Source organism: Perissodus microlepis, chromosome 6 (assembly GCF_051167445.1).
Source record: "Perissodus microlepis isolate ML-2025 ecotype Zambia chromosome 6, ASM5116744v1, whole genome shotgun sequence".
NCBI classification, from domain to species: Eukaryota; Metazoa; Chordata; class Actinopteri; order Cichliformes; family Cichlidae; genus Perissodus; species Perissodus microlepis.
Genome location: NC_140466.1, coordinates 5,835,644 through 5,907,732, shown reverse-complemented (window position 1 = coordinate 5,907,732; position 72,089 = coordinate 5,835,644). Strand labels below are relative to the sequence as shown.

Sequence of the window (72,089 nt, the reverse complement as noted above, 5' to 3'; positions counted from 1 at the left end):
CCAGATGACAGGGACTGGGAGTCCATGACAGGGGGGTTATCATATCACAGCAGCTAAGAACGGAGGCAGAGAGTAGTAGAAGAAGGAGGGAAGAACTGTAAACTAAGAAAGGATTATGGTTAGACTGAGAGAGAAAAGATAAAGAAAGCAAAAATGAAACAGTAGAGGGGAGCAGAGGAAGGAAGAAATTGGATGTATTGTATCATAGGAGGAATTAACACGTGTCTTGGGTGATTTAATCGCAAGATGATCATTCTCAGCACCCAAGATCACACTGAGAAAAAAAACTAACAATAATGCACCACTTTGGGTACCTGTGGCTATCGTCAGCCGTTTGGCCACTGTGTTGTGCAAGTAAAAAATAATCTGCTTTAGAGTGAGTGACTGGCCAAGCTTGACTCAAGATTATTAGGGCTAAAGTTTGGCTTTGATAGTTTATAAATCTACGTAGGTTTGCAAAAAAGGAGCTGTGCAAGGCTATGACATTTGACCTTGTTCATGTTCATTTGCAAAGCATAGCGTAATAAAGTGAGATCCTATTTCAAGTCATCTACAGGCGTATATGGAGAAGCATTCTAATACTAAAAACTAATACGCTCTCAGCTTGTGACTGGATCAGCCAAGATGCATGTCAATGTCAGGTACGAACAAGGGTCAAACATGCATAGATGGTGGACGGATGAATCGAGGAAAGACCTGCTTGGAGACTAGCAAAGAGGAGGAAAAGAGAATCGGGGTGAGGAAGAACACTTTGAGCAGATTGGACTTGAATCAGTAATAAGACAAGGTAGGAGGTGAGGTGAGAGATGAGCTACTGTATCTATGACCAATGGAGGATGGAGGATGAAAGGGAAAGGTATAGCTGGGAGAGAGGCGAAGGAAAATCGAGGAAGAGGAAAGTGGCGTTAAAATCAGAGAAGATTTGCTTGGATGTGCTTTCAGAAACTCACACAGCCCTTGCACACACACACACACACACACACACAAGCACGCACACACACCTTAGGTGTAACTCTCTTTTCAATTACTTGTGACTGCTGCTGTCCCCCTGATCCATGCAGCTACTGTGGCAATGGTGACAGGAATTATGGTGGAGCAGACAGGTGAGTCAGAGGGGAGCACGGGGTGGGAGAAGTGGGAGAAAGGCGTGCAAATGGACAGAAGGCCATGGATAAGTCTGGGAGGTATAAGTTGGACAGGAGAGATTCAATAACAAACTTAAGAAACAAGATGGAAAATACATTATTGGTAATATTTAAATAGAAGATTTGCTAATAAGCGTGGATGATTTATGTACTGTGGCAGTGGTGCCAAATTTTTAATAAATAAATAGACTGATAGAAGAATGAAATGGAGTTACATCTATGTAGTGTTTTCTGTTACTAATTACTCAAAGTGCATTTCGGCCACCTTTTTCACACATACAGTATACAAACACGGCACTTTATTCTATTCACTTAAGTGCTTTAATTACCTTGCATGAATACCAACGGCCAGTTTTGAATCACCAGTAACCTGATAAACACACCTTTGGGCTGTGGAGGGAGACCAGAGTACCTGAGGAAAGCCAAGAGACTCAAACAAAGACGATTCTTGCTGAAGTGCTAATATATTTCTATGTATTTGAATAAAACATCTTACCACTGATATTGATTGAATGGTCTGTGACCTACATTTAACTTTACAGTGTGCAATTTCTGCCACTTAGTTTAACTACTTTGACCACCACACTTGAGCAGACTTTATGCCAGCTTACTTATTTTGCTCTTTGAATTGTCTTACTCTTTTTTATCACTATTTCTTACTCGCCTTTACAATCGTCACACTGCACAGTCTCTTTTGATGTCACCTGCCTCACCATTGAGGTTTGTCTTTGGGTTCAAGCCCTGACAGTTATGGACCTTGCAGGCTCAGAATGGCTCTAAAGTGTTCTCTCTTCTGCCACTTATCATGAGGAATAACAACTTCCTTTAACCGAATGACTGGCTGCCTCCAAGGTATTAGCTGCATAATCTGTGGTGTCAGCGTAGTTCTAGAAACAGTTTTTCTTGTCTATAGCTCTTTGCACCTTTCCAGGTCTACATTTCAAGGTTGAACAGACAAGCTTCTGTCACATTTGCTTTGCCGTGAAGATTCCTGTTACCCAGCTTATCTGTTTCATCTAATTCCATTGAGCCTCAATCAGCTGAACATGTTCCTATAAAACCGTAAGTCAAGTCAAACATCCTGATTATCCAGGTGGACAGGATGGTTCTTCTTGCCTACCCCTCCAAGAGACATGTCTGCAGAATTGTGCCCACCACACACTTCACAGTTCCTCCCTCAGGCTCTAAGCTTTTCAGTGATTACCTGCCTTCTCCTTCTCAACCCTAAAAAGCAAGTCAGCATCCTTTCACTCAAGCTGTACATGCTGTCACAAGTACAGTACATGTTATAATTAGCCCTTTTGACTGGATGCCAAATTTCAAGAAGGTACATCTTTTTTTAGGATGAGGAAGACAGGAAGCATCCACACAAAAGCAACAGCAAATGCTTTTAGCATTTCTTTCTTCTGCTAGTCACCTAACGTTGTCACTTCCTTCCTGCTCCTTACCATTTTTGTATTTTTTTAGTAAAGGAGACTTCACCACTATCTCTGTTGCACTTCAGTCTGGCTGTCCTTGTCTTGACCATCATTCAGACTTCTACTAGTTGCCTATCCACTGTTTGGTTTGTGTGTCAACCCGAGTATTCTGAGCTAGGAGAGCTTGAATAAAAATCAAATTTAACCACTGTATCTTGGGTCATTTAATCTAAACAACACAGATGTGCAGTCATCAGCAAAAAAAACTGTTGATGCTGTCATGAAATGTTTTGATAACAGTATTAAGAAGCATAGGGAAACTGGAAAAAAGGAAAAACTATATATGTAGTTTGTGATTTGGCCTCAAGATGTTTGGATTCCATACGGTTGTCTAACACTTTAGGGGAGAGGGAAACAAGAAGTTGTTGGGTTGTCGTCTTATTTTTAGTTCTCTCTGTTACACAAGAGAGTATCACAGAATCAACATCTGCAGGTATAATTTGAACTGGAGAGCCAGAAAACATGCCTTAAAAGCATCTCTGTTGGGCTTTAAACTTATTTCAGTCATGTTCGGCTGATGTTTCAAACAACCCAGCGTAAACAGTGGGAAGCATCGGTGGTTGCCTGTTAGCAATTGTTATACAGTAGGGATCACACACGGGCATGCATGTGTGCACACAAATACACACAAAGATGAATGGCTTTGGGATCTGAAGAGAGTAAACTGTTTGCTCCTTTGGAGAAAGTCTTCAGCATGTCTGTGCACCCAGTGCTGCTAGAGTGTGTTGCTCACTGTGTGTTTAACCCACCACCCTTTAGGGAGGCTTGTGGGTGGTTTTGGAAAAGGATGACAGGATCAAAAATAGGTGTACCATGCATACGCTAGAACACCTGCACACCCAGATAGACACACATGCATGAACACATGCTTACACACATGCCCCGCACACTAACTGACTGCTTGAGCTTGTTCCACTGGGTGCCTGCAGGCCCACCAACATACCCATCATTAGCCAGGTCTATTTTAAGATGAAAGTGACTTTTCCACGAATTGTGTAGACTCCATATATGTGATTATTATTCACGTAAGTATTGTAGATCCAAACATCCAAAGAATTATTCGATATCACTAAATTTATTATAACTGGAAATTTCCCTGTGTCATCAGTGAAAGCGTGTTGAAAAAAAACAAACAATAAAATTGATGTTGCTTTTTTGTAGAAAAAGTATATAAATATGTACATTTTAAGTGTGTAATCAGAATTTAATGATCTTTTTAGTAACATGGAAAATGATGCGCTCATTTCTCCACAAGTATATTTTCATGCTTGGTGAAGCGCACAGTGTTGAGAATCTTCCCAGAGATTCTGAGCACAGCAGACTGATCTCTTTGAAATGTTTGCTGTAATTAGAGTTTTCCTAAATGCAATGAAGTAAAACAAAATTATGGGAAGACTCTGCAGTCTTTATGAAGCAGAAATCACTGATCACGTGCTGAGTAAATGTGGCAATGTGTCAGCTGGAAACATTTCCTACTACATTAAGTTTCAGATCATCTTAAAGGGATTCCTGCATATGTACTCGTACACAAACAGCAATTACAGGACCTGGAGGTGTGGTTTGGCTCGCTGTCCTTTTGAAAAGACATAACGATGCAACTAAGCTTAAAACAGACAATAATAATGGATTGGATTTATATAGCGCTTTTCAAGGCACCCAAAGCGCTTTACAATGCCACTATTCATTCACTCTCGCATTCACACACTGGTGGAGGCAAGCTACGGTTGTAGCCAATGACAGAAGCGAGGCTGCCATATCGCGCCATCGGCCCCTCTGGCCAACACCAGTAGGATAAAGTGTCTTGCCCAAGGACACAACGACCAGAACAGAGAGCCCGGGGATCGAACCGGTGACCTTCTGGTTACAGAGACGCTTCCCAAACCCCTGAGCCACGGTCGCCCCAGACGAAATGGCATGTTGCAGCAGAATGCTGTAGCAGCCACTGTTGCCATGAATACTGAAAAATTGACCAACAGTAGTACCAGCAAAGCCCCAACTAGACAGTAATTCTCCAACAAAGCAGTAAAAAAGGCACATTGCTAACTTTTCCTTGTGTTGTGCATTTTATCAAATTTTCTGTTAAATGAAATGAAATAAAAATTAAATGTTAATTGAAATAACACTAGGCTAGGCATGAATAAATTGATAATTTCCCTTTACTCTCATAGTCATAAATGTACAGTATGCACAATAATAAAGTGTCCAATAATATTCTTGAGGTATATGGTCATATAAAGGTGAACAGTGAAAGACAAAATAAAAAGGACGATCCAAAGCTCAGTGTTGGGAGCTTGGCTCGCAGCTATACTGCAGCTACACAGCAGTTCATCTGTTCTTATAAGAGTTGGATGCACTGAATACATATTTCACAATATAATCACATCTCAGCACACAGACTGGGTGCTGTTTCTTCCTCATAATTCCTAATCTAAATATTAGACAACACACACACACACACACGTGCACTCCCATCCATGATAACAAAGTGTGACCTGGCCTCTGTTTATGAGCAGATGTTAATATTTGTCAAATTACAATCATCTTGCGCAGGGTTTAATAATCACACAGTTGCACACAAACGCACACACACACACACACACACACACACACACACGTTGTCCAGGTGGAGCACTACCCCCAGCATTCAAGAGGAAGAGGCAAAATTACCTCGCCGTTGGCATGGCAATGGCTCATTGGAGAAAATGGCTTCTGCTCCTCCCCAGCTGAGCTCCTCACATCCTGCCAGGGATGATGGATCAGAGTGAATAAATGAATACGATAAAAGAGCACGAGAATAAAAGAAAAACAGGTAAGAATGTTTACTGAGGCCAAGAAACAGACGAACAAGCGGATGAGGAAAAGACAGAGCAGTTGCTGTGATGAGAAAAAAAGAAGAAACAAAGTCTAAATGAGCAGTTAGTGGTTTTTCAGAAGCACCTGTGGCTCCAATACTCCTGCTCAGAAAAAGGCTCTCTGTTTTGATGCATTACATAAATTTGAAAAATGATATCTATTTGGCTATTTACGCAATAGATTCAAAAGATTGAATCTGTGCAACTAAAACTATCAAGTTGATTTCTGTAGTGCTGCAAAGGTCCAATAAACTCACACAGTACTCCAAAAAGCAACCAAGGTATGAGGAACTTGAAAGCATCATACGATGGTTTAAATTCATCTCACTCTTTTCTTCTAATGAGCAACAAATGATCCTGTTGTTAAATTAAGGCTCAAGAAATGTACCGTCCCTCTGAGCTCAGTGTTTCATCTCATTATTACAAAGGCTAAGATACTTGGGATATTCACTTCGTAATTAGGCCATACTTTAGGTGTGAGGTGCCCAATTAGAGCGCCACTGTATGCTTATCATCTAATGAGCAACATATTTTGTCTAATTTGATACAAAGTACACAGTGTTGTTCATTTCTAGTAACAAAAAGGGGGCAATCAAATTATGACCATAAATATTATCAGTCTGGTTTGATTTTATCACAATCTTAAAAATTATAACCTCAGTGAAAAAACATGTATCCACTAAAATATCGAGGTATTTCATCTCCAAAGCCCAGAACACAAGTCAAAAACAGAACAGAAAAGAAAATAAGCCTAACCTTGTTTTTCTTTTGGAGCCAAAAGGAAACACAAAAAGGAGCGCTGGGCCACAGGTGGTAAAATGCTTGAGGTAGGAACTACTACAAATTGTTCCCAATTGACATTTTTCTCCATTCCACATCTTTTTGGGATTTGAATCTCCATGGCTACAGGGGAGAGGAGTGGATCAAACCTAATTCAGTTCACTTTGAGCCCTGTTATAATGCTGGCACTGTTATAAACCAGCTGTTCACGGTGAGCAATCAAGTTCAAAAGTGTATCAGGGCCTATGCTATGAGTGAGCCAGAGCCACGCAGGTATCTTATAGTACAAATGATCACACTGTTAAATAAATACACGTGAGTATTCAGCAGTGAAAAGGTCTCAATGTGTGTGTAAAATCAGGTTCTTTCAGCAAACTTTCTTTTCTGATTGGAAAAAGGCACCTATTACCTTACCTCTTCTCGGGATATGAGGAGCATTTCTTTGCTCTACTTTTAGTTCCGACTCTAACACTCCTGAGCCCACCCAGGGAACCATTTAGGAGACGGAAAGGCAAAGAAAGACAAAGAAAATGCCTTTACTTCTACCTCATCAAAGCCTCCACAGGGGACCTGTCTCTGTTTTTTTGTTCCCTTTGTATTGCTCTGCCCATCAGTTCCAACAATGCTTCACAAAGCAACCAGAACAGGCTGTAATTTCATTGCGCTACCTGGTTGTCTTGGAGATTCCTTCTGACCAATCAACAACTTTGTATCTTGTTTGCTCTCACAGCTTAAAAGGTAAAAAAGAAAAGAAAAAAAGCAGAGCTCACTATGTTTTTTCCCCTCCCCTCAGGGGTCAACTTTAGTTTGGGCTGGCTGGCTTCTTGTTCTACACTTCTAATTGGGCAGAAAGCTCACTGATCAGTTGACACAAGTTTACACCAATTCTTTCTAATGAGTCATACACTATAGTGGGCTATAGCTAGCCAGGGTTAAACCACAGTCCACAGAGTTTGAGTTCTCTGTTCAGGCTAAAACCATAACAAATACCCTTGTACTGTACAAATATAAGATAATTGACTTTTGTGTCCTTTCGAATATAAAGTTTGAAGAAAATAACTAAAAGTTTGAACACTGGGAACAGTTTGCAGACGATTTTGTGCCAAAGATATAGTATATGAATTGTACTTGTCTAGCCCAAAAGATATCTGCCCTTCAAATTCAAGGACATACATTTAAAGCAGGAACAGTCAGTATCAGACAGTCAGCAATGATTACAAGGATTCATTGGAGTAAAATATGTTTTTTTTTCTTTTCTTACTTTTATTGCTGCACAAGGAAAAGATGCTGTGTCTAAGATTTTACCAAGTATTTCTGTTTGATTTTGTGTTTATTTTGCATCTGCTTATTCTCATTCTGCCACCATATGTAAATGCAAATGCAAATCTGTGGGGATTGTCTTCAAACAGTCTATCCTGTTTGTGCCTGCATTACCTATTGTGACACATGACCAAGAACGTCTGTATTTGCACTGCAGAGAAGTAAAAACTGAGGGATTTACTTACAATGTGATTTGTCAATAAATGAGCTGTACATCCATAATTATATTTTTAACAAAATTAAATATAGCAGTCAACAACTTCCGGTGGAAACTGGTTGGTTGTTGCAGTTCAGTGGACACAGAGGTCACTAAAAGAATTTTAGCCTTTCCATAAAAATGTGATGCTTAAGACTTTGGTTATCAGTGATTTGATGGCATGTATAGTTTTTGCTGTTTCAGCACACAAGTAAGCACACACACTGGTAACCACCAGTCACTTGAGGAAAATGTGTATTCCTCAACTGGTTGGTAAGTTGTTGCTGGAGGCTGTTGCCGCACCAACAACTTTCTTGTGTTTCTGTTAGTTGCTGACAGATTGATAAAGTTAAACATCATTTGAATGGAAGACACCAGCTTATCTGCAAACACTTGTCAAGTGGTGAAATGTGCAACGAAAACCAGAAACACGGACATTAGACCTTCATAGAAAAATTCGACTTGTTGAAACATGTTGGTTTCAGCTGTAAAGCAAAACTTTTACTTTGAAAGAGAACAGTCTCCATTTCCACTTTGCATTGCACTTTTTCAAGTTTCATTGAAGCTCATGGGTTAGTTAGCAAGCATTTGCAGATAAGCCAGTGTCTTCCATGTGCAACTATATCAATCTGCTGACAACCAATGCAATCACAAAAAGGTTTTTGGACACTGAAATGTCTTTGCGGCCAATTTCACAGTGCAACCCCCAGCAACCAGTCAACACCTGGTAAGGGGCTATCATTTTTTTCCCTATGGACCAGAGGTTGCCAACGGTTCTGCTACAGGTCTTTAGGCCTGTGTGACTAAGACCAAAGTTTGTTCAGACAAGCTACTCAACTGGTTCAGTGTCATATACATTACAAATGCAGTATTTTTCATCTCTACCTGTAATGAACCATATCAAACGGAAAATGCAGAACACAGGACGCAACAATAAAAATCCATAACAATCCTGGACTTTCCTTCCATGTAGAGGAAATACCAATTGGTCAGTCAGGTCAATCAATCTATGCCAAAAATCTACCAAAGGTCACTTTCTGCTTCCCTGTGAGATGCCAGTGGCTTTGAAAAAATGGCAGCATCTGACACCACAAGAATGACAATGGGTCAAGTTGAATCTAGCTTGGGAATGCCAAACTTCTAAACAAAGAGTAATGACAAAATAGCCGATGGCTGAAGCTAATAAACGGCTTCTGGTTTGTTCCCTTGGGTTTGCTGTTTGTTTTTGTAAACACAAAAGAAGATGAACTACTAGTTTCCCAAATACTTTGTTCTTTAAACAAAAAAGCCTTATAGCTCAGTGTCCAAACAAAACTGTAAGTGGCTTCATGAAATCTCCTGAAAACTTTTATGCATCTGAGTTTCTCCATAAAATATCAAAGGTAAGGTAGATTTAAAGCCAAGCTTTTCTTTTTCATAAGCTTTGGCTGATAACTTTCCATTTGGTACCTGGTGCTCTTTTCACTTTCTACCGTTTACTGAAATTTGAGCTTCTGAATTCTAAAATGGAAATTTGTGCACTCTGTGGTGGCCTCAGAAGTTTCCACAATGGAGTGTAAAATCTGGTGTCAAAAGCATTTTTCTTCTTTTTGATTAAAATCCCACAATTCAAGGCTTTGACGGTGCTGCAGTGAATCCACAGCTGCAGCATTTGTTCAGTATAGTCTGAGGAGAGCGATCTGAGAAGCTGGGAACACTGTCGATTAATAGTTTTTCAGGGAAGACATACACGAGAGGGACAATACTCTTGTTGGAGAATGCCTGTTAGGTTTGCACTTTTACACTTCAGACGAACTCAGAAATGACAAAAACAGTTTCCAGAAAGATTTCTATGATAATTATGGTGGCATTGGCTGTCAAGCTAAACAACAAAAACTATGTTTCGAAGAACAACAGAGACACACAGCAGGAGCTATTTACTGTTGCACGTAAATACTGAGATTAGCTCTTCTAGTTTTAAACATTCAGTTATGTTTTTGTGATCTGATCATTCACAATATACACAGGCTGGTTTTCTCAGGCTCAGGCTATCCAAAGAAGAAAGTTCATCAAGATGAGGAAATTTACAGGGGTGCCTCCTTGACCAACTGAGGTGGAGGATAACAATTTGTAAAACACTGCTGCCTTCAGGCAAAAAAGGAAATACGATGAAAAATATGTAGGGAAGATTCAAAAGTCTGATTTTTTTCCTTTCTTCTCTTTTCATTCTTATCTATATTTAACACCCCCTCCCTCCCTTCTTCCCCTCTGCAAAGCTCTCTGTGCCTCTAACTCTTTCTTGGTATCTTACACCTCAAATGGTGCAGAGACAGACTCACAGTTCACTTCATCTACTCTGCTTCCCAACAGAACAGACAGTTATGTGCCCTCACAACATGCGGTTATGGAAGCGCACTTACGTGTAACTTCCACACACACACATGAATACACCCTCTGACAAGCACAGAGTTGCGCATGGCTATGTGAAAAGTGGTTCACGCACACAACTGCCTAGTGGTAAGCTACATAGTCACTTGGCATGACACTCACATACACAAGCACACATATACATGAGTCATTTATATGGGCAGCCAAATGGACTACCAAGTGCTGCTTCACCTCCCATAAAGCTGCCATAAACCCTCTCTGCCTCTGACAGTTGACTGATTGGTGTTATAACAAGGCAGGTATGTGTGTGAAACTGGTGGCATATATGTGTGTCCATACACTGAGGTGGACAAACTGCCTCTTACTGCCAGGTGTGGATCTAAAGAAAGACAAATGTTTCATAAGGCAATTATCTTAGTAAAAATGGCACCCACAGTTAATAATATCTCCATAATTATTGGTGTAAAATGCAAATTTCAGCTCTTGTGAGCCATATATAATAGTGGGTGGTTTTTACTGACATTAATGTTTCGATTGTCCATCTTAATTTATTTTCTGCTCATTCAGAGTTTTTTTTCCCAGTCAAATCAAAATACCTGAAACATATACTTTAAAAAAGCTGCATTGTCTATGTTTCTCTCTCTGTAAACAAGGGCTAGATTTTTTCTCTCTCTCCTCCACAATAAATGTGTATTTGCTTGGAATTTGAAGCAATGATTCTCTCCCATCCAGCCACAAGAGCATACTGATATTGGGCATAGGTCGGGCATTAAGGTCACACAGTGATGTCAGATGTTGAGATTTGCTTCACAGTTGGCATTCCAATTTATCCCAACGATGTTATATGGGGTTGAGGTCAGGGTAGTGTGGAGTCTAATTAAGTTCTTCCTCGACAAACCCAGAAAACCATTTCTTGTTTTAATTTTTTTTTATTCGATATCTTACACTGCAGAGGCAGAGGAAGGAGGAAAGAGAGACACAAAGAAGGTCCCAGACAAATATTGAGCAGGCCATATTAAAGTCCCACAGTAACAAAGTGTTAGCCACTCAAGAAAATGGAGCCATAGGGACTGCTGTTGTTGTGTCGTGTATGAGAACGCTGTCATGTTAAAACAAGACTGAGATTTTTCTAAACTGTGCACTATTGTCTGTGATTCCCAACCAGGGAAGAGGATAAGATACCCTTAGGGGTATTTTTGTAGTACACGTCCTACAACAAACTGTCACTTATGCAGGCACAAAATGCAGTTACAAGAAAAATATGTCTGAACTCTTACCTAAAAATGAGTCTACCTACTATGTGTGTGTGTGTGTCTCGACCTCAATTGCACTCTGTCTCACCTCTCACCTCGCCAACTAAAGCTCATAACCTCTTACCAGACAGAAACCACTGTCATATATGTAACAATCTAACTGAAACTATATACGGAATATATTGAATAAATGCTTTAATCAAATGCCACTACTCAAAGCTTAATAAAAAGAATAAAAACGAATAAAAGATAATAATGAATAACATGGCATGTATGTCTTGTAAGCGTGTAGGCAATCCTTCCATAGCTCTAAGTCACTTTGCACAATAGATCGTCTGGACCTAGCGCCAGACGAAGCTTCTGACCCTCAATTAACTGACTGAGCTTCAACTCTTTAAAAAGCACAAACTGCAGGGTGTGTATAAAAATAGTTATAACTGCACCTGGAATAAAGGTTAATATAGTGCCTGTATGTTTAAACATCTTAAGGCCGTCTTAAAGCTATCTGTTATATTGTTAATGCAATGCTAATGCTGTAGATTATATTGTAGCAGTAAAATAATTTGTTCAATTCCACAGTATCCAGGTGTTTCATGGGAAGATTAGCAGGCCAGAACAACATAGGGCAGAAAAGTAAATGGTACTTTTACTGTTTTTTAAAAGTAAATCTAGAGAGCTAAAATTGGTCATTGCATGATGAAAACAGAGTAATGCCATGCAGTGACTAAATTGTATATTTGAATCAAAGTTTTTAAGTGGTTGATAAAGTATGGGTAAACAGCTGAAGTTTTAATTTATCACAATGGATGAACAAACTGAATGAATTGTTAGCTGGTTGCTAATAAATTAGTAGGTGAAAATAGTAGAGGAATGGTTAAAATGGTGAGTCAATAGTTAAACAGTTCACTGACAGTTCACTACCATAGCTCTATGTGGCATACATGAAGGGATCCTTCCACCTCCACAGCCCTATTCATGTGACAGGGAGGTGGAACCACTAACACATAATATAGTTGTAGGTTTTTAGAATGAAGTCCAGTCAAATTGCATTTTTAACTTCTACTGTCATCTCATGGAAATCCGCCCAGCTAATTGAACTTTAACAAAAAGCATTCCTCGACACCACCAAAGACTATCAGCTGACCCAATGCATCCATCAGTGTGTGTGAATGTCAGATAGAAAGCGCTCTGACAGTTTGCTTCCAAGGAGGCTCAACAGGTAAGTTTTTCTTCTGGAGTGTCAGCCAGGTTTCTCTACTGACATATAAGGTTAATTTAGCAAATTTGCAAACCACACAAAGGATGTGTTTGTGTTAACACAGCTAAGACCCAATACCCTGACCATTGAATGAAAACCAATCCAATACAATTTGTAAAACACCAAATGATATATTCAAACACATCAATCACAAAAGCCAAACAAACACACCAGTCAACCAGAAAATTCAGTGCGCACAGCCCATAATTTTGCTTCACAGCAGTTGCTTCAGTTCATTCATAAAACAGACAACAAAGAAACTTTTTAGTTCTTCTGCTCATTTATTACATTCTTTATACAAACAGCCGAGACCCTAAATCCACCAGGTTTATAGTAAGTTATAGGAGATAACTTACGGCACCCAAGCAAGCTGACAGTCCCTCCTGGTCTGTTTCTTTAACTGTTTCCACTGTACTTCAGGGGAAATGCATGTCACTAACGCAAGATTAGCTTAGCCTGTGAACTCACTGTGTGAGGAGGATAAACAATGGCGAATTTCTGCCGGTACGCACATTTGTTTGGCCACAACCAACACAAGGTCTGTCTGTTGATAATTACAGACAGAATTACTACTAAAACTAAAAAAGAAGGTCTTTGGTAGTGAATGTCTGCCTGACATCTGAAGAACCCATGGGCATCACCGAATGCTGCTTTTCCTCTCATGAGATGCTCTGCAAGGCCTTCAGTTGTTGATTGTTTGTGGAGCTTTTTGCCTTCAGTTTGTATTCAGTTACAGAAAAACATGTTCTACTGGGTTGATACCTGTCCACTGAAGAATATTGCATTACTTTGAGAAACCTTGAGAAATTCTTGGATTTGCTTTTTGCATTATCCATTTGCACTGCGGACTACTGTGCAGTTTTGTAGCATTTAGCTCAATCTGACTGGAGAATAGCCTTGTGCACTTCAGTCTGGTATTTCTATCAGCAGTCATGTCATCAATAAATTCTACAGATCTGGTTCAATACATTCCCTTGCCATTGCATTGCCTCCACAATGTTTGACAGAACTTGTGGTATTTTAGGGATTATGAGCTCTCACTTTCCTTGGTTCATCTTGGTTTCATCTGTTCAAAGAACTGTGCAGAGATTTTTCCCTCTAAATTTATTCTGGGCGTCCTATTCTCAACCAATGGCTTGCACCTTGTTGTCAACACTCTGAATTTAGATTCATGTAGATGTTTCTTGATTGCAGACTTTGACATTGACACTATCCCCTGAAGAGTTCTTGACTCTTCAGTTTTTCATTGGTAATCCACTTTATTTGTCTTCTGTGGTCTCACAAGCCTTTTGATGTTGCTGAGGTGGCAGAGTGCATTCTTTCTTTTTAAAAAATACATGAGATTGTTCAATAACCACTCCTAAAATTGTTTGCATCTCTCTGATGGGTTTATTTGGTTTATCAGTCTAATTATGCCCTCCTTCACTTGCATCCGCATCATTTTGGACCACACATTGGGAGATCAAGCGAACAGCTACCAAATGTTAATTCAACACTTGGAAACAACTCCAGATGTTTTATCAGTTTACCAAACACACACGCACACACGCTTTTGCATTCCTTAACCCTTCAGAAATGGAGCAGTGGTCTCTCTGATTCATATTGTCTCTCCTCTGCTCACATTAAAATTGGTACACTCACTCTTACTGACTCCCTCCCACTCTCTGCCTCGAACACATACACACACACACATCTGGCACAGGCACACGCACACAACAGCCCACAGCAGTAGCAGTGCTACCCGGTGTGGACAGCTCCATCTATTGTCTGTGAATAATGTCCAAGGTCACTGTGTACTCAGAGGGTGATCATAAAAACCATACGGCTGCTAACCACAGGCCCAACCACTGAATTAGACAGATGCTGGGTGAAACAGGGAGAGATGAAAACAGAGGAAAAGGAGGAGGTAAGCGAGAAAGTGTGCCAGTAAGTGAGCGATGGAGAAAGAAAGGGTGCAGCACAGAGAAGAGGAGGGATAGAGATAAGGGCGGAGGGAAAGCAGGGAACGCAAGCAGTGGATGAGCATGGGTGAGGAGGAAAGAGGCATCTGATACCCTCTCTGCCTCTCTTTCTCTCTCAGATCAGCTTATCAGATCACAGATCACGGAGGAAGACAGCAGATCTGCACTCCTAATTTCACTCTTGCTTACTACTTGCAAATGTGGGAGCTTTTGAGTTTCTGTCACATCCAGGGACCAAATCTGAACTTCACGCCAGTTGACCAAGGACAGCTTGTCAAACCAGAGACACAATCTATTTTCCAAATTTGACTTCAGTGCACTTTCACTCAGCACACTAATAGACGGTCTCTCCCTTAATTGGGGTTTCTTAAGGTCAGGCCTCATGGAAATTAACAGAAAAGATTGCAATATTTGCTAAATTGACTGTGTGTAACAAAAAATCCATCCATCCATTTTTTTAAACAATTTATCAGTCTAGGGTTGAATAGAGCCTGAGGAGTATTCCAGCTGGTTGCCAGAGGTTGCCAGACCATCACCGGGCTAGCATAGATGTGTTTGGATTTCAGAAGATGACACATAAAGGCACACGGAGAGCTTTCAGTTTCCTAATGAGTTAGTTAGGAGACCAACAGCACTCCGATGAATACAAGGGTGCAGTTAGGAGCAGGTTAGAGTTGTTATTATTGTAGATGTATACTCTAGGCACAAAAATAATCAAGAATATGAAACTACAACTTAATACTTTGCTTTGCAAAAAACAACAACAAAAATACATTACCAGCACTGAAGGTAATAAATAGTGGTTAATGGTTCCTGTTTGCAGTTTCCATGATGTAAGATTTAGTGAAGATTGTAAGAAAGGCAATAGCAATTGTAGGTAACAATACTAATTAGTGGTAAGTTGAATAGCAGGTTTGCACATATAGTGAAATGCAAGTACTGCCATTTTTTTCAAGGTTTTGTTCATCAGCTTGCAAAAACTCTTGAACTCCCTCGATCTTTATGAAGTCTCAAAATTGGATCATACTTTAGTCAAATCCTCATGAGGCAGAGCAATGCTAAAAGATATACAATCCAGGGAAAACCCATTTTTTTCCTTGGTTGTACCATCACTAGCATCAGATTAAAGGTTCTAAAAATAAGCAAATACAGTTAAGATTAATTATGTATTTTAAGAGTCTCATGCACCACTACTACACCACTACCACTCAGTGCACCACTACTAAAAATGGAAGGCTTAATTTTAAGAAAATGTAACATTGTATGTATGACCCAAATTGTCTTAAGGCTTACAATGAATCAATCACTGTGAGGGTACTAGGATCACATCTGCAGAAAAGAAAAAAAAAGTTGTTAATTCATATTTATCTCACTAATTTATCGTGTTTTTTTTTATTCTTGAGCTTCTCATTTTAATAGTTCATGACAGAATATAACTTTTATAGGACTGTTTAGCAATTTTTTAAAAAGGAACACATGAAGCTAAAACCAAGACAGGTAGACAGAAACATCACTGACTGGTAATGTTGCTGTGTATCTTTTGTACATAAGCATTTGTTACCAGGTTCAGCCATTTAAGCACTTATGCTTAAGGCCAGGTTATGCTCTACAAAATCTAGTTTATATGCAAAAGGAGTTTATGGTTTCTCTGAACAGTCACAGACAGAAACAAGATGATACAATCATTTAAATATGGAGATGAGAGCACATATTTTTTAGACAGTTTCTCCTGGAAGGCATTAAGAGTGTTTCACTTGGTTGTTCGTGTAAAAAAATAACCGAAATGCTTGTGTAAATGATCAAAAACCAGGGCTTAAGGGAGAAATTCAAACTCTGCCTCTTTTTGCAACAACACCTTGCCAGTTGCTGCATAAAATAGGTGGGAATGCTGAATTGTTAGTAGTAGAAACTTAAAGAAATGGTCAGATAAACTCTTCACACCTTCCATCACAACCACCAGCACCACCATCAATAAATGGTCACATTTCATATTCCAGAGTCGCAGCTGCATTTAGTACAATCATTATTTCCTTTTCTTTCTTTCTTTTTAAATGAACAGCAGATAACAAGTTTAGATTTGGGGGCTGCTGCATATTATATTTTCACACTTAGAGGGTACACCACAGAAACGGGAAACCAGATTCATCTGTAAGCTTTTCTTTTGTAGTCCACACTTGGGAAGTTTTCTTACAACTAGACCCTCAAATGAAGCTATAATACACTCACTCTAATTAATTCAATTTGAAAATGATATTGTGGGCTGTTGTAGAAGTGAAGAAGTGTTGCTCGCTGTGTCAATGTCTAAACCCAGAAATAAAGATGCAGAAGTGTGTCTGCTTGGCATATTGGCAAAGTAAGCTGCTGGATACAATTTTCACTTAAAGCAACATTTTCTTTCATATTGGAAGGTATGCAAATTAAGATGTACCTGAGGCTGCCAATGATGAGGAATTTGTTTGCGTGTCAGTCATGAATGAGATCATTTCAAGCACAGCGAGAGCATGAAAATGGCATACCGAGGCACAGCAGGCAAAATATCTCCAATTAGTGTCTGCACAAAATGTTAGGACTGATGAGGGAATCTCATATATGTGATCACCCAAACAACCTCTACCTTGCATGTGTAAGTAGTTCTCCAGGTCCAGTGCCATATACAGCCTATGTATGGAATGCACACGATCTTACTCTCTTGGGAAAGATAATAATTTAGTGGCTTTTGACAAATTTGGAGAAAAGAGAAAATGAACTATAACTTCAAAAGGACATTTGATGCTCTAAAGGTCTTTTAAAGGAATCAAAATAGGTTCAGCTGAAATAACTCCCACAACAGCCATGGAGACGTGTGCAATAACTACTACATGTTTATGGATTACTCTACTGACCTTTTGTTATTGTGAGTGGTTTCAATAAAGTATATTGAGCATTCAATCATAATATACAACAAGAATTATTAATACCTTAAAAAAAAAAGCAATTACATTTAAAAATTTACCTTTAATGAAGCATGTGATTAAGTGTCATTTTCATTTAATAAACTGTATAATTATGGCACCAGGAATAGAACTATTTATTGGCTTTGCTCCTGTTTAAAGATCATGACACAACATATACTGCTCAAAAAATGAAAGGAACACTTTCTTTCTCAAAAATGAAAAAAAAGTCATGCTGGATATCTATATTTATATGGACTGGGGAATTAAGGCATGCCACATTGTTTAATGGAAATCAAAATAGTGTAGGCTAATGGCATTCAGTGCCATTGCCTAATCTGTACAGCTCTGTGTGTCTCTCCATGAATATGCTTCCCCAGACAATCACTGACCACCACCAAATTGGCTACCAACAAATTGGTCATGCTGAACAATGTTATAGGCAGTATTATGTGCTCCACAGCCTCTCCAGGGCCTGTGCTGGACCTGCCAATTCTGCTATTCTAAATGACTCCACTGCACCAGGAAGTGAGTGCAGGGCTCACTAGAGGACGCTGGGCCCTCAGGCCACCCTCATTAAGTCTGTTTTTGATTGCTTGGCTTGAGACTTTCACACCAGTAGCCTGCTGGAGGTCATCTTGTAGGTCTGGCAGTTCTCATCCTGTTCCTCCTTGCACAAAAGAGCAGATACCAGTCTCGCTGATGGGTTATGGACTTTCTACAGCCATGTCCAGCTCTCATAGAGTAACTGCCAATCTCTGGAATCTCCTCCATGCTCTTGAGACTGTGTTGGGAGACAATGCAAACCTTCTGGCAATGGAACAAATTGCTGTGTCATCTTGGAGGGGTCCTACCTGTGCAATCTCTGTTCCTCATGCTACCAGTAGCACAACGCCAAAGCAGCAGAAACCGATTAACAACCCCCTCACCTATTTAACAAACCTAATCAGTATCCCAGAAGTTTTAATGACTTGTTTCTATATCCAGATTAAAACGAGTTCCTTTAATTTTTTTAGGTATTTTAGTTTAAATAGCTAACACTTTTTCACACAGTAAGACTCAGGTTCCATTGGGTACAAAATTCTTTACCTTGAGTTTAAAATGAAGTCTGCAGTGTCAAAATAATTTAAAAATATGGCGTCTGCATATTTATTTATTTAATTAATTTGGCAAAATTTGAATAAGTGTGTTGGGAGGACATTTTGAAAGGACATTTAAAAATCAATTTAAACTAGCTGGTTATAAAAGCAAGAAAAGTTTTTAATGTTTGGAAATTGCTTCATAAATACAGAGGTTAATATAAGGATTCATTGTAAAGACAATGAAAAATCATAAATTATTCTTAAAAATGTATCAAAAATATAGCAAGCAGTATGTTTTATACTGTACTGGTCAGTTATTGTTACATGAATTACAAAAAAGCTTAGAAGGTCCTGTAGGCATTTTTTTATTTTTTTTATTTTAAAGAAAAGAGTTTTAGAATATTTACAAAATTACCGGCATTTATATATAATAAACAAATACGGAACATAAACATGAGAGTAAACCTATATGTGTGGTTAAAAAAAGAAGACCAAGATTTCATACTGACATTTACGTGAGTTAGACAGTATTTAATTGTGTGATGTGGTGAGAATGTCTGTATTTAGATGTGTGGGAAGTCCAAGTATGTATGACAGATGTACACTATTACATGTTATGCATATATGATTATATGGCATGTATGCTCATTTTTAATGTATTAGGGGACCAAGATAAATTTAAATGCTATACACTGCCCATCAGTTGAAGTCAATAAAAATCAAACAATCATGGGATGCCACCCCTTAGTGAAAGTACGTAATTTAAAGCTAATAAGTACCACAAAAACCTAGAAAAAATTATTACTATTGCAAAATCTACTGAAATGTGCTGTACAGCACACATATAGGATACATTTTGGGATACTAAACATAAACATTTCACAACAAGCCCAGTAAAATACACTATATTATAATATTATAATATAATATATCATTATGTTCCAAAGTAATTTATGACAACTGAATGTTAAAGCAAAAAATAATTTATGAAGAACTCGCAACATCAAAGTCAGAGCAGCTTATATAAAGCCAATATCTATGGCGCCAAGTAGACGTGAGGTTGGAGAGTGAGGAAACGATTTAGAGTGGGTATTGCAAATCAGAGGGATTCAGAGGAGAAACCCTGAAAGCACCAAGGGTGAAAACCAGCTGGGGGAATACAGGCACCGAAAGAGAGAGCTAGAGAGGAGATAAGGGAACGAGGCAAGTATAGTGATTAAGTAAGCATATGAAAGACACTAAACTAGAGCCTGACGTTTACCACTTAAGCATCAGTGCAAGCTGATGAAGAGTAGTGATGTTCGATTCGTGAACGAATCGTTCAATACTCGAGAATCACTTTACTGACTCGTGAATCATGATTCACAAGCCCAACTGACTCACTGACTCATCCCTGTTTCTGTTAGCAAACTAATTCGCTTAGTAGAAATATATCTAGCTTATAATTAAAATTGTGGGGGGGGAAACAACAGCCAGTTTCTTAACAAAAGCATTTCTGCTCTGAACTGGAAGAAAAACCCTGAGTAGAAGCTCACATCAAGAAAATAGCTCCTCGGTTCACAGTAGCATCGCTCTGCTAACATGCTAACAGCACATTTGAGCTACTCACCTCCTCCCTTCCTGTGTTGAATCATAAGCATAAGCAAATCACTCAGGACTCGCTCACCCCCTCCCTCCTGTGCTGAATCATAGAGCGAACGAATCACTCACTCACTCACTCACTCACTAACCCCCTCCCTCCTGTGCTGAATCGTAAGCGTAAGCGAATCACTCAGGACTCACTAACCCCCTCCCTCCCGTGCTGAATCATAGAGCGAACGAATCACTCAGGACTCACTAACCCCCTCCCTCCTGTGCCGAATCGTAAGCGTAAGCGAATCACTCAGGACTCGCTCACCCACTCCCTCCTGTGCTGAATCATAGAGCGAACGAACGAATCGCTCACTCGCTCACCCCCTCCCTCCTGGCTCACAGCTTCTTCTTCTTGGTTGGCAACCAATGTTAAGGCGCATTACCGCCCCCTGGCTCACAGCTCAGTGGACATTTAGATGAGAAAATATATATTTAACACATTTAAGGAAAATACTAATAAAATAAAAATAAACAAAATAAATGTTTATTAAGCAATTTTGATAGGAAATTGCTTAATTTTAGAAATGTTTTTGCTCTTTTTTGCTCTATAAAATAGTTGTTTTTTTTAGAATCATTCATCTTAGCAGTGGGATTTACATGAAAAGAGAAACAAATTAAGTTTGAGTGAAAATGTAAATTTTTTGCACTCTCTGGTCAACTGACTCAGTGAATCAAATGACTCAAAAAACCCGATTTACTTTGGTGAGTGACTCATTAAAACTCGATTCAGAAAAAAGAATCAAATTTACCATCACTAATGAAGAGTGGGTGAATGAACTTGCTGTTAAATGGATAAGAGGCTTGTGAGCTAATGGAAAACAGGTGCGCAGTTGGAGGCTCGGCCAGGCGCTGACTGAGAGCCCCACCTCCTGACGGGCCTCACCGGAGCTGGAAGATTCACCTACATGAGAAGGGTAAGAGATTAAGAAGATAGCAAGTGCAAAAAGGAAAGAGGGAAAGAGGGAAGGATACTGATACTGCCAGCCTGTGGCAATATAATATTAATGATAAAATACAGCAAGTAAATAAGCGACATGAACAATGGGGGGATCCATAAATATTGAACAGAACCATGCTCATAAAATACATATAAAACATAAAGAAGTAATGAAAAACCTATTAACCTGCTATAAAATATTTGTTTTATATATGTGCATCTGTTTTGTATTTAGTAGGTACGTATCATCTGATTTTATTGGATTTTAAAATTGCAATGTTTGTTTTTAATGCCACTTTTGTTTTTTTTATTCAACAGGTGTGATGGTGCCATATTTGTCAGAATGCGCGTTACTGCATGTGTGAATTATTGTGTGTGTTTTGCCTGCTTTCCCTCATATCCCCATGCACCTTCGTAATTAGTGTGTTCTTGGTAATGTAGTCTAATGGCTTCACGGGAACACTCTGAAATGCTGATGAACATCTGTTTGGCAGAAAGCTCAGAAAAAACACGTTCCGTCTATGCTGGTCTCAAACCCAGATAGAAATGCACACTTCCTACAGTCTGCCATCCAAGTGACTTTGTGTGTATGTGAATCTATGTGAAGAACATAAATGTCATGAGCTCGGAAGAATTAATCCAGCTGAAAAACTTAAACACCTGTAATTACACAAATATCCCTGCATAACATTTTGCTTCGTTAATGTGGCTGCATAGCAGAATCAATTAGCATTTTAGACATGCTCAAACATTTAAGTACACACGCAGAAACCAAATCCTTCACTTGTTTATCTCAGCGGTGAAGAAGAGAATTGTGGATGATTTTACACTCTTTCCATTCCCTTATTGCCCATTAAGACACATACAGTCATGCTGAATTCATAGCAGCTCTCTGACATGGAAAACTTTCTACATGAGAACAGGTGGCTGTGTATGTTTGTGGCCTTGTTAGGGCTGTACAGTGTGCTGCCCCTACCAAGGTCAAAAAATGTCTCAGCACACCCTAGGAGAAGGAACAGGGCATTTTGTGTGTGTGTGTTGGTGTGTGCACCCCTGCCAGCTGGCGGGGACCCAACCTGCTATCAGTGTCGCGCCTTCTCCTGGAGACAGATCCGCTGCCTAGTTAAGAAGGTAAGCAGAGAATCTGATGCCTTCTCTCACTCTGGCCTCTCCTCCTCTCTTTTTGTCCTTCTGTCATTCTCTCAAATGTCAGGTCAAAGCAAAAAAGGGCAAAAAGTGTGCATGTGTGGGTGGTTGGCTCTGCAGCAATGTATTATGGTGCAACCAGCCATAGTCATGTCTAGGATCCAACAGTTTGCATGCTATAACCTGAGGCACATCCTTCAGAGGGACCAAAACATACAGTTATTGTGACACAATATGACTGACATTCATTTATTTCCTTCTCTTATTCTCAGACTGCAGGATGGACAGATGAAGGGACGGTGGGATGCAGGGATGAAGGAGAAGACGGATGCCAAGAGAGGGAACCATGCGGCTTAAACAAGCTGCCTAATTGGACACAAGAGGCCTCACAAGTTTAGTGGCAGAAGACTTCAAAAACACTTTTTTAATACAAATACAACCAGGAGAGGCACATAAAGGGGCGCAGATAATTACAGACAATTGGCAAAACATGTACATAAACACACAGCAGTAAATGCAAAACAGAAACGGTGATGCGAGCAGCAAACTTGTATAAAATAATTATTGTCAGAAAACAGAGTGCACACACACACACACGAACAGAAAGTAAAGAGCAGTGCTGTGGAGGGTTTGCGTCTTCCACTGACACATGTACATGTATAAGCTTACCAGCACACACACATACACACACACTTAATATAATAGGAGTCCCTCAGATCACAAAGCAGCTGCATTATTTAACAGTAGGACTAGGATAGCCTCAAGTGTGTGTGTGTGTGTGTGTGTGTGTGTGTGCGCGCGTGTGTGTGCAAATCTCTTTTTCCAGCTATAAATACACCTGCATCTGAGAATCCCCTTGTTCTTTTTGCTGTTTTCCTCTGTCTCTCCTCTGCTTTATTCACTGTCTCTCTCCATCTGCACCGGAACTGTTATACTCCACAGCGATTCATCACCATTTGAAATATTTCTCGACTTAAATCTAAACGTTACCCAGCATGGAAGCAGGATTCAGTAATATATGACATTATAGGAGACGGAAAAGTCTAGTGTCACTGTCTGCTGTTTTTATTCAAAACCTGCCATCAAAATGATATGTATCATTTTCCCACCAGGTTAGGGTGTGAGTTCACCTATGTTTCCTGTGAAAATGATTGTTATCTCTGCATTACAAACCAAAAAGTACTATAAATGTCACTGATATGTCTCTAGAGTAGAATGCAATACGAGCTGTCGCACCCACACACTGGATCAGTCTCAGGCAGCGTCTGATCCAGTGCTGCTTATAGCACCCATGTTGTAGATGAAAGACATGTGCTTCATTTCTAAATGGAAAATATTTTAATCAAGAACACGTCCCTCCTAAATGAGAGATTTTTACACTTGTTTACTGACATATTTATAAATATGGTTAATATGCTTTTACACGTATAGCATGATGGGCTTTCTCTTTCACATTCCTGGAGCTTGCAGATATGTTTAATTGAGCATCTCATTTGCATACTCCACTATATCCGGACAGACATTTCCTAAGGATTGCTACTGTACTGGTGCATAACAAAATAGCTGATCTCCTGGGTGATGCATTTCAGAAAAACCCATTAATTTCATGTCCTGCTACTTCGAGGTCTGTTCCAAGTTATATCTTGTTCTTTTACCACTTCCTGTTTTATTTTGTATATTTAGCTCAACTCTGTGTCAGATCCTCCACTTTCTGCCCTTGTGTGTTTCCTTATGTTGTGACTGTGCGCCACCCTATTATGTTCCACCACTGCCAAATTATCCTTCCCCCTTGTGTATGTCTCCCCCTGTCTCTATGTCAGATTATCTTTGTATCATGTGTTGAGCATTACAACAGTTTCCTCCATGTGCAAGGCTTCCTGTGAGCCTAACATTGTCTGTCTTTGATTTTTTTTTTCTTCTGCCTTCTCCCTCTGGTTGTTCTTGCATGGTTCAACTAATAACCCGTGCACCAAATGGTTTTTGCCTCAAGTAGAGTTTTTCTTTTTCAATTTTAATACTGCCTCTGGTGTCATGCATTTAAGTCTACCTGTTCCTGCCAACCAATCATTACCGGTATCTGTTATCTGTTATAATTCTAACATATTGACCGCAAGATTAATTTACCATGACAATCAGCTTTTCTCATATTTTAAAACTGAGTTGGAGGTAACAGTTCACCTAAAGAAAAAAAGGACTTCTTCTTGTTCTCGCATGTTAGAGAAAATTCGCAATAAGAGGAAAATGTTCAGATCATCGGCACCAAATTTCATTGCAGAAAACCAAATTATTGAATAAGAAAATCAAAATAAAATCTTATGATTGTCCTAGAAAGAAAGTCGTGTGATGACTACAGTAAATTGATGTCATTATCTGAAAAACATTGATTCTTCTACAAGCATTTATGGCCATCCATCCTATAATTGTTATTCAAATTCTAAAGAGGAAAACCGCGGCTCATTAACAGAGCCACACAAATTAAAGCTTAATGATCTAATTCCATAAGTGTTCATGCGACACCGAGCCTTCAGAATCCTTCCGTTTTCTCCAATTCATCATAAATATGAATTATAATCACAAATGACTGTCAGGAGAAGTTTGCCAGTTCACTTGAATTTAATTAGTGCATTGATAACTTTCTCATTTTCATGTTCTGTTCTGTTTTAATACTATGTTGCAGATATTTTGTAGAATCAATCCAGTATCTCAAACTGAGAGTAAAGAATACCCAGCAAACCAATACTTTCGAATTTTGTCACATGGGAGGCAATTAAAATAATGCCAAGCAGCGTACTTTAGATGGGCAGACATGCATGCATGTACACTATCAACTTATGGCTGGATATGGTCTCTTTGACTCTACTAACGATCAGAAACTGTGGCAGTTGACGGGAGCACAGCTGGATAAATATTCAGCTCAACTAAAAAGCTGAGACACAGCTAAAGACAATCTTGCAATTGGCTGTACCCAAACCCCCTGACTCGCTGGACCACACAGTCGTGTGGGAGCACACACACACACACAAACACACACACAAACACACACACACACCGAGTGAAATGAAAATATTTCAATCTGGAGGAATTATTACATAATATAGCCTGAACTGAAATGGAAGGGAAGTCGCTTACAGCTATCCAAGGTCTTCATTTTGTCATAATATTTTATTGAACTTGAAGTGAAGATAAAGTGAAACAAAACCAGTAAAAAGCTGCAGCTCTATTAGAAGTTGTGGAAAAAAGGGAAAACGTCTTGTAAAAATTGGAAGATTGAACTATAAAGTATAAGTCCACAATTTATTAGTCAAAATAAAACCAATCCACTGGATTCGTGTCACGTTAGACGTAACATATATTATAGATCAGTGGTCCCCAACCCCGGGCCTCGGACCGGTACCGGTCCGTGAGTCGTTTGGTACCGGGCCGCGAGAGTTGAGGCTCAGGTGTGAAATGTATAGTTTTCAGGGTTTTTATTGGTTTTCAGCGTTATTTTGTTATCGTTTTTATCGTTTACTCAGTTTTCCTTGATCTTTTCACGTGTGTTATGAATAAATTTTCTTTTTTTCGGTACCGGTACTAGTTTTATTTTGTTGTATTTATCCGCGACACCTTAAAGGCCGGTCCATGAAAATATTGTCGGGCATAAACCGGTCCGTGGCGCAAAAAAGGTTGGGGACCCCTGTTATAGATGATTTATTTCATCTCAGTTACTTAACAGGATTGTTTTCATAGTTAGGTGGTGGAAAATTCTTAATAAAATATCACTGGGGCGGTCGTGGCTCAAGAGTTGGGTGTTCGTCTTGTAATCGGAAGGTTGCCGTTTCGAGCCCCAGCTCGGACAGTCTCGGTCGTTGTGTCCTTGGGCAAGACACTTTACCTACCGCCTACTGGTGTTGGCCAGAGGGGCCGATGGCGAAATATGGCAGCCTCGCTTCTGTCAGTCTGCCCCAGGGCTACAACTGTAGCTGCCTCCACCAGTGTATGAATGTGAGAGTGAATGAATAGTGGTATTGTAAAGTGCTTTGAGGGTTCCTGAAAAGCGCTATATAAATGCAATCCATTATTATTAGTATGAAAAGACTGTGATCTCAGGTAAAAACTAAAGTCACCATGGAAACCTCTGTTTGATGGCACCAAAAGGAGTGTATCATCAGCAAAGAGCAAAAATGCAATTTTAAGGTGACTAAACCTTAGCAAAAAAAATAAGATTATTAACATTCAAAGGATACACTTTAGCTCACACTACCTTTCATCAATATGTTGCAGGTTAACGTGTCAGAAAAGATTCTAAGAAGATGATTGTTCCTTTATTTTAGCTATTCTTATTTAAACAATATTCATAGAGTTTTTGTGCATTTTGTGACTCTTGACTTTTACCAGCATGTTGCTGAATCTTTTCCCCGATGATTTTAGATTGCTCTTGAAGGAATAAGGAATCTTTATTTGGTGAAAGAAAGGTGTATTAACAGACATGTACACTCAGTGCACATGAGTCAGTGTTGACGGGACTGCTGAACGTGACGTTCAAATCGTACCCATTCACACTCACATGAGAACACACAGGCCATTAGGACAGAAATGCATTCGAGGCACTTTGTGGTATTGATTTTTGTTTACTAGTAAAAATAGAACAACTTTCAAATGTAGATCAATAGTCACACTATTTCTGCTTTCACGAAACAGTACCAAAAGGAACACAAATGTACAGATACTCAGTCTAAGAACAGTCTTGCACTTACCGTAGATGAGGGGTGGCGAGGTCCAGGAACCAATCAGATAACAAAAGAGAAGACAAAAGCATGTGTGGGGAAGGAAAAATATGAGGACACAATAGCTGAGAACAGGCACTTCGGCTGCGGGGTACAAATGCACTTAAGCTGTAGCCTACAATCTGTCAGTCCACTGCAAGGAAAAATAGAAGATGATTGAGAAGAGAGCACAGTGAAAGAGCATTGTTTTTTTGTTTTTTTTTTCCGTTCAATAAGACCAACAGAGAGCAAAGACGTGTTCCACATAAAGCTAATTTATTTTTGCTGCCTCTTGCTACTAATATGCCAAAAGAGGGATTCTTGTCAAAAGGGTGAGATATGAAGTGCTTGCTCTGACACAGGCAATTGACGGAGTCCAGCCACAAAAATAAGTGGGCCCAGTGCAAGTCATTGTAAACTGAGAGGGTAGGGTGAAGGAAAATAACTCTGTGTTTTTGCCCTTCTGGCCATGTAAGTATTTCACCTTCTGAGCCATTCTGATAGTTATTTTTTATGCAGATGACTTGTAGTTGTCTAAAAAAATTTTAATATTAAGTAGAATTTGGCCTCAATTTTCTTTAGTGTTGCTAAGGGTTTATTTTGATTTCTCTCCTGTTTTTATTTTTCCCCGCTGTTGCAGCTGTCTTCCATGGACAAACATGGAAAAACTAAACATGTTTTTTTCCTCTCTTTCTTTCATTCCCAGCTCAGACTTCTTTTTCAGTAACAATGTAGAAGAAAAAATATGTGATGGCATTTTCCATCACATGCAAACATTCAAACATGTTTGCATTTAAAATCTTTTAACATGTATAAATGTATATTTTCAAGCAGATTTGGAGAACAAATCTAATAGATTTGCCCGACTTTGTCTCTCAGTTATTTTTGATTAAAATGTTGTTGTTGTAGACAATCTGGCTGGGGAAACATAAACTGGGAAGCAAAACACAAGCTTCCCACAGATTACCAAAAAACATTTGACAGCAATCTTCTTCCCTGGAATAAACACGCAGAGACGTCTCCTGAAAGTTTCTGTAACTACTCTAATGGAAGAGGAAAAACAGATCCAATTTGCCATCTTTGAAATGAGTCAGGTTGACCTATGGTTAGGTCTGTCCTGCCACAGAGGATTAAATAGCCAATATAACTCTATTTTAGCTGTTGGGCTTACTTCCAGCTGACTTTATGTTTCTCTTTTTAAGGATTACTAGCTCTTTAAATTAAAATAAAACATTACATTTTTAACCATAAGTGACTGAATTGAATTACATTCATAAAAACTGAGGACAGCGCATATGCTGTCTTTGAAGAAAACTAATAAAAACAAGTTTTTTAAGTGTTTAAACAGCTGCAAATATGAGGAGTTTTGGGAGTGTGGGAGACACTTTCAGAAACAGGCTAAAGTGTTCAAACTGTGTAACCAGTGTGCTTTCATGTAGTTTTAATGGACACCTGCTTTCCAGTTAGAAACAAGTATTCACTGCAGGTGCAGTAACACAAAACTCCTATTATATCTCTTGCAAGAAATGGGTATTTCTTTACATTTTCAAAACTGATATACTGTAACAGACCAAAATGTTTAATGGGTAACTAGACAACAAAAGGCAGGCTTTCATCTATGTCTGTGTGCACGCTCTACCTCTAGCCTATGAGCAGCATGTATATCATTTGAGTATCGCGTGTACTGCACCCCACAGACAGTGTCTTCACAGTGTAGCCAGTTTGTCAGCAGACCCCCTTTGGTGCTTTGGTCACTCTGTTCTATTACTGCACAGTATGCATGAAACCAAACAAACACCATGGCCAATAGGCAAGGCAAACAGTTTCTCAGCATCCTGCTGCCATTTAAGGCACAGTATGAGGTCTGTGCTGTGCGCGTGTTGTGTATTTGGGATAATGGTAGTTGGTGAGCTTGAGAATTTTTCCAGTAACTGGATGAAGTTGAGTGTGTATGTGTCACAGATGTGGGAATATAAAAGAAAGTTGCGCTTTGCAAATATGAAAATTTATGAGCATTGTTATGTCGCCGTGTGTATTTCTAGACGCTGCTGATGTCCTGCGGCCAGAGATTCATTGTCCTTCTGCAGCCGATGAGATCAAACTCCATTCTGTCCTATTAACACCATTGTCTCCTGCTGATAATTATCTGCAACACTGCACTCTTCTACTCAGCTGTAATTTAAAAGGGAAAGAGAAAGAGCAAGTTTGTAAAACAGCCTGAAAACTTAGTTAGGGAGTAAGCAGGGGGAAAGAAAGGCAGAGCGACAGTCAGGTGGAGTGGCGTGGAGCGGGGAGGGTGGGGGTTCGGGGAAGGGGCAGACAGACGAAAGGAGAGGAAGGAGAAATGATGATGATGAGTGTGGATAGGCAGGGAGAATTGAATCTTTTAATCTCCCAAAGTGGGAAGAAAGCGACCTGAGGCATTTGTGATTGGATTTCCTTTAAGTCCACAAGTAGGTCAATAGAACTAGCATTGCTCATTAGCAAAGAGGGAGGAGAGGGGTAGCGAGGAGAGTGAGGGGAAAGTTTTTTGTCAGTACAGTGAGCATCATTCATTTGCCCTTTCTTCAGAAAAGGAGGAGGGGCAGGAGAGAGGAGACAGAGCAGCACTGGGACATTTAGTTTTGTTGACTCTCTGAAAAGGGTAGAGGAGTGACAGCAAATATAATGAAGCAGAGAAGACTTGCAAAACTGTATTCACACTAAATATTAGCCACCAGGCCTGCAGAGGAAATAAAGATTTCTCGCTGTAAAATCTAAGTGAAAAACAGAGAAAAAGAGAGGCCCTATTAAGTCAATCGAAAATCATCCAAGGTTGCTTCTAGCCTAGAAGGATATAAATAAATAAAAGCAAGCCAACATGTATAAAGTCTTGTATTTATCAAGCCTTAAAATGACTGCCATCTACACTGGGGTGTGAATGAAAGCATTAGCCACTGGTTTTGACATTTGGCTGAATAATAAACAAGTACTAAAAGCTCGGGATAATTCTTTCAACCCGGATTTGTTTCTGCACAATTAGATCTTCCTTTTAAAGCACAATTAGCAATATGGTGCCAAAGCCAACCAGGGAGAAGAAGGAGAGGTGTGGCAGAGCTCAGGGAAAGCAATAAAGAGAAGCAAAAAGGTTAAGTTGAGTGGCGCACAGTTTTTATGGAAATGTCACAATGTTTTTAAAGCATTTATTGTGCCTGGGTGCTAGATGCTTTCTAAACTGAAAGCGCTTTATCCTAATTCATTCCAAAACAGCCTCCAAAATAAACTGGATAGAACAGCTTAATTATGGCTGTGGTAAAATATTCAGTACATGTTAATGCAAAATAAACCTCAGAATTATCGTATGGAACGACTTAACTCGCAAGAATGATATGTCCACTAAATTAAAATTATTCTTCTACTTTATATTAAAGAGATGCTAGTGATTCATTTTATTCTTTATTTGGATCTCCACTATTTGTTACCACAGCAACAACTATTCGGTACAGTACAAGATATTCAAACATCACACTATATTCAGTAACCAAGTAAATTGAACAGAACAGCGTGGAGTTCCTTCAAGAGTCAAAAGCAAAACAGTGATGCCACAGATACATACATAATTAACTCATTTGTCTTTTATTTATTTCTACAATTTTTATTAATCCAATTTTAAAAAGCTGCTCCAGTCTGACACGGCCCTCTTCAGTAGTTCACGGTTTTCTTTAAAGCACAAGATGCCATGAAGAAACATCTGGCATTATGACACTGCCCCTCATTATTGTATAATAGCTCTGAATACAAGTACACAAATTTTTGTCATTTAAAAGACCAGACCAGAAGCCAGCATGTATTTTACCCTCATCCAAAAACAGTGCATCTCTTCTATGGTGTCCCTCATTTAGAGGCAGAGAGTGAAGACAGTGAAGCTCTGCTTTGAGTGAACTGGATCTTAATAAGGTCTTGTTTTGAAGTGTCAGAAAATATTGCTGGACAGTAATTAGGGTGGCATAAGACCATGGACTGCAATACTTCTTAAACTGCTATTGTTTTTTATATACATAAAGAAATGTTTTCTAGTCGTGGAAACGCTCATTTTAGCACCTATGTTATGAACATGAGCTGACCATGAAACGTGACACTTAGCAATTTGGCTTCTTTAATCTGCTCAACAGCCTCCTGTTCCAAAAAATGCACCGCCTGTGATCTGTCCTGAGAGCATGCCTCGAGCTGAGTGCAAGAGTCTTTGAGATGTTAAACTTTAACCTGCTCTCCAAAACCCTTTGATCAACTACCATCAAGTCTTCTTGAAGCATTTTCTGAAGTTCCTTTGCATTTTCAGCATATATTTACGTTGCAGTGCCATCAAAGCACATAGCAAAGCATGTTGTGTAGAGATGGAATAAGGTAGAGTTCTTAACAGCTCCTCTGGGGAATTCCATATTATAATGACTTTAAAGTTGACACAGTGCCATTAAACATAAAATGCTGCTAACTGTTGAATAAATTACACGTTCTTGGGTTCTATCTGAAGTCTAGTTTGTTTTAATTGTTTCACTCCTGCCACTTAGCGATGCTTCCAACTCACTAGACTTCCGTGGACTATGGTTACTATGGTAACTGAGAGGCACTATATACAACAACAAATCTGACATTCGTTGCACAAATGGGCACTTCTTTTACAATAAATTAAACCAAGTTGCATTCCCTGACAGCGTGTGACTTTTTTTGTATCATAGTTAATTTTCTATCACAGACACACAAAACAGCTTTTATTAACCCAACTAACTCTCTTTGGATTAGTTTTGAGTTCAACGTCTTCCAGTATGCAGTAATTGATAGTTTGACTAGCACTGAATTTTCTTACCACTTGTTGAGCTGGTCTTGTCTGATTTCGGGTTTTTCCAGTTTTACGTTGCCTGCTTGCGAGTAGAATATATTTTGATCTTTAATTAAAGCAGTTAGAGTAAATGACACCTGCTTACCAGTCATGTCTGCATTTGGTTCCTCCTTCTTGCTCCAACCTTGGCACTACATTATCACATTGAGTGTTTTAAATCTAGCACCTGGTTAAATTTGAATTGGATAACATTGTCTTATCAGAGAGCTAAATATAAAAGCAGACAGCAGGCAGTAAGCTTAGATTAGCAAAGGATAGAGGCAGGCATTAAACCATGGTAAAATAACTACCTTTACTGCCATTTCTAAGACTTATTAGTAATGAATATAGTTTCATTTATTTATTTGATACACAAGGAGTCATTCAGTACGACACAAATCAAAAAAAAGGATTGTGTTTGTTGTTGGCGTCATTTGTTTTTGTGTTTTGTGAGATAAGAGCTCACAGTGCTTTTTAAAGAGTGACAGTCCATTAGAAAGAAGGAGAGGTGCAATGATTTCTCAACCACAAGACTCTTGTTCTGTCTGGGAGCTTTGTTTTCACTTGCTGATTACTTTAGCTTTCACCTGCTTTTTGGATTAGGTTTGGGCACTCTAACTATGTGGTGAGGTTCCTAGACAAGCCTCCAAAATGTTAAACTCTAGTGCTGCCTGGGCCACGATGTCCAATGTCAAAAGATACCTTGTCTGTAGAACTGAGATGGCTTTAACAAACAGCAGTACTTGACGATGTGAAAAGCATGATGTAGGACTTTGCATTATGAGATAGGCCACACCTCCTAACAAGCAGCAGAGTTTTGTCTTTGTGTTCAAAGATGGAGTGGTGTTTCTGTACAGTAATTGTATAATAGCAATCATTTTGGTGCTATTTTCCTAAATTGGGCCATATTGGGTAAATGCATGTGTTGGAACATAACATTTCAAAACAGTTTCAACAAATTGCAGCTTGACAAATCTAAATGATGGACAGCACCCTCGCTCTGCTTGCATAAATTAATACAGAGGTTTACGGCACTCACAAAAAAGACAAGCTCAGTCAAGCACACATACACATATTAAACATTTACACACTCAGTCCTGTGCATATATTCATAGACCTTGTCTCTGTCCCCCTGCCAACCAACACACACACACACACGTGCACGCACGTGCACTAAATGTACAAGGAGCTGATGCTGATGAAGCAGTGGCAGCCTTTGGGCTGAGACAGATGATGGATGGATGGGAGTAGATGACTGTGTTGGGTGGCTGCTCGCTCCCTTTCTTTTTTCTCTGCCAGCCCTCCCCATAAAGTATCCCTCGCTTTGTCCCTCCTTACTTCTTGCTATACCCTCTCTCACTCTGTCCTTTCCTCCCTTCACACCTTCGTCCAAGTCTTTCTTTTTCCCTGCTGATGAGTGATGGATTGAGGATCTGTTCTGGCTCCGTGCTTCCTTCCTGACACTAAAGGTGTCAGCATCTCCACTGTTTGGTTCCTGTACAATTTATAAGACCATTGTTGGACAAGAGGATGAGGAAACCAGACATGTGCTGCAATGGACAAAGAAGGAGAGAGGGACAGAAAATCTAAGATAGATGAGGGAACAGACAGAAGAAGGGGAAGAAAGTAGTGGGGCAAGAGGAGGTTGCCACAGTGGGCTGAAATGTCACTGAGCAATGAGGAGGAAATTTGCCAAATGTCCATACAATTTATACCCAAGAATCTCCAACTTAATGATCTCTAAAGCTGCAATTTATTTCAATTTTAACTTAAAAACTTTCATCATAAGCGTAAATCTAACCTTAGCAACATGGGAGACTTTATGTCGAACCACACTGATGCTGCGGTTGCTCCAGAAAGTGACAACCGATTAAACTGTGTGAGATGGTTATTAGGATTAGCACAAAGTGATTAAATGTTAATGATATAATGAATAATGGGCCCCCACTCATTCTCATTAGCAACCAGTTGATAACTGTATACAAGGCCACTGTGAGCTGTAGCAGAGAGGGAATGAAGGAAAGAGGAAGCATAATTAGAAAAGGGGGCGAAAAACTTGAGAAATAAGGGAAGGAGTGGAAGACGCTCGGCAAAGGGGTTGTAATAATACTACTTAGTTGTGATTTTTGGATTAGCAAACACTACGGACACTTTAATCCAAAGTCAAACAGGCCTGCCTCAGTATACTTCCTGACATTTAGTACAGACCCTGGAGCAGATTGTAGAACTATGCAGCTGCTCTGGGAGCACAAAATCATTTCCTGAAAATGCCCAGAAATCTGAGACACCACCGATAACAAAAGTAGTCTTCTCAAAAACAGGATTTTAATAGAGGGTTAGGTCCTGTTTCTTACAAGCATGCGCTATTTCTTGCGAATAACCCATTTATATATTTATTTCTTTATTCGTTTGGTTGTCCCGAGGAGCTGATTTATTCGATATAACCAGAGCACCCCCAAGTGGCGAGAAACTGGAACTGCTGACTGTCCAGAGGGATGAGCATCACTTCGGGGACCTGGCAGCAGAGCACAGGAGTAGATTAAGGGGGGAAATTATTTATAAATTTCCCTTCAATTATTTATTAAGCAATTCCTCGCAGTGTTTACTAAGGGGTTATTAAATATTATGCTGCTAAGCTACTCAAAAGACAGAATCGTCAGAGGACATCCCGGGATACTTTTAATTCCAGCGCTCAGAGAATTTAGAGCTTCTAAAACCAGCATTCAGAATGCAATTAAAATAGGGGCTGCTCTGTCAATTTTCATACCATTTCACTTTTCCATCTCCCTCTTTCTTTATTTTTTCATTTTTGTTCAGGCAGAAAAACTTGCAGTCTCTAGCCACCACCGTGTGTGTGTGTGTGTGTGTGTGTGTGTGTGTGTGTGTGTGTGTGTGTGTGTGTGTGTGTGTGTGTGTGTGTGTGTGCGTAGACACACGTGTGTATGTATGGCTGAGAGGTAATGGAATAACTGCAACTCAGCTAATCCGATCTGTCTCTCCTTCTCCATCTCCAGTCCCTGTCTTCCTCTCTCTCTCTATCACACTTGCTCAGTACACTGAGAGACAGACCCCTGTCTGCTCAATAGTTTGTCCAGATACTCGCTCCAGGCTTAGCCAGGAAGAGGTAATGTAGCCTTGGATTTTTTTTTTTCCTTCTCGGCTTCCACAATAAGCCATCTAATAGACTTTGTTAAATGGGAAAGGGAGCAGGAGAGTAACTTTAACCACACAGTACAACATTACAGAGTCAAAATTATTCTGGCTGACATGTATAACACACATTCAGATACATGTCCACACAGATACACTGGTCCATCCCACAGACACTTCCATTGTAAAATGAGATAAAATTTACAGAGAAATGGACACGTTCATTCCAGTATGCTTCTTAAGCCACTCTTCCTGCCTGTTCCCCCCTTGTTACATCTACTAAGTGCCCTCATGAGAAAACAAAAATTGTATATATCTGTCTGTGTGTGTGCGCGCCAGTTTGCTCTAGGTGGACCCCTTTACCAAGAGAGAAAAAGGGGGAAAACACAAAACCATAGCTATCATCACTCTCCACTCTCACCCACACTCTCAGCCTGTCTTGCTTCTCCTCCCTTGCTTTGCTTTGCTATCGTGTGTGTCTTACTCAGTGTGTGTGTGTTTGTGGTTGTGTGACCAGAGGGTAGAACACTTCAGAAAGCAGAAAAAAGACCAAAAAGTTGGAGAAGAAGAAGCATCCAAAGAAGAAAAAGAGGAAGTGTCATCTGCTTGATAGTTCTGGGAATCAGAGCTGGAAACTAGATTAAAGAGTGTGCTTTTGTTTGTGTGGTACCGTGTCAATTTGCGTTGTTAAGATTTACTTTTTTATGGCACATTTGCACACACAGCTCAATCAACACACCCCAGAAAAGACTCTCAGTGTCACAGTTTTCCATGGAGCAACACTGACCCCTGCTGAATGCAGCCTATTTTTTAAATACACCGCATCACTATTGGTATGACGCTCCTAATCGCAGCATTTCGTACCGAGCCTGTGAATACCTAGACTCAAGGAATAAGAAGGCTTTCAAGAACAAAGTAATGAATGTGGCTAGCAATAGTGATGTAAGGTAATGTAACAGACAGGCCTAATTGAGAAAAGCAGATGTGAGATGTCCAGTACAGAAATGAGTCCTTTGAAGGGAATTTTCTGCTGTTCTATCTGTACAATCAAGGATAACTGGATTGAGAGGTTTATCTTTTTCTTTGAAATGATTAATTTTGACTCTATCAATTAGATTGACTTTGAGAGCAAATGTAGAGAATTGGTAGGAAAAGACTTAATTTCCTGTATTTTCTCTCTAAACAGTTAAACCCCACATTAATTATGCTTGGTGTTATGGGTATAACTTTTAATCACTTCTCAGTTTCTTCTAATGTAATAATTGTTCTGGAGCACGAGCTGATATATTTCTCACGACATTTTCAAATGGCAGTTTGGGGATTCAGCAGATGTTGGCAGATTGAGCCTCTAATGTCAGAGTGCTTTTGATTTCTGTCGGCAAGTGCGTGTGTCCAAGTCATTGAGTCAGACAAGTTTGCTAAAATACCAGTAAAACAGAGTTTTCTTTCACTGGTTTGTCAGGGGCTTTCTCCTGGATACTGTAGGATCTTTACGTCTTAGTATAAAGTCCCTCAACCCTTTGTAAATAAACCTGAACTGAACTGGGTGTGAATCGATGGAGCCGGTTTTAGTTAAAATTTTAAGAAAGGTTTTTAGCTTCACCACTGCATTTTACCAATTCCACTGATGCTCCGTTCTTGTGTTGTTTTGGGAAAATAATAATTGTAATAATTAACACTACAAGCAAGCATTTTGCCCATAACAAAACAGGGAAGCAGGTGCTTCTTTTCAGCCCTGAGTAACGCCTGGAGTCATCCTCTCAGGACTCCAATAACCTCCAGTAAAAAGATGAGGTAGAAAGCCACCTGAGAGTCAAACTCAAGGAAGAAAAATGCTTGACAATCACATGGCTGCTGCTAGTTAACTTTATTGCTCTGCGCACAAGGTAATAACTGAACGTGATTCAGATGGATGAATTCATCAGCTCATCTCTTCTTTCTTCTGCCATGTCAGAATATATTTAAAAGGGTTTCTGTTAGAAAAATGACCTGAAACTTACCTGGCAGAAATTATACCTTTGCACAGAGCTCTAACATCTCGTTGAGCAGTATGTTGTATATTCAAACTGACTGAACCTTCAGGAAAGTCTTGTACAAGAAGTATGTTTTTATAGAATTATTTCAAAGGTGAGTATTACAGTATACATTTTTACTTATTCCTTGACATATCTCAGTATCTACTGGACAGAATGGTACAAAGCCATTCTTGGTTATAAGATGATGAATATTTTTTTTTTCTTTTGAGGTTTTGAGAGAAATGTTTCAATAATTGGAGTCTAGCTTGGCAATCAATCTGTCAAACACATTGAGGCCCCTCTAAGAATACATTATTATCACTTTTAATGTCCTCTGAATAGTTCCATTCATTATCAAATACCAGCAAAACTAATACAATTCCATTGAACTTTGGCCAGGTTTTGTGTTTAGAGTTGAATAGAAAGCATAAGCATAGCAACATGCCTACTACGATGCTGAACCATTTATTTTCATTGAAGACAGATTTTAAACTATACATCTTTCATTTTTAGCATTAATAATTGATCATTTTTACCATCAGTGGAAGTATTTTAAATCTTGTAATGTTGCATGTTTAGCATTGGAAGAAACAAAAGGCAAAAAGGGAATCCTGCCCTTTTAACTGTAAATATGCTGAAATTCCCTATGTCACAAAAGTACCAGTTTCATCTTCTTGACAAGGACACAGAAAAAGTAGTTAAACATAGTTTAAAAAACTGCTGCAATGATGACAGTTGCAAACGAAGCCACTTTGCTTTGAGTGTGTGGGAGGATATGTGCCTACAGCTAAACAAGGGGAAATGACAAGTCAAAATGGCACTTTTTAAAGTCCTGGATCCTGCTATAGGCAGATTTTCAGATGCTACCAGAGTTATATTATGATTGGCTGTGGGTGGAGAAACGTGTGCAGGGGGAGCCGAGAAGGAAGGATGAGGGTCAAAGAAGTGAGAGCGAGAAAACACAGGAGGTGGGGAAGAGGGAGCTGTGCAAATGAGGACAAAGAGAAAACAAGAAAGATCAAGACATAGAATATAGCATGCGGATAACACGATGAGAAAAACAAATGAAAATGAACTTTAAAGGAATAGACACGGCCAATCTGTACCACGCTGGACGCCGATGAGTATTGACAAACATCGACAAACACTGTTTGAACAGAGAATGCTTTCAAAATCAACATTAGACAATTAACAGCGCTCCAGAGAAGACAAAAAAATCTTCAATGTCCAAATTACCAGGTATGGTTTAATGAAACTGCAGAACAATCCAGTGTAAAGGAGGAAATCTCTGGACTTCTCAAATGTGCAAATACTGTGAACATGACAACATGACAAAATGCATTAGCAAAAAGGAACAAAGGTCAGGAAAAAACTATATAATGGTGCCAAAATTGATCCACATCATCTCTCGCAGCATTTGCACAAACTGTACTGTGCTTAATGATCATCTGATTGACAACAGAGTGGAACATATTTTGTATCCGAGCTCAGTTCATTCAGATTCAAAACTAAAATGTTCCAATGGAGGTCTGGTGCTGGATCGAGAGTATGTCTAAATATGTGAGAATCAACAATCAACTGCTCTATTATTATTTAGTAGTAGTAAAATGGTTGAAGTGCTTCCTCCTAAATTATCACACTGGTCACCAGAGAGGGGCAGTAACGCGTTACTTGTAACGCGTTACTGTAATCCGATTACTTTTTTCAAGTAACGAGTAAAGTAAGGGATTACTATTGCAAAAACGGTAATTAGATTACCGTTACTTTCCCGTAGGAACGCTGCGTTGCTGCGTTACTAAAACCGTGATTTTTTTGCGAGAATGTCTCATGACAGTGACGTAAGCAAGTGCAACGTTCGTGACAACAGCTGTGTGCAGATCAACAATGGATCATATATCGAGTGCGGGAGAGAGTATGAGCGTGCAGCGTTTAAAGCGTGGAAGTACTGACCTTACTTTGAGTTTGATTCCATAAAAAGTGACAAAAACATTAGCGTCCGCTGTTCACTGCGTGGGAAGAAAACTTACAGCAAAAAACCCCTAAACTTCCAAGCAAGCACCGAGTGCGCAACTACGTAATGGGAAATTCACAGAGAAACTCGCGGATTCTTCCACTGACCGCCGCGGCACACCTGCACCAGGGTAAACCTCCGCCTACCCAACTCCTGCTTTACAGGTGAAAATAGAGCAAAAGGACCGCTAGTCTTTGACTTTATTTATTTTCTGCTGTGTTTTACTTGCATCTATTTGAAAGAGTGAGTGTAAACACACACACACAAAAAAAAAAATTATGTGCTGGAATGTGCAGAAAATAGGTTTAAATATTAAACAGATTTCTTCCAGTCAGAGAATGTTGCATATAATTAAATTTTTGCTTGATGCATAAAGTTAAAAGATTAAAACTAATAAAACAAGTTTTAAAAAGGGACTTTTCCATTTGATTACATTTTATATGATGAATTATGCAGAAAAAGTAGAATTGGGCTGAAAGAGCTATCGCTTTATCACCTATTCAGGTTGTAAATCGTGTTTTTAAAAAGTAACTAAGTAACTAAGTAATTAATTACTTTTGAAAATAAGTAATCAGTAAAGTAACGGGATTACTTTTTTGGGGAAGTAATCAGTAATTAGTTACTGATTACTTTTTTCAAGTAACTTGACCAACACTGCTGGTCACAAATATCAAATTATCACACTGGTCACAAATATCACCTCTTCAACACCACCGAATCAAACCTTGCAAAGTGGCAGGCCTCAGCTGGTTGAACATGATTTGATTAGCTTTGGTAATATGAGCAGGTCCTGGATTTTTATAACAAATGCTGTCATGATCTTTGTTACCATACAATCTTTTAAGAAGCTGAAGCTGTTATAACATCTTTTTACAGAGTCACAATGGTGACCTAATACACCCTTACAGACTTGATAGCTTTGATTTGGAGTCATATTTCTGTCTTTGTTACAAATAAATGTCCATTTTATCCTGTTTTAACTTCTACTAATTCCTGCAAACAAATGTTAGCCAACATTTATTAGGACAGTTTGCCAAATTCCTAGTTTGTAATAATTATTTGGAGGCTAACCACTAAAACAAATCCCACCACTGTTAACAAAACGTTTTCCATTTTGTTTCAGGAATTTTCGATTTCCCAGGTCTGTTTGTTGATCTTTTGCCATTTCAGTATACAGTGGAGGAAACAATCGTTTCATATCCTGTTGAATTTGTAAGTTTGGTTTGCAGATATCTCAGGAAGTATTTTGGTGCACAGAAATGCTCTAAATCCTACGTTTCTTGGCTGCTGTTCACGTTGAAGCTTCACTTTAGTTTTGGGCTGATCCGCTACCTTTCTCATAACCATCTTCACGCTATGAAGCAAGATCTTGCGTGGAGCTCTTGATCGCAGGTGATTCACAATCATTTCTTCCATTTCTGAATAATCATACCAACAGCTGTCACCTCATCACGAAGCTTCTTGCTGATGTCTTGTAGCCCATTCTACGGATTGATTGTGATCTGTGTGTCACTTGGGCACACAGCAAATCTGTAGGAGCCAGAATTTTGCCTGGGTGGTCGGGGGATCAAATACTTCTTACACTCAATGAGATGAACAAATCAATTTGTAACTTTTAAATAATGTCTTTTTTCTGGATATTTGGTTGTTATTCTGTCTCTCTACATTAAAATGAAACTGCTGTAAAAATGTATTTATAAGTGAACACAGTCACAAATTCAGCAGGGTGTCACATAATTATTTCCCACAATGTATAGCGGCACAATAGTGTATGTGGAACTGACAATAATGGTGGCCAAAAACAGAGAGTTATGCAACAGCTAACTCTGGGACCTACCCATATCTACAACAGTTTATTAGATTGCTTCTAATATATTCAGGGACAAAATTGAAATTATTACTAAGAGAAAACACTCAAGGCTCTCTGATTCATTTCAGAGACCTTGTTAACAAGGATCTTGTTGACCCTGTGCTACTCTTGTCCATGCCAAAGGTTCTCTCCTGACAAATACATAATGAATGGACATGTAAGGTGCTTAATATTACAAATGTAGTACATTGTTAGTCTTTATATAAAAGGACTATTTAGGCTTTTGGATTTATTCTTGCATAGAAACAGATTTTTCTATTATTGTGACTGTCCACTGCAGGTGCACTTACACACACAGCAAGACAGGTTATGTGATTTCAGAAGCTTTTGCCAAACTTGAAGGACAAACAAGCATCACACTGTGAGGATGGCAGGGGAAAGAGTCAAGCACAGTTATTATTACTACACACACAAAGAGCGATGAAAGATGTGCATGCCTGTCCATTGGCAATGACAGTGTGAACCCCACCAGTATGCACGATTCTCCATCCCTTTCTCTCTCTCTGCACACAGGTGTAGAGAGAAACAGACAAATAGAAATAAATTCCTTTTTCATAAATAACTCCCAATGTCAAGTGGCTGCTCTCATTGCTATTCACTGAGTATCAAAGAGAAATGCTTATTTGTGTCCGGTAACAGTAATCACAGTGTGTTTTATCTTACCACCAGGAGTTCTCCTGAATGTCTAAGCTCCTTAGAGCAACAGTTATTTGTCAATGAAGAGAATACTTCATCTAAAATGCAGTGAATGCTTCTTATTCGGGAACATGAAAACAAGTTCTTGAAAAAGGATCTTCTTTCAAGGATGCTTTTATGTATGCCAATCAACCACAACATAGAAACCACTGAAAGCAGAAGTGAATAATAACATTGATCAATTTCTTACAATAAAATGCTTGTCATTCATTTGGATGTTATTCTGTCCAGTACCGCCCACACAGTTGCAGATCAGCAGTGTAGCAATGGCACTTCCCAAAGGCAGTGGACTCCCGAGCAGGGCGAGGCGCTTCATGAAACTACAACTGATCCAAACTGCCAAGAACTCAATCTGACTGCACATGCATTGGATGCTTGGTGAAAAACACGATCCGCAAAGGACCTACCCCGTAACCCACTGTGCCCATAGGATTTGTTGCCAATGTTCCAGTGCCAGACTCCACAGTACATCAGTCAGTCAGAGCTATGTTGATGGCATAAGGAAGACTTACACAATATTAGGCAGGTAGTTACATAAAAATAAATGTAAAAAGTGAGAGGGTTTTTTTTAATCACTGATTAAAGCTAAACACTCATGTTAGCATTCTAAAATACTTGCAGTAACACCGGTCTTTGTCACTGTGCAGCAGGCTAGCATGTAAACATTAACAGCCCCTAAACACAAAGCGCAGACTAGGCTGATTGGAAAGATTCTTCTAAAAACAAAACAAAAAAACAAAACTGAAGAGAATGAAATTTTGACCTGACAATTCACACGTTATAGAAAAGCCCACCTGCAGCACAAAACAAGGCTTTCCTCTGCAGCCTGACAGTTATTTCAGATTTGTTTAGCCAAAATGCTGGATAGCTGTTAAATTGGATGCACTAACAAGCCACTTGGTTTGCTCACAAGCACAGAGTACAGAAAATAGTGCACACAGCTCCCCTAGTCCTGTTATAAAATGCCATCTCACATCAATCCTCCCCTTCCGCAGCAAGACAGGTTGTCAGTGTTGATCTTTTAAATTGACTTCGATTAGGTTTATGCCATTAAATCTTATTGAAAATATTACCGCCTTTTCACTACAGCTCCAGAACTAGCTAATATTTGCTAATTAGCACTCACCATTGATTGGACAGTGAAGAGTTTTGCGTCATTCACCTCTCACGGCAGCTTTATTGGCCTATCCAAATCAAAAATAGAGATAGGAAACCAATGGTTAACATCATAGTGGCTACATCCATCTTTCATATGCAGTCTATGATTGCACCAAGCATCAGTGTAACCCCCTACTCAATAAAGCAGTTGCCAAAGCAATTCATTTAAGCCCACAAATGGAGGCCTTGAAAAGGAAAGGTCAGGAGTTCATAAAAGACACGGGGATTGATCTTTAGAGAAAAAAAATCTATAAAGATGTTGGTAAGGCAATGGTTGTAAGGTAGGTGTTGAAATAGGAAAGAAATAAAAGAGAGTGATGGGTTGTGCAAGCATTTCTCAATTGACTGAACATCGTATCTAAAAGATTCAAGTCCGGTTTTCTATCAGATTTGAGTCTCTATGGAAACTTTCAAGATCTTCCCTTGAGTATTCTCTAAATGTTTGTGAATACAATCCAAGTTCATATTATATTAGGTAAAAAAAAAAAAAAAAGTAGTCCCAACACCATAGCTGTACTTATTCATTCATATGAAATAAAATTAAAGAAGGGAAGCTCAAGGTCTTCAACTCCCATCTTAATAGCTTCAGTGGTCTTACAACAATGAATGTTAAGACATTAAGACAGGGTGTGTGAAGTAGGTTGAGACATTTTAGAGAAGCTGGTGGAAAAAAAGAGAGTAAAGAGAGAAGAAATTAATAATGGATGTTACTTGTTTTAGTGTGACAGATTTAATAAATGGTCATCAAAATGTTATAACTAAAAGATTAAGCTCCTTTCTGAATATTTTCATAATGAAGACAGGCTGAGCATCCTGAAAGTATTCTCTAAATGTTTCTGAATACAGAGCCTGCTCACACCACCTTAGTAGAAATAAGCTAAAGTAGTGCCGTGTTCATAGTTGCACTTACTCTTTAATACACAAAGAATAAGGTCTCAAGGTGTTAACAGAGAATAAAGGTTGGAATAAAAAACACATCATACTGCTTTTATGAAATATGAAGGTGTGATGAATAAGGCACACTAGCCTTGCAACGTGACATAAATCTTCCACAGTGCGCTCCTTGGCCTGGAAAGTACTGAATATAATATTGAAATGGTTTGACACAGCAGAGAAAAGTGCTTTTTTCCTTTTATTGTATAGCCATTGCTTCAGCTATGAAGACAAATTATTAGGTCCAGTCAAGCACTTCTACTGTTATTGTAACTGGGTACGAGGGGGTGACGGTTCTTTGAATATTAGGAATTTTACATGTCTTCTTTATGGTGCATTCTTTCAGCATCCTTTCTTGTGAGATTCTTTCAGATTCCTTTGTCTCTCTCCCAGCTTTGGGAAGTGTTAACAGGCTCAAGGTAATGAAAGGCAGTAGCTAAAAAACACTTGACAATGCTGAATTGCATGTTACAATTAGAAACATATTAAAAACAGTGGGAGATGGAAAGGCAAGGCCAATATGAGTCTTGATTGTGAAGGAATATACTACAGGCTTCTGTGTATTTAAGCTTAAATAAAGGGCTGTCACAATAAAGTATCATTTACTGTGGAGGAAGAATAGCTTTTCTGGAAGAGTATGAAAGGCTTCTTGCCCTATTGATTTTGTGTGACATAGTATTTTGCTATAACCTACATCTGGTTCACTTATTTGACTATTATGCCCTTTTCTTGAACAACTCAACAATAGCAGGTGTGGTAATAACAAACGCAAGGACTTACAGCTTACACCAAAAAATAATAATAATTTTTAGGTGTTTTATACCAGCGGTCCCCAACCTTTTTTGCGCCACGGACCGGTTTATGCCCGACAATATTTTCACGGACCAGCCTTTAAGGTGTCGCGGATAAATACAACAAAATAAAACTAGTACCGGTACCGAAAAAAATAAGATTTATTCATAACACACGTGAAAAGACCCAGGAAAACCGAGTTAACGAAAAAACGATAACAAAATAACGCTAAAAACCGATAAAACCCCTGAAAACCATACATTTCACACCCGAGTCTCACTCTCGCGGCCCGGTACCAAATGACTCCGGTCCGTGGCCCGGGGGTTGGGGACCGCTGTTTTATACTACAGGTGAACTCACACAGCAAGAAAAACAAGGAAAAAAACATTTGCAGGCCAGGGCAAGAGAAAACATTACACAAAGGTTTAAGGTAGCTTATTATTTAGACCAAGATACCAGACACCAAGGCCATTAAAACAAAAATGTAAAATACCAAAATATTGTGCATACAGATGTGCTTGATTTTTCTATTATGCTATTGTCACACTAGGAAAAACAGTGACTGGAGACAGCAGCCCAATGAAAATATTTGCCACAGGGCCCTGGTCTGTGACCACTCACAGTCAGCTGTCTATCACCAGGTGACCTGCGCAGTCACGTTGAGATTGAAAGTGGTTGTTCACAGGTGGAGAGTGTTGCACACTCAGCCTTTAAAGAACCAGCTGGTTGTCACACAACTTGCAATTGTTTGCAAAGTGCAAAGAATTTCAATAAAATCCACAGTCCATCCCTGACTTTTTCTAGTTGCCATCAGTCTCTGTCCTATTTTTGCTCTAGTTTGACTGAGCTATTGATTAGTAAAAATATAGAGAAATTATTATTACTCTGATTTTAGGAAGAGGAAGGTGACAAAATTAAAAGAAACAGCAGCACAGTAGCAGTGATGACTTTATTTCCAGTAGATCAACTTACTGCAGGCCTTGTTGTATGATTTCTTTATTTTGTTTTAAGCATTTAAAGTCAGAGGCAGAGAGCCCACATTTTTCCTTTTATAACCACCATTACAGGCCTTTGTGGGGGCGATTACAAATGTTCTATTTCTAACTACTGGACAAACAAAAATGTATTTCATGCTTGAATAAATGAAACTCTACTTAACAAAATTGGTTTAAAAATGCCTGTATTATAATTCTTGTCTTGGCTCAGAACAAAATCTCTGTGGAGGGGTGCCAAAAATTTCCTCCTCTCTTAGAGTATGTTTTCTTTTTTAAGCCAAATCAAGCTTAACAGCATCCCAGCTTGAAGTGGCTTTCTGATGTCACCAAAGAAAAAGTCAGAAAGACCAACCTGCACACAAAAAAACAGCTTCCTATTCTTCATAAGGCTACCAACTTAGTGAGGCTTATGATTCCCTGACAGGCCAGAAAGAGTCTCAGAAGAAAGGGAAACGTGTTCAAATCAAAGTGCAAAAGAGAGCAGGAAAGGGAAAATGAAAGTATAATTGTGGTTAGGTCTTTTTTGTATTTGCTTTTTTTTTTTAACCAAATAAACATCTTCAGAAAAGCCGCTTCAGCGATGGAATTAAAACAAAACGATGACGCATACAAGAGTGTTTGAAATGCACAGGCAGAAGGTAAATGTTTGCGCGATGCATACAGCAATGTTTAGGTATACTGAGCACCGCACACATTAAACAGACTAGTTTCACAATCCCCCACAAACAACAAGCACTATCTATTATGCTCACTGCAGATTCAGCTAAGTAGGTATTTCTTAATTACACCTCACAGATAACTTCTCTTGTTATTGGGTTCAGACATCAAAAAGGAAAGATACCATCTGTAGACAGAAGCACTGCTTTAATCCACATTTTCTCTCTCCACACACACGCATACATGTACACATGGAGAAAGAGATCAGCCTCTGCTAGCTTTTTCCTCACCTTGAAAATAAGATTAAAATGTTATCGGTTGTACCACCTGCACAGTGCTGCTCTGACTTCACAGATACAACACATCAAGCCTAATCCTGAGTGTAAGATATGTAACACACACAGGTCTGGGCACACAGATCAGCTAAAACGGTGCTTACAGACACTTGTTACCACGGATTGTTACTCTAATGGAGGGGTTTTCTTTGAGAGCACCTCTATATTACATTATTACATTAGAAGCAAGACAAGAGGATACGAAATCCTCAAAAAAAAAAAAAAAATCTCTGCCAAGGTCCTCGTTGCCACAATAAGTTTGGTGAAAGGATGACACCAAGTGTTCAATTAAGATACTGCAATATTGTTTAAAACCTTAATATCAGGGTTATTTTAAGGCTTTTTTTTACTTAAACAGATACGATTAATGAATATTTAAATATGAATGTAGTCATCACTTATGATACATCATTTTTCAAAAGAAGCACTTTTCAAGACATTGGTAAAGAAATCTTTGCATCTTGAAATATCAGATCATCGATCATTGTACAATTTTAAAACTAAAAAAGGATGCATCTACATTAAAACTGTTTCGTTACCGGAGGGAGGGTTCTTAGATCAAATGATTTGGGCCTATATTTATTAACAAGTTTTAAAGAACAACTTGGAACCATTTATCAACTTACTCTGCAGGCAGTAAACTCTTGTATTAAAAATTATCTGCTAAAAATTAATTAAATGGATGTTCTTCTAGATTATCGCAATCGCGACTTTTCTTACTTCATGATGTAATCAATAGGGCAGCGCTGTTAACACATTCCCTCAACATGAAAGATCCCCGGTACAAGACTGGGAGGAGGCACAAATCCCCGAGAGCAGGCACAAATCCCTGGGAGGGTTGCATCAGGAAGAGCATCCAGCTTAAAACTCAGTGCCAAATCAAATATGTGGCTCCATCTGCTGCAGCAGCTCCTTACAAATAAGGGAGCAGTCATAAGCTTTTTCTTTATGATGTAATTTTCCTCATTAAAAACAAAATCTAAGCACCGATCAATAAACATCAATCAGCGACCAGTAATTTTTTTTAATGCAAAGTTGGCACAACGAGAGGTATAGCAAGAAAAGTTGCTGTTGCAGACATTAACTACTGCACCTTAACCAATTTTAGTGTCCTGTGGATATCTGTTTAAATTTGTAGTATTTTGCAAAGTTCTTTTAGAACTAGGCTTACCAGTTTGAATAAATGTTACAGCTGATAAATGTAGGCTCTGATCCATGGCTGACAAGTGCTTGTGTGCTCACAGGCACATTGCAGTTGACACAACACGATAATATGCATATTCACAGTCTTTTACTGACCAAATGTATCAACTGACCTATCTTTGCACACGGTAAACGACACAACACATTCTTGTTTTTCATCCTTTAGTAACATTAAAACATTTTTATATGTTATTAGATTAACCTTTCTGGAATGCACAGTATTATTCAGGACAATTACTTTAAAAGATAAATATACAAAAAGAAGGCCTGCAAAGCCTCACACAGACTGTATTGCAACACAACATAGCTCTGTAGCATCTTAAAGAAATACACATATTTAAGTTGTCCTTTCATGATGTATGTTGGATCTCTATCAACATGCATCAAGGTGGATCCTCTGGTGGCGTTTGAGATTACATTTCTGGGTAAAGCGTTTGCCACAGGCCAAGCAGCAGTATGGTCTCTCTCCAGTGTGGACGCGACGGTGTGCTTTAAGGTTGCTCAGCTTGGTGAAACTCCGGCCACAGAGCGAACAGCAGAAAGGCCGCTCACCTGTGTGAGTCTGCAGGTGGGCCTTCAAGTTACTGGGGTGGGGGAAGCACTTCCCACACTGCCCACAACGTAGGAGATGCCTTGGAGCGGTGTGAGACTGAGAGTCTGGATGGGTACCAGGACTGACGTGGTGAGAGTTTGCAGGATGGTGCTGGGACCTGTTGCTGACCCAGGAGTCTCCAGTTCGGTTAAGGGTTGATGTCTGTTTGTCACCAAGGTGAACTCGCTGGATTGAGGATACAGCAGGAGATGCTTTGGATGTGGAGGGAATTCTTTGAAGGTTATTTAAGTTTACAACTTGAGAGGGAGCTATAGACAGTGCCGCAGCGGTACTGTTCGAGAGAGTGTGAGAGGGCTTTTTCATCGGTCGGTGGAGATGCTGTAAAGCGGCTTGCAATCTGAAACCTGAACCGGCTTTGGAATGTAGCTTCATAACCTCTTGCACAGCAGCTTTTTGAGAAATGTGGTTTAGTCTGTGTGCTTCTGAACTCACCTTGTGCTGCTTTACTGAACATGAAAAAGAGGACATACCTGAGTTTGTTATTTTCTTTTCTATATGCTCACCTTCCTCACATCCATCAGAATCAAGAATGACTTCCTTCTTGATAGTCAGGCCTAAAACATCACTGTTTTTTAGTCTTGCCTTAGGGGACCCTGAGGATGAAATTTTATCTCTGCCTGGGGTAACCTGAATGTCCGCTCTGACAGAATCAGACAGCTCATGTTCTGCTTTAGTTTTGACTGGATCACGTTCCGTTTCAGCTCCAAGTCTGGGATTCTGCAACAACTCAGCGCCTGTGACAGTCAAGCCAGCCCAACTGGTATCTATTTCCAAAGATGAAACACGCGGTCGATCTGTAGACAGGTGTTTTTCCTGCCTGTCTTCAGGAAAGCCATAACCAGCAGCTATCTGTGGGTCTTTCTTCATGACATTTCTCAATAATTCCTCACTGTTTTCTTCAGTCTGTTTGGGTTGTACCTCAACTGTTCCACTCTCGTTGTCTGATCCAGGTCCCTCTTCATCTAGAAAATAAGGATTTTTCTTTTTAATTAAGGAAATAAAAAGAAATTAATTAAAAAATGCAAAAATGTTATTGTTTCTTTCGGGCCTGAATTCATTTTAGGTGCACTGAGGTAAAGTGGACAACAAAAATTCTATATTCATTTTGGAGATAGGGACCAGTCACTTTAATGTCATCTGTTAAATTTGAAAAGCCATTTTATTCTAATTTACTTTACTGAATTTATTATACTAACGTGTTGTATTATATCCTACTATTTGCATTATATTCTATTGTACTTTATTAAGATTTTTACCTTATATTGGCTACTTTGTTTTATCATGTTAGGCTTATTGAAGAAAAAACCTAATCTTTTCTGTTCTAGGTTATGTTTAATGTTTTGCATGCTGTAATAAAGGAATTTCCCAACTTTTCAGATGTTCAAAGTCTATTTGAGCGTATGTTAGCATGCACATCATTGTAGGTACCATTAATGCTGAAAAACACCAACTGCAATCCAGGCGACACCTTTCTGAGAAAATGTCTTGCTTAATTCAACATTCTTCATGTAAAAGAGTCTGAATGTTAAAGTGGCCTACCTGCAACACAAACCTGTCATGTACTGGGGTGGGGAGTTTGAACAACAACAAAGGATGTGGAAATTGCCTAGTGGTCACTGTTTGTCTGGCAATTAATTTTCCCCAGGAGCCACAGAGATAAAAAAAAAAATTATATTAATTTATTAATGTTGAGCAGAACTGAGTTGAGGTTAACAAGTCAAGCTCTCCTAAAGCAAAGAATAAATTATAAAATAATGTGTCAACCATAACACCTGCTTGAGGGGATAGGGAGCTATATCACGGCACACGGTAGGGTCGAGAGGGTATGTGTTTGTGCAATAAATAATGCTTAATGTTCCTTTACTATGGACAGACTGAAAGAAAGATAAGATCCTAACAATACGTACCACTACAGTTCCACCCTCCCATATGCACAGAGGAGCAAGATGGCTGACTAACTTCTTCCTCCTTCGTAGCAACAGCTGATCTCACATCCTTTTCTTCTGCTGCCTGAAGACATACAGTGCATGAAATACTGTGAATATCTACTGGTTCCATTACACCAATTTTTAGAGCCATTATTGAAACTGTTGTTTTTTTATACAACATTACAGCTCTTATAGCACTTGAAATGTGTCCAGAAGCACCCAATAAAATACAGATACATAAAGAAGATGATGATTATTTAATGTCAGTACAACATAACTTTGCTCTGGTAGTCATTTAATCTGGCTCACCTCTGGCTCCCTTTCAGGGCTCTGTGCAGCTGTAGCACTGTCTGCCTCTGGTAGCGACTCTGATGTGTCTTCTAGTCTGCAGCTTGCTGTCCATCTTTCAAAAGAGTCACTCTCTGTCTTCACACTAAGGCCCCTCACTTGTTCTTTAAAAAAAAACAGAAACACAACAGTGTTTACAATATTTAGGGCATCCCATGACCTATATAAAAATAATTTTACGTCTGTTTCTTCTTACCTTCCTGATGGTTTTTAGGCCTTTCTTCTGCAGTGTCAGTGGACAGTTCCACACCATGCCTTGCACAGTGCACGCCCCTTCCAGTCTTTCCTCCTTCTTTCCCTGCTTGATCCTTGAATTTGCTCTCAATCCACTGCAGCTGCATCCTCAGGGACTCTATCTCCTGGCTCCTGCGCTTCACCTCCACCAAAAACACATCTTCCACCAACCTGGTCACCTCAAACATGGCTGTCTTCACTACAGCCTCCATCACATCTGAAAGCTGGGTCTGAAAGGTGACTATGAGGGTGTCCAGGTCCGACATGGTGCACTCTATCAGCCTCCCTTGTCTATTAGCTGTTACTCACAGGGCTTATGTGCTTTAGTGAATGAATGCAAAGGAGAATGACGTTTGATGTTTTATTAAATGGTGTATTGTGAAAATCCTGCTACATGTTGTAAGCTGAAGGCCATAACCGCAGAGTAATTTCTATTCAACAATACACCAATTTTCCGCTGTCGGTATTCCTCGTGAGGAGGGATAAGCTTTTATTAATAACATTATTAATGGTAAAAAGCAGCCTAACGCGATGTTTACTGATATGAGACGTCGATTTGAACTGTCAGCTAGCCAGCTAATATTTAGCGGTAGCATTCGTGTGATATCGTTTCCGGTACGAGTGCTACAGACACTTGTAAACGGGAGTGAAATCTTAATTGTCGAGATGTTTCACGCGTGGGTTTTTGCTTTCGATTGTAACAGTTGTTTAGATAAGGGAATTAAATTGCGTTGAACGGAGCTAGCTACTCATCACTCGCCTGTGGTCCTTGTTTTTGCTCGTGGCGTCACGCACAACGCAGTACGGTGGCCTCGACTGGAGACGAGTAAAAAACGAAACGCGTTTTACTAAAGTGAAACCATCAGGCTGCACCTGACAGTCAGTTTTAACTTGTAATCGTTTTGCGGACATTTTTTTTTTTTTCATATTTTCTTTCCGGCCGACTGGACAGCGTTTGAAAATGTGAAGAAGATTGTAAATTTTGGACTTTTCATACTACATGAAAGTAATTAAGTATTAGATAATTAAATGACAGAAAATCTCAATTTTTTTTACTGTCTACTACAGAATTTATGGGCAGTTAGAACTAACAGAACTTATTATTTTGCACATTATTTCTTTCTTTTACTAAAAAAAACTATTAGTTTTGTCGTAGTTTTTCTGTCATGTAGAAAAACTAAGTTTTCTTCCACTTTTTTCTTTTTTTTTGTATCTTGAGAATTAAATATGTAGCTAAACTTCTTTACACAAACAGAAGAGGCAGTGGTTTTTCCCACTTGCCTGCTTTAGGCCTTTCCCTGAGTCCAGACCTTAAATTAAATCCACTTCACTGAGTTTACAATTCTGTCTCATATCCCCACAACAAACCTTTGAGCCTCAGAAAATTAACTTCCAGCATTCTTGTGAGGATAATATGCACCAATTTTTACCACCACCTTGTGGTGGGAATGTCTTTAAGGAAAATGCTAGTGTACATAATACTAATAATAATATTACTTTTTTTAACAGCAAAATAAAAACATTAGGTAAACAAATGAAATCGTAACTATAAAATGAATCAAAGTAATTTGATTGTACTCTTTCTATTCCTTTAAAAAAATATTTAAATGTATCAGGCCCTAGATTTCATTAGGCAATAAACAGGCAACATGACTTTTAAACTATAAAAACAGTGCCTCTGAATTTGTTTTGAGAACACAGGCTCCTAATACACATGAGACCAAGACTATTCAGCTGCTGTCTAGATCACAGTGCTGTTTGGTGTGTGTGGTACGGATGGTTATATTTACCATAAAAGATTCATCAGTTGTATGAATTCATATTTCATGAGCAAACAAAACTGACTGTTGAAGAAAAAAAGCCCCTGTTAAAAAAGTATTATTCTGACATCTCTGCTTCTTTTATGCGCTTCATGAGGGCAACAAATGTGTGTATTTTAAATATTGGGCAGAACATCTTCTTTGAGTCTGTATCTATCAGCTGTCAATTGTTTTATTTGTATGGCTCTTTATTATATACAAACATTTACAAAAAAATCTTATTTTGTCATACAGGATTCTCTTTAGTAGCTAACTTTAGACAATAAAAGTTAAAACACACACACACACACTTGTTGCATCTTGTGTTTTTCCTGAGTCAACCTTTTCTCTTTACTCTTGTAACTCTAGAAGCTCTTATTGACTTTTCCAATCAATACCAGATCTTACAGCATCAAATAAAGCATTTGAAGAAGCTGAGGTCAGACTTATGCTAGGCTCAGTCTACAAACTACAGATGTTTATATAATTTCTTGCTCCACACAGATGGTGAATTGATCAAGAAACACAACAAAGTACACATAGATATCCATCCATCTCTTCGACTTAGCCTTTCCTGGGTCGAGCGGGGGGGGGGGGCCCTATCCCAGCTGTCTAAAGGCAAGAGGCAGGGTACACCCTGGACAGGTCGCCAGTCTGTCGCAGGGCTAGCACATAGACCAGTGGTTCTCAAAGTGTGTGGCAGGTGGGGCACAAGTTACCTGGCAGAAAAGTTATGTGGAACTAATGATTAACATCAGGATCACTTTTATGGCGGTACAAAGAAATTCGCGGCAGTTACATAAATAATATGCGCATCCGCTGAAAAGCTGCAGCCGTTTGTGTAAGTTGATAGTCGCAATAAAGAAGTGTACTGAAAACTGCGAATATGTGGTCGGGTCAAACCCAGAATTGGGGCACAAAAGACCTGACCGCGTTTGCACTTTTCAGTACACTTCTTTATTGTGGCTGTCAACTTACACATGCAGCAGCTTTTCGGCTACAGCCTACACACATCATCAACAACAGGACCTAGTTCAAGCCGGCGAGACGTGATTGGGGATGCCGCTCAGGTGCGTCCGCCTCCCCCACAGACCATGTCCCACCACAGCTCTGCAGTCAAAAACAGGCTCACTGCAGCCACTAAGTGAATAGTACAAAACTCGCACTAAATTATATATACCCTTCATTTCTGTTCACAAGTTTCTGGATTTGTTTGTTTTTTTAATAAAAAGTATTTTAAGACTAAGACTGAACTGTATTTTTCCATGTTTGGCAATGTTCAAATTCTGTTTAACTGGTTGCTTTTTTGAAGAAGTGTTGCAGAGTAATGAAGTAGTGTAGTGACAAAAGTTACAAATAGTTGTTTGAAATGAAAGTTGTTTGTTTAAAGCAAAAATTACTGAAGGATTCATTGTGCAGCTAGGCTTTTCTTTCTTTCTTGTGTTTAGAGGGGGCGTGTCATGTGGGGAATGTTTGAGAACCACTGACATAGACAGCCATTCTGACTCACATTCACGCCATGGGCAATTTAAAGTTTCCAATTAACCTATCTCCACTATCTGCATGCCTTTGGACTATGGAAGGAAACTAGAGTAGAACCCACGCAAACACATGCAAACTCCACACAGAAAGACCCCTGCTGATGGTGGAATTGAACTAAGTACCTTCTTGCTGGGAAGCAACAGTGAAAATCAAACATTACTCCATTATTACCTGGGTGACGTCATTAGGAAGTATGTGCCAAGAACTAACTTCAGGAAACAAGAATATAAACAGACGATGGCATCTAAAGCCAGTTTTATTTTCAATCAGCTGAGTAATCACAAAGATATTGTTGGTCAAGTTTTTCAGTTATACTCCAAGGCAGTATATTTTTAATGAGTATAAAATATGCAGCAGTAACTGATTACAAATGAGACTTATTTAACTGAATGTGATAGACCTTATCTATCCATCACAGGCTCATTAATATAAATATTCACTTAAACCTTCAGATAGCACAAATAATATTAAATAATTTGATACTTCTTCTCCCAAGGAATTATAGATCTGTCATGTGCTTGCGTTGATGAGATTTCAGATGATCCAGGCGTTTGAAGCTGAGACCGCAAACAGTGCAGCAGTATGGTCTTTCCCCTGTGTGGGTACGCTGGTGAACCTTCAATATGTCTGCTCTTGTGAAGCTCTTGTCACACATGGTACACCGATGAGGTTTTTCCTGTGTGTGAATTCTCTGGTGCAACTTAAGATTCCATAGACGGCTGAACTTATTCCCACATACTGTGCAGCAATATGGTTTGTCCCCTACTTGACCACATTTGTGTGCCTTTAGGTCAGAAAATGAAGGAAAACCTTTACCACAATGGCTGCAGAGGTGAACCCCTTGCCCTAAATGAGTCCTTTGGTGGACTTTAAGGTTACAAGCTTGAGTAAAGGTCTTTCCACACTGGTTGCAGGAGTATGGGGGCCCTTGTCCAGTGCCTTTGTGTGTGTGTTTGTGAGCCTTGAGGGAAGCAGAATCCGGGAAGGACATGGAGCACTGGTTACAAGTGTATCTCCTTGCTCCTCTCACTGTTGCCTGATGTTGCATCTGTTGTCCCACGTTTAAGGTATCGCTGTACGTAGCTGAAGGCTCATACATATCCTCAGTGCTGTCTAGAGAAGGGCCAATGCGAATACCCTGGCCGCGGAAGCTGAATCTACTACCTGAATCACTGGACACTTGTTCAGGGTACAAGACATTTGTGTCCTGCAGATACCCCTCCTCATTAATTAGTAAACAGCTGAACTCTCCACTTACATCAATGTTAGTCCTAGAGGGGGAACCTGAGGGTGAACCTTCCTGATCCTTTCTATTCCGCTGAGTGCCTGTTTGGTAAGCTTGATGATCAGCTCCTTCTGGTGCTTCCACATCCTCATCATAATGGCCCACATAACTCAGATCTTTGCCCAGGTGCGATGGTGAATGTATCCCATCAAAATTACCTATGTCTATCATTCCAGTGTCTCCATATCCAGACTTGTCAATGCCATCTAAGTCTTCCATGCCGTACCTGTTTGGGAACAGAGGTTCAGTCGGTTCACCCGAGTGTCCATCATTGTTTGATTCTGCTCTCTGCTCAAATCCAGTTTCCCAATTTACTTGGCACTTTGGGATCTTTTGGTCATTAAAACATTTACTGGGTCCTGGAAGAGCTGACACATCTGCTTCTGAAACACGAGTAGTGAGAAAAAGTTAAAATAGCCTCACTGCATTCAATATACACCATACATTGTGTTGTCTCTATTTGTACAGCACTTGAAAAATTAACGAGAAATTAATTTGTTAAATTTTCTGCATGTACTTGCACAGAGACTTACCATCTAAGCTGATGTGCCACCCTTGCGACTCATCATTTTCTGGTGGGATCTGAAGAGCTTCTTCCTTGAACAGTCCAGTGCCTTGAATACCTGATGACTGGAAAAAGGAAAAGTGGAAAGGCAACATTAATCCATCAGATTTTACCTTAGTTGCCTTAAGTAGAACCCTAACTTTGGCAAGCAGATCTAGCTTAATGCTTAAGAGTTTTTCAAACAAAAAATAATTAAAATACTTAAAAATATTACGTGGATGCTGTGTAATGTGCACAGTCAGTTCCCATACCCCCACAATTTTTAACAATATAAATGATTCAATTTTCATGGTGCATGGGTCACCAAGAGAGCATTAGTGAACATGTCTCCCCACCCCAAAAAAAAAAAAAAAAAAATCACATTTCGTCAGTTTACCCATACCAAAAATGTTTCCTTGGTTTATCACACTCCCTGCAGTGGCTCTATACCCCATAATATGAGACTAAGTGGCTTAAACACACATTTTATACACAACTTTTGTTTTGTAAATTTATGAAGCTGTATAATGTAATAAAACTATCATACCTGCGTTGCTTTTGTGGCACTTTGGGGCTCTATTTTTTCCTCTCCTTCCTTCTCATGGCTCAGTGTACATCCATCAGCTCCCTGGGAACTATTTATTTCTTCATGAAGCACAGTCTCCTGTTTCAGGCTTTTCTCTGAAAATAATAGATTTTTTTTTTCATTTTTTTCCCATTAGAGAACATTGCTTTTCTTGAATTTCAAAGATTTAGAAAACAAAATAAGGCAAAGGTCAGTTGAGTCATATAATGTCAAGAAGATTGCCTCTGAGCTCTAGCAATCTTCTTTAAGCAGCAAAAAAGGAAACAATTTTTGGTGTTTAGTGAAAATCATAATTAACAGTGGGTGATCAGAATCTGTTTATTTTCCCAAGTATGTTTAACTTAGGGTTACAAATCCAAAAGCCAAAAGGAGAAATATGTGAATATGTGGCTATGAACATAGTCAAAAGAAACATATGATTATGTTTCTCTTAAAACCCACAAGAAATAGAATTATAGAGTTCTTCTTTGGGGGAAGAGATGGAGCAGTATATTACAAAGTTGTATAGACAAAGTTCAAAAGTATTTTAAATTAACTTTTTTCCGCATTCTGGTGCTTGATTTGAACTTAAGCACGTTGTCTTGACCATGTCTGCATGCCTAAATGCATGGAGTTGCTGCTATGTGATTGGCTCAATATTATTTGTGTTAATGAACAGCTGAACTGGAGTAACTAATGAAGCAGCCAGAAAGTGTTTATTCATTTGTGATCAAATTCTCCAACCTGGCTTCATAAGTACTAGTTACACAAGTAAGATATGCAGAAGTAAGGCACCACAGCGTGAATAATGCAGATTAAAGAATATGTAATGCAAGTTTATGCACTGGAAGTACCTTTATTTCCAGGCAAAATTTTAAAACAACCACAAAGTGTTTAAAATGTATTCTGTGTATGCTGCATTTATACAGCTGTGGCCTGAGGTAGTGTAGTCCAACACCAAATACTTAAATAATCACATTTCTTAAAATATTTGCAATATTTATACACCTAGTTTTGTTTGTAATGGAATTGTTAATGTAATGTTAATTCTAATGAAAGGTTAACTCTTCATTAGCCTTAAGAAAATAAATACAGGTAAAACATGGACGACTAACCCTAGAAAGACCCACCTGAAGTTCTGGGTTGGTTCTCACTGGATATCCCGACTTTTCCACAGTCAATGCATCTCCCTCTCCAGTCTCCCTCTCGTTCTTTGCGACGAGTCTCCGACCACTTCAGTCGTCTCTTTAAGGACTCAACCTGCTCCCGGCACCGCGTTACCTCTTCCAAAAAACTGTCCTCCACCAACCGGGTGATCTCATACATAGCAGCCTTGAACACCGTCTCCATGACGCCAGAAAGCTGTGACTGAAAAGTTAGTATAGTCTCTGCCATTATAACTGCGCTGTGGCTTAAAGTCTTTTTAATAAACCAAAAAGGAGGAGAAAAAAATGACTGGCAATTCAAAGCCTGTTGTTGTTGACTGGCTACAGCTAAAGTCGGTGTCTCTAAGGTAGATGTGTCCGTTTCTTACACGTGCTTTTTGTGTAGTTAATGATTTATGGGTTGTATCGGTTGTCCGAGTTTACAGCTTGGTTGCTTTCATGAACCCTGCTGTTTAAACAAAGTGTCATGCTAACGTTAGCTGCAACTAGCTCGCTCCATTAGTTCTGATTTATGTTTAACGGATTCTGGACACTATTTAATTTTAAAAAAACATAAGCTCGCTTGAAATTTTTAACATAAATGATCGCATTCTTTACATATCGTGTATTTAGAACTCAGGCTTAGTAGAAAAAGTAATTCAGTAGCTTAGCTTTACTCTTGCGTTATGACATTTCTCCCGATTCCGTAAACAACGACACTTCCGGTATCTAAATACGGGTCGTCGATTGGAACAATTTTCATGCTACGGAAGAAAGAAAAGAGAACTGGTTCCAGTGGGAAACGTGCTTAAAGAGCACTAAATGACAGTAGTGGGTGAAGTAGTATTGTCATATTAGGATAATGTTCCATAAATAAACAGTTTCACATCCAAATTAAACCTTTTTGTTGCTTCAGTTAAATCCCATTTTGCATCTTAAAGTTCACCTCTTTCACTTATGAGACAGGAAGTGAAACGTGTTTTCTCCGTGTAACGTGTGTGCTTTTTGTGTCATTTTTTAGACAACAAGTAGATTAGAAAGATAACTGTTTTAGCATATGAGCACGTGCTATGTGGGGCACAATCAGCCCATGAAAGGGTTCAGTTTGGCTTGATGAAAGGCAAAATTTGAAAATTGCAGTGCAGTCATTAATAAATAATTTTATTAATGTCAAAACGAGCGATAGTAACTACAGAGATGGTTCCTTAAACTAGTCAAAGAGGACATGCAGAGGCTGTGTGTGACAGAAGAGGATGCTACAGATACGATGAGATGGAGTCTAAGTAATGACTTATTTGGAAAATATTCTTTACGATTTTAAAGATCAGTTCATTCACTTTTGGAGGAAGAGGAGTAAGTAAAAGTCGGTTAATCAATAAATAAAAGTAAATAAAAAAGCACATGGAATAAATTAAAGTTATGCATGAACTAAAACAAGTTCGACACCCCGGATATCGTAAAGTTCCGATTAATCCTCCAATCCAGACGGTGGCGGTAATGCTCTTAAAAGCTGTTTACCAACTGCGGTTAAAGTAAAATCGACGAACAAGAAAGCATAATCTCAGCTGCAACGAAAAGATTGAGGTCTCTTGGTGTTGTGTGGGATTATACGACGGTAGTAATAATAATTCGGCGCCGACAGATTTCCTAGTTTATTTTTTGTTTACTGACTGAACTTCTTCAAAAAGCAAAGTTTGGCTTGAAGTGAAACACCGGATGCTTGCGTAAGTCAGTCATCCAATGTGCGTCACACAAAGCAGAGACCGCGTCCGTCCGTCCGTCCGTCCGTCCATGTGAAGAAGCCATGTTGGCGGAGCTTCTGACGGCGTGCCTTTAAAAAAACGCCAGAGTAAAGACACTCTTTCAGGTGGGCTCGTATCTGTATCCAGGAAGTACAGTACGACATACCAAGATGTCTTCGGACGATTTTCAGACGAAGTATGCCTCTTTCATGGAGAGCATGCTGAAGAGCGCTGTTGCAGAAACCACGAAACTTTACGAAACTATGGTTGACGAGCTGAAGGCAGAAATATGCAGAATCAAGAAGGAGAATGAGGACCTCAGAACAAAATGCAGCCAGTTTGAGAACGCGAAAAGCCAATCGGGCAGTTATCAAAGAGAAAAACAGCCTCTTCCTGGGCAAAGCAACGACTTCGAGAAATGCGACACAGCCGTGCAGTGTGGTGAGTTGCACAGCATGTTAGCCACCCCGAGCTAACTAATATTAACAGTTATAACTGGCTTATGATGGTATGTGTTGTGTTTAGCTAACATTTTACGTGTATTCATGTTATCTGGAACACACTGAACATCATAGTTGTTAATGCTTGCTTCTCAGCATAGTCATCTTGAGCGTGGGATCCAAAATGGGAGGGAAACCATACTAGTTTCTCCATTTTTAGAGGACAGTGAACGTTGGTCCAAACTTCAAAAAATCGTCTCTTTATGGCTACATAGAGCTCTAAAACGTTTTACATATATATATATATATATATATATAAGGAACGGAACAGATGCTCCATAATTATTCAAATGAAATCGAGCATTGGTATAACTGATTTGAGCTAAATTGACTGCTCCTTTACAGCTCAGACTCACCACTTCTATCTTTATATTGGTTTTTATCTATAAAATACAATTAGGATTAGCTAAAGGAAGCCAGAACCTCTTCTAAATTGGCCAATCAGTTCTTTATGCCCCCGAGTATATTTCTTTTTGTTCGTTCTGCTGTAGTTTACAGACCGTTACACATTACAAATTTTTTACGTCAGCATCCTGGTCGTGGACACCCATGTCACATGCAAACCTGTTTCGTATTCTGTTTGTAACTACGTTCACACTCAATGGTACTAAGGTTTTCCCACACAGGAAGCTGGTGAGGTGCGAATGAGGGGGCTGATAACGAACTGCAGTCTTCTAATGGCACTGGCATAGTGCCAGGCAAAACCACTAAGACGTGTATTTAAAAAAAAAAATTAAACTGAACTGAAATCTTATCAATGTATAGCTTTATTCCACACTTGTATTTAGATATTGATAAGTTGTGTAATAATTCTGAAACAGAAACTAGAATACAAAGGTCCATAAACTTGTATCACAGATGTTTTTGTGTACCCTAATGTAGTATTTAAAGAGCATTCTGATAACAACTGTACTTTCAAAACATCAGAATGTTTTTTTCCTTTAGAGGAGATGATTAAGACGAAGTATTAACCAAACAATTGTTTAAGCGAATTGCTGCCTCTCTGTTGTTGTTAGAATGTTTTGCAGAAATTAGAACCCTTTCTCACTAGTAGCTACTCAACGTGACTCGACTCTACTCGGTTACTGCCATTTTCTGTTATAATTGAGTTCCACCTAGTGTGCGTGGGGTCATTATAGCAGTGCGTCTGGAAGTCCCAGATTTGAATCTGCAACAACAGTATTAAGGTCTATACATAATGACTGTGTTGCGAAAGAAAGATATGAAACTATGAATGCAAACTTGTTTAGACACTTCTGTAGAAGGGCAATACAGATTAATGAACATTTTAATAAATGTAAATATGCCAGATTATACCATTGGGCTGATTTTCATCTGCAGACCCTCTGGCAGGTTGGAGTTAAACAGAAGTTAGTAAAAACATACAGAGACACTATTTACAGATCATGTGACAAGGACAAAAACAGTGATCACATTATATTAGAACAAACAATGACAAGAAGAGTGGACACAGAGGACAGTATAGATGACAATAACGGAAACACATCAGTTATTAGGGCTGTGCGATATGACCAAAATCTCATATCCCGATATAAGAATTCTATCGTCCCGATAACGATATAAATCACAAAAATGTAACATTTTCTGTAAATTCTATGAATCTCGGGCAGCTCGACTTGCGGGAAGTGTTTCCAGCTGCGCGTCATGTAGCTGGAGTCGAGTGTTTTAACCGATGCATGAAACGATACATTTTTAGACATAAGTTGTAACGGCCGCTGTTTTCTTTGTGAGCATTTATTACACAGCGTGCTGCGGGGAAAAGCCTGTTCTAACGTTTGAGTCTAAAGTTTATTTTTTAGCACCTGGCGGCTCTTTTTTACTTTTCATCCGTAAATAATCTGCTCGTTCACGTGATTCAGTTTATTTCGAAAAGTCTCAACAGGATCTTGAGCTTTATTGTGAAAGGTTTATGTGGAGCATAAACAAGCGGACACGCGATGGTGTTACCGTCGTTGTTGCTAACCACAATGCATAAAAACAGGCGCTTGTGCGTCCGTAGTGTGGTTATATAAAATATAAGAGAAAGATAGAACTTTAAGAAATTAATATAGCCACTACAGTGACCATCAAAACAATGAAAAAAATTGCCGTAAACAGCTTATTTTGCGACACCACGAAACAAACGATAGCGTAAAATAAAACGATAGACGTTTTTATATCGTCATCCGATATATATCGTTATATCGAACAGCCCTATCAGTTATATTGCACAAACTCCAGTATTGCACATGGCCTGACTGTCCTGATATTGCGCTGACCCATTACACTAATAGTTGGTTCCCTTTTTTTTTAATACACTCTTTTTCACGTCCAATATAAAGCATGATTATTAAACATGATCACATGTTTGTGTGTCCCTCATTCACCCTTTTAAGTGACTCTTAATACTTTTACTTTCCCTCACTGACAGTGGAAGGCTATTCCAGAAGCTCACTCATTTAGACAGACCAAAAGGTGGTCCGTCTAAATGCCAATTCACAATCACCTCTAACAGTGGCTCGAGTCAGTCGAGACCCAGCAATACTGCTAGACTTTTGTTTAATACAATCACTCACTGGTGGAAGCACCAGACGGTGTATAACTTTGCATATTAGACAGGCAGATTTAAATAAATATAACGCGTTGCATTTTTGCAAAAGAATCATGCTCAAATAATGCACTGGTAAAAAAAAAGAAAAGAAAATGAAGTCGACATCAAGTTATGATGAGCTGGTCCTGATGCTTCTAAACAAGAGAAGAAAGAAATGGAGATTCTGGTTTCATCCAAATCTCAAGTAAAGGCCACAGCAGGGATAATTTCATGGTTTGATTCCGGCGCTGAAGCCGTATCACGATCGCTTTCATACTGGCTCAGGAGGTCAGTGGGGCAGTTTGAGCTCGTTGGCAAACTTAGGACCACATTTATTTATAACTTTAATATGCTTTTCTTAGTAGAAAATAATACTTAAGCCAAAATTAAATTTTTATCCTTACTTAGGAGTAAAAACAAAGCTTGATAGGGTAAGACATGGGTAAGTTATGCAGACACCCACCAGTAGCCAGAACTTCAAAACACAGAGTAAAGCGGTCTTTTCAGTGGACCTGGCCTCTTGACAGTGGTCCGGGGTGTGAATATATGTGCAATAGGGCTGCCACAAACGATTATTTTAATAGCCGACTAGTCACCGATTATTTTTGCGATTAGTCGACTAATCAGATCATGCGTCCATTGGACGTAAAACGTACAGCGTATTGCACCAGCATGCATCTGCTTTTATATAACTATCATTAGCTTACAGCTTTAAGTGTTTAAGGTATGTGCTAACTAAAAATAAAGACAAGATGATAGTATATTCTCGAGCATCTGACACTTGATAATAACTGATAATCAGTTGTCTGCTTGACGTTTATTCAGCTGTGTAAAAACTATAGCTTTAATCTCAGCCAAACAGATTTGCTCAGGAACAAATAAAATACTGAAAAAAGCCAAAAAATAAAATATTTAAGGTATCTAAGTGACTTGTATATCATGTTTAACCAGAGTAGCAAAAGTTCCTGAATTTGGACACAACTATGATACTGGACACAGTTTCTTCTTCTTTGGGGTTTAACGGCAGCTGGCATCCTTGTACATGCAGTGCTGCCATCTTCTGTTTCAGTACGTTATTACACTCTTAAATCCTACTACTTATTCCTGCGTCTTTTGGGATCTTACAAAGCTTCAAACGACGAGTCAACTATTAAATTAGTCGTCAACGATTTTGATAGTCGACGTAATTGTGACTAGTCGACTAATCATGGCAGCCCTAATGTGCACACAATTTTCTCCATAGTGAGCTCAAGACTTCAACTCCAGTGGAGTTGAAGAATACAGTAGCCACCTGGAGTCCAGTGGACTCCAGGTGGCTACTGTATTCTCTGTTCTCCAGCCTTTGTGAGCATAGTATAGCAGCACTAGCTCTATACCTGTTTCCACTTCTGGTTAGAGTGGCCTTCCAGCTTGCAGCTGATCTCCAGAGAATTGCAAGGTCTGCCACTGCCAGCTCCAGTTCAAAGCGGTGGCATTGCGGTCTTCACTTTTTTCTGCTGGTGCAATAAAACTAGTTCATTACTCCCCTGGAACTTGTCGCTGTACTCAACTCTCTTCTGAACTCTGTATTCTTGAACAATTAGTTATTCTGTTTTTTCTTTGTGTGTTTGCATGTTTCTCTTTACAGATATTGTCTCCTTCCGCACAGTGTTGGTCGAGCAATGTCAGCCACTGGGGCAGTCATCATTAAAAAACCAACAAATGTTACATGCTGGTGAGAGGTTTGGATATGGTTTGCAGGAGCAGGGAGGAAATTCTCAGATGACATTTATACTTGTCAAACAGGAGGTTTGTGTGTACCATAGCAGCATTAAAAAAATAAAATGTTCTGATTTTTTTGCACCTTCTCAAAACCTACATTTTTGTCCTCCTCCTACAGGAATCATACAGTGATACTTCTCTACAGTCTGAGTTAAAAGAAGAGGAAGTTGAGTCTGCAGTGGCCTCTGAACAAGCCCTTAGTAATGTTTCAGGTGAGGAATTTAAACTGATGGTTTTGGAATAAAGAAAGAATTGTAAGAATTAAATAATGGCATTTTGAATTTGCTCATCAGCAAATGTATTATTTCCCAATTATCTTGTGATGGTCAAATGTGTTTAGTTAACTGAATGTCATAATCAACTGCTACTTCACTGAGATTCTGCCTCTGTGTATGAACCCTACCTCTGTTGTCTGAGAGAGCTGTTTGAAACCGTAGTGCAGGTCTTCCCCACCTGCTGCAGATTGTGTTAGAGCACAACAGCAACTGCCATCCTTAGCTACAGTTTAATTTTTGTGTATGTCTAGCCAGGAGATGAAACCTCATTTGGGAAGCAGCTTGACGACAACACAATAGCAGTCAGTAGGGAAAGTGCAAGGTAGAAAGGGTTGAGGCTAAATGGTTGGCAGAGTTTAAACATCCAAAATAACAGTGGAAGATTATTCACCAGTAAACAGGTTGTGTGTGCAGCATTTCCCAGTGGTATTATATGATGAGTGCCGAATCAAAACAGGACTTAGCACATATTTAAAAAAATAAAATAAACAGTTCCCTTTAAAATAATTGTATGGACCATGTAATGTTAAGGGGAAAAGAAAAAATGTCTAACTAAAGTTTCATTGTTCCAGAGTTTTCTCTGCCTTAGTAACTTTTTCCTCTTATGTTTCTTCTGACATCTTTATCACTGTGGTGCCTAGGTTCTTTACACGTCTCTTTAAATGGAACTGAAAATGAAGGGATGCTTATTAACCAGGAAGATTCAACAGAAGAAACTACATCAGCTCGAAAAGATGAAGAGACCAAAATGGTCCGGGAGGTATCCTGTATGGGAGAGAGTAGCCGTTCAGAGGGAACGCAGAGCCAGACCACTGATTCAGAACATTCACTAGTTATTTCACTTGCTGCAATGACGGACAATATCAAAGAAGAGTCTGAAGTTGATCAGGAGACATCAGAAGTAGAGACACAGGTTCTTCAGCAATGTCAAAGAGATGGTGAAACGGTAGAAAATGAACAAACTGCTATTACTGTTAAGCCATCTGCACATGTGCACTGTGCAGATGAACAGTTAGGGGGGTCCATATTGGTCAACAAAGAAGTTATTTGTGAAGAATTAAAAAACAGCTTGGCAGAAGATGAAGCTACTTCCAAAACTAATGTGTCAGTACGGCGTAGAAGAGGACGGCCACCAAAGAAAATTAAACCAAAAGAAGCACTTGTGTCATCATCTTTTGATGCCTTAAAATGCCAGGAACAGTTGAACACACCTTCAGAAATAGTTTACAAATCCACTGCAGTAGATGCAGTGAAGATTCCTGCTTTTGCCTCTCCAAGATCATCTGGGATTCAGTCGAAAGAGACTTCATCTACTGCCAATCCATCTGTACAGGAGATGGCAAGCACTGATTTGAAAAACATGGACAATAGAAAGGCTGGTTCTCTGCCTGCTTCAGTTTTGTCTTTGAGTAGCAGTTCTTCTGAAAAGCCAGTAGACCCTGAAACTCAGCAGCTTCCCACGGGTGTAGAGAAAGAGGCAGTTGAGGCTCCATCCATTGAAGTTTTATCTGCAAAGAAAACATTGAACTCTCCTCCATTGGACTCACCACAACTGACACCCGGTCAGCACAAGGAACGTCGCACTTCTGCAACACTTCAGGATGCAATGCTGCTAGTTGAAGCAATGAATCAGTCAACAATGGGAAATATTATTCCGTCTTCCGAAAAAATTTCATCACCTATGACTCATTGTGCTCCCTGTGTGGATACCCTACAAACAGTGGACAAAATCCTAGCTAAACCACAGACACAGAATCTTACTGTAAAATCTCAGTCAAGTGTAGAGGCCAATGAAACCCTCAAAGCATTTGTTACACCACAACAACAGCAAGTTTTATCAAATGCTGCTACTCAAACTTTTGTCCTGCCATCTTCCCACCCCGTAGCACCCAGAAAACTGACTAAAATTAGGCCTAAAATAATAACTGTTGTGCCAAGAGTAGGACCATCTCACAATATAGCATCGTCTACAACAAAGCTTTCTTCTATAGAGTCGAGGACTACACACAATAATTTACTTGCAACTTCTGGAGTTGCAGGGTTGCCTCTGGAAACGCCTTCACTTTTCTGTCTTCCTCAACAAACAAATACTACCTCCATGACATTAGTCCCAGTTTCACAGTTGACTAAACCATCAGAAAATCAGCAAACAGGTGGTCCACCACACAAAAAAATAACAATCATAGTTCCAATACGGTTGGCAGCAGTGGCACCAAGTAAACATCCGCCACAGACAATAGTTGTGAAAGCAACGCAAGAAGCAGCAATGCCTCGTGATGTTCCTGTCACATTGACATCTACACAGTCGACTGCAGCTTCACAGGAGTTAAGTGTTTCAGCTTCCGATGACACAGCATTCTCTCAAAGTGAAAACACAACCGACAGCCCTGAATCTCCTGAACAAACTGCCTCTGTTTCTGAAGTGATAAGCACTCCTACAGAAACCAGTTTAGAACAGTCAGTTAAGATAATACCAGCATCACAGCCGACTGTTGATAGGAAGCTCACTCCTGTGGTCAGATTAACCAAACTTCCATTTTCAGTATCCCCCAACGAATCTGTTTTGGTATCGAAACTGCGTTTAAAGGGATTTTCTGAAGGTACTATGCAAGAGATGTCTTCAAAACCAGCAATCTCAGAGAAGCTAGATTCATCTTCAAGCAGTAGTTTAGATGTAACCGAAATGCTTAGTCCTGTGACTCTAAATACACCTCAGAAGTCAGAAGATTCAAATAATCATGAGCGGGCTCAACTGTCATCTGAAACATTCACTGTCATGAGAGAGGCAACTGTCGGTGAAGATTTGCAGCCATCTACATCAGCCACATCTGTTGAACCCATTCCTAATATGGACAGCAGTGACGTACAGGAGAATGAATCTGCCATCATACAGCTTACCTCCATGTCCAGAGAGGCATCTGACCCTCACTTACAGATGACTAAAGCACAGTTCTTGGCACAACTGGCAGTTTCACCGATCGTTCAAGATCCAGAAAAACAGGTAAATGCTATTCAGTACATGGGGGTCATAATTTCTGTGGTTACACATTGAAATTGATAGTCATCATGTTATGTTGTTGTTGTGGGGTTTTTTTTGTTTGTTTGTTTTTTTTAAATTAGAACCCCTACAGAATGTGGTACCTATTTATTTATGTTTTGTTTCTTCTTTCCATTTTGATACAGGCCAACTCTGACTTTGCAAATGGTAAAGCTTCTTTGACGGAGAGAAGCTTACAGAAGAAAAGCTTACAGAAAAACTCCTTGGTCGTTCGGCTGCGGAGTCATCTGAAAACTCACTTGCAAGTTAAAAGAACTGAAAAAAGTCTGGAACGGAATTCAGAAAGTGAGACTACCACTCTCATCTCTAAGAAACTTGGAATAGAGAATGGCAGTCTTAACGGTGAAAAGTCAACTAAGGAAACCAGTCCTGTTTGCCTTGGAAGGAGAGATGTGGTTAAAGATAATACAGCTCTAATTAATAATGCCCCATCTTCCATCAGTCCTGTAAGATCTGTACTGTGTAATGGTGGTGATTTACCCAAGATGATTGATAATGAGCCAACTTCTAAGAAGAGCAGGGCTAACAGTGATTCCACCACCGTGACTCCTAAGGCGGACAGTACACATAGAGATGGTTTAGGCACAGATAATAAAAAATCCACATCTGTGAGTCCTAGAGAGGGTAATTTAAATGAAGAAATTGCTAGTCCTGAAATTACTTCAGTGACTCCTAGGAGGTCTTTGGGTAGGGATAGTCCTAGATATAAAAAATCCAGTTCTTTAAGTCCGAAGAGGTCGCCTTCAGGTAGAAAAGGTTCTTTGAGTTCTAAAAGTCCTAGCTCAACTAAAGAAAGTGGTAGCCCCAAAATGACTAACAATGATAGAACCCCTATAAATGAAAAATCAAGTTCTGTAAGCCTTGTAATGTCAACCAGAGGAAGCACTAGTCCTAAAAAGACTGACTTGCCTTCTGTTAGTCCAAGAACACCTAGTTTGAGGCAGCCTGGCATCCGTAGGAGTTCACTTTTCAGCAAGGATGACTCAAGGACAAAAAGGATTAAAAGGGAATTAAGATCTTTTGGTATAACCACAGGTGGCGCTATTACTAGAAGAAATACAGGTGAAACTTGTTCCCCAAGTGTCAAGTCCCCTACAATAGCTAAAAATTGCATCAGTCCTACAAGGACTGAGGAATCTACACCTGCTAAGAAGCCCAGACTAATCCAAGATGTTACTGGTCCTAAAAGGGGTTTTAAAGTTGTTAATGCTATGAAGTTAGCTAAAGCAGCAAAAGCTAAAAAAATTGCTTCAATGAAAAAGTCTAACAAATCTAAATTGGCAAAAAGTCGGTTATCAGAGAGTCGGACCAACTGTGGGGTTGGGAAAAAATGTCGAGCTAAAGTGTGGATACCTCCTGTCATGACAGAAAGTGAAATGGCTCTACCTGGGGAAAAGGAGTCGTCTTTGTTAAACGTAAAGACGGAGACGGGATCTGATAATCAAAACCCCAGTGGCTCCCCTGATTCACCCCAACCCAAATTTGTTATGTCACCAATTGTATCACCTCTACAGCCTTTGTCAGTCATAGGTAGGCATCTGCTAAGGAACCAGTGTGGGGAATGTGGTCGAATTCTTAGCAGCAGTGCTGCACTGGAGAGCCACGTTAGTCTTCATACGGGACACAGGCCCTTCTCATGCACATTCTGTGGGAAGAATTTCCCAGACTCGAAGAGCTTTAAACGCCACGGCCGGGTGCACCGTAATGGTCGGATACATATCTGCCAGCATTGCGGGAAGGGATTTGTCTACCGCTTTGGCCTTACAAAACACATACAAATGGTGCATGGCAGGATAAGACCTTTCATTTGCCAGATCTGCAAAAAAGGATTCTTCACAAAACGAGACGTAGAAGTACATATTAGGATCCACACTGGAGAGAAACCATTTCAGTGTACCCTCTGTGAAAGGAAATTCATAAGAAGAGTAGAACTGAATGTGCATTTGCGATGGCATAATGGAGAGAAAAGACACTGGTGTCCATTCTGTGGAAAAGGATTTTTAGACTACAATAACCTTAAAAGGCACAAATACACCCATACAGGGGAGAAACCACATGCCTGTCCACACTGTCCAAAGAAATTCACGCAGACGGGTCACCTAAAAAAACATGTTAAAAATGTACATGGTGGTTCGTGAGAGATGGACATGTAAGAAACCATGTTCACCTTGGAACAATGGTATGCTTTGAAATAGGAAATATACATTCTTGTAATTCAGAAAATGCATGCTGTGGAGCGGGTTTTTGTTTGTTTGGTTTTTATAATGGAATTTATATGCAAATGGAGAATTTACTTATTTTGCCTTTTTGAGATAATTATTTTGTATCTTTGTAGAATGGTTCGAGAGTTTGGGAATTTGTACTCATTTGCTGCTTTGTTGGAAATCCATCCATCTGTCTTAAAGAACGGAAGCAACTTAACTAAAGCCAACAGACGAACATGCATGCCACTTGGTACTGTTGAAAATAAAAACGATGCAATATAGACAGGCTAGACAAGTAAATCTCCCCAAAATCACAAATTGTACTTTAAAGTGATGCAACATAATGATTAGTGACAGTTGTTCTTTATACTAGCTACACTTTTGTTCCTCCTCACTAGCAAGCAGATGAGGAAACTTTCCAGAGTGTTGAACTTTATTTTTTTTTCTTTTTACAATGTTCTGTATGGCACTGTGTGCTCTCTGCAAAGTAAAGTGTAATATAGATGGAGATTGAGGTTTTTCAGAAATATACATCTTTAAATTTAAGTTGGTTTGTCAGAATATGCAGGTATCCTTTTCTCATACTTTTTGATTCAGTAGGTGATGTCACAAGATGTGTGAGAGCATAACCCCAGTTTGGCATGGTATTTCTTCCCGAATGTTGTACCTGAGTTAGTTTAGGGAAAATTGTTAAGGTAAATTTGGCTTCAACTCAAGTAAGCCTTTGTGGCATACATAATGCTTTTGTTTTGGACATGGACTTTAGTGTCCTAGTGGCATTTTCAAGCTGTCATCTTTTTCTTTTCTCATTTTGTAATGAGTTCGCCATAATACACTTGCATTCGTTTTTAAATATTGTCAACTGAACACATTAAAAACAGATGTTTTGTTAGTTTTTTAATTGGTAATTTATCGATGTTGTTTTCATGTATACAGTTACAAAAATTGAAGCACTTGCCTATTATTAAAAAAGAAGTATTTGATAAACTTTCCACAATAACGCTGGAAAGCACATCTTGTGACCAGTGTTGGAATTTGGATGTTGGATTTTGAAATATGCACTAAGGTTAAAATATGTCTTAATTAAATTGAGACTGAAAATACGATCTAATTTCCATTACCCATCTATCAATTTCTGTCAGTATGCCACGTCATTACTGATGTCTAAATGGCAATGAAGTCTAATTGTATTACTTGCACAGTAATTAACCACCTCATTCAGGGAGGACTAAAAGTGAATCTTTTTTTATTTTTAAACATATTTTCATTCTGTTCAACATTGTGCTGTATTAAAAAAAAAGATGTCTTTGCTTTGGTGTAAATGTCTAATTTTTCTCAGATATGTTTGAAAAGCTAACTTTCCCAAAAATATCAAACACAATATTAACACATTCTTTTACAGCCCTAAACCTCATTGTACATACTGTGAATTTACATTGATTTGATTTTTGTCAAGTCAAGTTGCATAGTTTGTTCGTACTGGCTGTTAAAATGAAAGAAATGTAAATAAACATTTTGTTTATAAAATTATTTTGTGATCATTTAAAAATGTGTAGCACAAGTAATAGCTTTGCAGTCCTGGAGTTTAATGATGACTTTGACTTTATGCTGTATGGTTTCAAATCAACTAATGCAAACCAATATTCTCCAGTGGGAGTAATACACAAAAGATCTTGCACTGTTTGTTCTTCACATTATGACCACCATTTTTCAAAAGTCCACACTGCACTCAGGGCCGTTTCTAGACAGGCATATATGAGGGGGCACATAGTGGCAATGGAGGCGAGAAAGGTGTGGGGGTTGAGTGGGGTGCTCTGGATCAGGGCTGCCACAAATGATTATTTTGACAGTCGACTAGTCACCAATTATTTTTGCAATTCGTCGACTAATTACATCATGCATTCATTGGACATAAAACGTGCAGCTTATTGCACCAGCATGCATCTGCTCTTATATAACTATCATTAGCTTAGGACGATCGTGGCTCAATAGTTGGCAGTTTGTCTGATAATCGGAAGGTTGCCGGTTTGAGCCCCAGCTCCAACAGTCTCGGTCGTTGTGTCCTTGGGCAAGACACTTCACCCGTTGCCTACTGGTGGTGGTCAGAGGACCCGGTGGCGCCAGTGTCCGGCAGCCTCGCCTCTGTCAGTGCGCCCCAGGGCAGCTGTGGCTACAATGTAACTTGCCATCACCAGTGTGTGAAT

At 39.3% G+C, this 72,089-nt stretch overlaps 3 protein-coding genes across 3 annotated transcripts; 1 reads left to right on the top strand and 2 right to left on the bottom strand.

The window, feature by feature from the left end:
• Window positions 1–43,548: 43,548 nt before the first annotated feature.
• LOC146384923 (uncharacterized) lies at window positions 43,549–51,834 on the bottom strand. Its single transcript, XM_084930389.1, has 4 exons — window positions 50,838–51,834; window positions 50,603–50,745; window positions 50,273–50,375; window positions 43,549–49,327 (listed from the first exon to the last, which is right to left on the bottom strand). The coding sequence occupies exons 1-4, from the start codon at window positions 51,139–51,141 to the stop codon at window positions 48,126–48,128; spliced, it is 1,752 nt and encodes a 583-aa protein (XP_084786515.1). The 5' UTR covers window positions 51,142–51,834; the 3' UTR covers window positions 43,549–48,125.
• Window positions 51,835–52,851: 1,017 nt separating this feature from the next.
• LOC146384922 (uncharacterized) lies at window positions 52,852–58,725 on the bottom strand. Its single transcript, XM_084930390.1, has 4 exons — window positions 57,741–58,725; window positions 56,593–56,726; window positions 56,035–56,131; window positions 52,852–55,884 (listed from the first exon to the last, which is right to left on the bottom strand). Exons 1-4 carry the CDS (start codon window positions 58,003–58,005, stop codon window positions 54,716–54,718), a joined length of 1,665 nt encoding a protein of 554 aa, XP_084786516.1. The 5' UTR covers window positions 58,006–58,725; the 3' UTR covers window positions 52,852–54,715.
• Window positions 58,726–59,312: 587 nt separating this feature from the next.
• Window positions 59,313–71,412, top strand: LOC146384921 (uncharacterized). The gene is made up of 5 exons (XM_084930387.1): window positions 59,313–59,938; window positions 64,215–64,375; window positions 64,467–64,560; window positions 65,265–67,624; window positions 67,807–71,412. Exons 1-5 carry the CDS (start codon window positions 59,668–59,670, stop codon window positions 69,817–69,819), a joined length of 4,899 nt encoding a protein of 1,632 aa, XP_084786513.1. The 5' UTR covers window positions 59,313–59,667; the 3' UTR covers window positions 69,820–71,412.
• Window positions 71,413–72,089: the final 677 nt, after the last annotated feature.

Coding starts and splice junctions, on each gene's coding strand:
- LOC146384923 (XM_084930389.1), bottom strand. CDS start 51,141: ATGTCGGACCTGGACACCCTCATAGTCACCTTTCAGACCCAGCTTTCA. Junction 50,376..50,602: donor GCCCTGAAAGGGAGCCAGAG/GTGAGCCAGATT, acceptor GTATGTCTTCAG/GCAGCAGAAGAAAAGGATGT. Junction 49,328..50,272: donor GGGAGGGTGGAACTGTAGTG/GTACGTATTGTT, acceptor CTTATTTTCTAG/ATGAAGAGGGACCTGGATCA.
- LOC146384922 (XM_084930390.1), bottom strand. CDS start 58,005: ATGGCAGAGACTATACTAACTTTTCAGTCACAGCTTTCTGGCGTCATG. Junction 56,727..57,740: donor GAACCAACCCAGAACTTCAG/GTGGGTCTTTCT, acceptor TATTATTTTCAG/AGAAAAGCCTGAAACAGGAG. Junction 56,132..56,592: donor GTGCCACAAAAGCAACGCAG/GTATGATAGTTT, acceptor TCCTTTTTCCAG/TCATCAGGTATTCAAGGCAC.
- LOC146384921 (XM_084930387.1), top strand. CDS start 59,668: ATGTCTTCGGACGATTTTCAGACGAAGTATGCCTCTTTCATGGAGAGC. Junction 64,376..64,466: donor TTATACTTGTCAAACAGGAG/GTTTGTGTGTAC, acceptor CTCCTCCTACAG/GAATCATACAGTGATACTTC. Junction 67,625..67,806: donor TTCAAGATCCAGAAAAACAG/GTAAATGCTATT, acceptor ATTTTGATACAG/GCCAACTCTGACTTTGCAAA.